We start from the raw sequence: 72,089 nt of genomic DNA on the forward strand, positions 1-72,089 counted from the left end.
TCCATGCTCCTCCCACTGTTGGTGGTGCATTAGGATGTATTTCATGTAGCATCTGAGAAATAATCTTGCATATTAACAGTTCCGTGATGTTGATCCATTGCAGCTGTTTGGAGAAGCATTGTACATGGAGTAGGATGCGCTTGTCTCCGCTGCTGCTGGCCTGTGACTGAGGCAATTCCTCTTATCAGCTGTTGGCTTCAAATTACATTACGAAGGAGTTGGAGTTTCCCATCATGCAGTTTGGAACTGCGAAGGTTTTCCTCAAAGTTAACTGTCAGGGGCTGTTTTACTTCAGCGAGGTAAGTGTCTGCTGCTTGTGCATTCATACTGTGGCTTTATGTCTTGGCTCTGTTCAGCCTCTGTTTATGTGCTTAGAAATATGGCTGCCTACACTGCTGGTGGTCCAGCTGCATGTGTTTTATGTTTTTGCTTCTGCCGGCGGCTAGAATTTGCTCTGTTGCTGCTGTTTTAGATTTATGTGCAGCATTTTCGGTGGGATAAATTGTGATTGCATGCCTTGTTGTGGCTGAGCTTATTCATTTTTTGGGGTTATTGTTTGGCACTTGTATTATGATGCTTGGATGCTGTTGATTTGTGCAGTGATGAAGAAAACATACTGATGTTTGAGTACTAAGTGTTATGGGCCAGATTGTATTTTCATTGCATTGCACTGCAGGTTGTTGTTGTTTTGTTTCATCTTAGCTCACTGTAACCAGACCTGAAGCTAAGGGTAAACACAACCTCACATAATTGTGTTTGATAATATTGGCTTACTAATTACTTACTTAAATTAATTTTGTTTCCTGTCCATGCAGCTTGAAACCGTGGCAGTCCTTTATAGAACTGACTCTCAGCTGACACCCTGACAATCACTGATCCACTTCAGCAAGGTAGGTGTCGGCTTGTGCTAACATGGTTGCTGGGAATTCATGGCTATGTCTCAGTTCCATACTGCATACACTCTGGAGGTTTACAGTATGGCGTTTCTCCTGAAAACATCACAAGATTAATTATTTTCGGCTGTCGATGAACACTAATGTCTGACAATGTCATACACAGCGGAAATGGAGGTGCTATTTACAGCTCTAAAATCTCCAGGAAAACAAAAAAAATAAGTAACAGGTCGTTGGAAGATTTTGAAGGGAAATTGTCAGTTTGATGGCACACATTGTACCATTTCCTGTTAGTATACGGTGCACACTGAATACTACACAGTTAATATGTAGTATGGAATTGAACAGAATCTTGGTTCTATTCATGTTCATTTGTTTGCAAATATGGCTGCTGATACTGCTGGTTGTTTTTGTTGCTGCTGTTTTGTGTGTACAGATTTGCAGTAGTATCAACTCTGAATTAATATGTTGTTGGAGCTAATTGTCCTCTGGCTGTGTTTTGGCACATGTTCTATGATGCTGTTGATTTTTTTTGCTGTGATCAGTTATGATTAAGGATGTCTGAGGAGTGAGTGTTATTGGCTGTCTTGGCTGTGCATTTATTCCTCTTCAGTTTGTTGTTGTTTTGTAACCAGCCCTGAGGCTAAGCGTAATACTGTGTTGGCTCTAGGGGTGTAAACATCAGCGTTGTCTTGCACAGAGGCACGCAATTATTTTCTGTTATATTTGGACAATGTTTACAGTTGTTCACAATTATGCTTTTCCAAGTCTGAAGCAAATTGTCTGTGCAGCTTGAAACTGTGTGGTTGAATCACAGGCACTCAATCACTGATTCACTTCAACAAGACTCTGTTTAGTTACTTTGCATGCTCAGAAATGTTGCTGCTGATGCTGCTGTTGATTTCATTGCTCTCTGCAAATCTACGTCTGGTCTATTATTTGGTGTTTGCTGGCTGTCAGTTTGAGTCCTAATGCTGCTGTTATGTATGTACGATATTTGCAATATTTGGTATTAATTGTGAATCAATTTTCTTGTGGTGGCATGTGCTAGGATGCTTTTGATTTGTGCATGAGTGTTATGGTTGCTTATCCTGTAAGGTAGTCACATTGACATTTTCTCACTTTCCCTAACCCTAAGCATTAGAGAAGATGTAACTAATGTCAGTGTGTTTATGTGACAACATGATTTACTGTTCGATGTATAATCATGTCATCTTCATATCATAAGCTGCTGAGTTTCTGTTTTATGGTTTACTCTGCCACTCCACTGGCCCACTGTCAGACGGAAGCCCATCGTCATGTAGTGATGGTAATCTGCTGCTTATCAACACTATATGTTGTTTCATAGGAATGCTTGTTTAATGTGTTTTTGTGATTTTAATATGCATAAATTAATATTTAACATTTGCATAGCTGACATGTTCTAACATTCTGCTGCATGTCAAGTGAATTGGTGTGTCCATTTAAATCCATCTCATTTACGAAAGACTGTTCCTGTTAATGATTTGGGGCACTATGTTAGAACAAATAGTACCCAAGGTCAATACCTTGACCATATACCGTATTCACGTGACCATCCTTTCTGTGTGAGTTAGCAGATAAATTATAAAATAATAGATTGTGTGCACAATAGAGCACACGTGAAATGTAGAGAGTCGCATTAATTTTATAGCTGTACAGTGTGAGAGCATGCTTAACATACAGATTGAGATGACAGATGGTTCCAAAAGGCCTGTGAGATGACCTTGTTCTTTATTAAAGGGTAGTGTAACAATGGAAATACACATGATACTTTTTATGGTTTTCCCTTTTTAAAATCCCAGTCAAATTACGTTAATGACCAATGGAGCAGAAAGCCTCAGATCAATTGTGCACCCGGGGTCGTTCGCTTAGAAAATTCAGGGAAGATATGTCAGTGGTTTGATCACCAAATTATCTCAATAATTTATCTCTTAATTGACATGGTGGGTACTGAAATGATTTTGGAAAAAAATGAGAAAAAGAAATATATCAAGTCATAATCAGATTGAGAGGCTACAGTATATTGTCTCCCAGAATTCTTTCACATAGCAACACAGCATTTAAAAATCCTTTAAATAACAATCAACAGGTTAAATTTTTATGTATTAAATACTTTTCAACATTGCCTTTTCTTTTATAAGTATTTTAAGTTTGGCTTACAAAGTCCCAGCAGTAATTTGCTCAGTGTCTTCTCCTATACAGGTCGCTGCCCAAGATATTATTGCACTGATAATTGAGAGTCAACACTCTCAAATACACTATTGGTGTAGAGTTTAATTTTTGCTTTAACCAGAGGCTGAAGGGAGAACCCCCAGGCATGCCTCTCTTCAGAGGGGCTCAGTTTGAGAGCCTAGTGGAGGTCCAGTAAGGATGGGGGCTCAGACCTCAGACTCTAGGCTGGATACTCTGCCCCAGGGCTTTGGCACATAGGGACTGTTGACTCTGCGCGCAACCAAGACCTGCCTCCGCTCTCTGTTCCCAGAGCCCGGGTCTTCCCTCTTTCCTGTGCCATCGTAGGGCCCCAACATATTGTTGTGGTAAACTACCTGCCTGTCACTCATACGAGGCAGCATTGCTGCGTTATCTGGGCAGTGGCTTGTACAGGGAAACAAGTGGCACATGTCCTTGGAACCATCATAGAACTGGGACGGCCCCTGGGCCAGCGGCCCCACATACACCGGTAAGTCTGTGTACGAGTTCAGGTAGGTAGAGTAGTGTCTGTGCACCACTGTGGAGGAGGAGCGGCGCAGGGCAGCGGCATTCTGCAGGATGGCTTCCCTATAAGAGGGCAGCCGGGTGGACTCAGAGTATTTGAGCTTTTGCTTGTAGGGGTAGGAGCCCATGTGGGCTGGGTCCAAGTAGGCAGGCTCAGCAGCCAAGGGGTAGCAAGACAAGTTGTGCCCCAGACTGCCGTATAGCTTGTGGGGCTTTGGGTTTGCCACTACCACCCGTGGAAAAAGGTCAGGCATGTCAACGCGAGTGGATTGAGATGTGGATGTGGAGGGCTTTGTTTCATCCACCTGATGGATCCTGTCGTTGCCCCATGTGGCTTTGAGGAATGAGGCGCGGCGGTTGAGTTTGTCCTTACCCAGGAGTGGTATGTCGTCCATTTCAGGCTCTAAATAGGACTTCATGCAGGAGTTGCAGCTGGTGCTCCCACCTGGGTAGTGTCCTGCAGTGCAGGCCATGGCAGCAGCAACAGGGGCATGGTTGTTCAGGAGGTGATTGGCCCTCAACTCAGCAAGGCAGGATCGAGGTTCATCATAGTCACGTCTCACTCTGGGGTCTGCAGCGTCAAACACATAGCTATGGGACCTCCTCCTCCGGCTCACACAGTCAGGGGGGTAGCTAAACTTCCTCCTCAGCGGTCCTTTGTGCTCCACATAGATATCGGGCACCTGGAACTCCCTGTAAGGAACAAAAGGGGATGTAGTGTGCCGGGCCTGGTTCTCCACATACAGCCTGCTGCTGTGGTGGGGGTTTGAAGTAGCGGAGGAAGCAGGGTCCCGCATGGCAATGTGAGGGCTGCTGAGGCTGGAGATCGGCAGAGTCCTCTCTAAGACATGCTGACTGTTGCGGGAGGGCAGCGTGTAGCGGAGTGGGGTGGGTCGAGTCACCACCCGGGGCTTATCCAGGAGGGGCTGGGTGGAGGTGTCCCCATAATGAACTGGGAAGGTGGGTGTGAGGGCCCTCTGAGGGTATGGTGAATGGTTGTCTGTGATGCTAGAGATATAGGGCAGACGGCCATGAGTCATGTCTGTGGTCGTTACTCTGGCTGGCAGGCCAGCCCGCACATTGTCGGCCCCCCGCCTGCTCCAGTTCTCTATTGTTTTGGTGGCATTGTCTAGAGAGTTCTCCACTCTGGCAGAGGACACCATGTCCTTGGCTGTCTGCAACATCTTTAGCATATTGGCTTGTGAATAGTTGGTAGTGACGTCCGGACTCTGCATGCTCCCATTGCGGTCAGTTTGCTCTACTCCGTTGAAGCAGCTGTAGATGCCCTGCAAAAAGATGAAAGGGTGACATTACAATCTTTAAGCCTCATCAGATACCAGAAGGACTCAATAATCTACTGAAATCCCAAATCATGTTTCTATACGGAAACCATGATTAATTTTGGTCAATATAATTATGATGATAGTAATTATATAAAATTTCTATGAGCTTTACTGAGCAAATGAGGCGACAATCAACAATAACATTTAAAAAAAGCATTGCAGAAAGAGATTCATAATTGTCTCTGGTAGTTTCATGTTCATGTTGCAGTGTTTTAAAAGTTGTTTGCTCAGACAACATTTAAAACCTTAATCTTGAAAACAACCCTGGCATGTAAATGAGTGAGCTGCTGATCATGCACTTACCATATTAGTTTCTCCATTTTTATCCTACCAGCTTTATTTTACTTTCAAATTATGTGTCTGTTTAGAATGCTTAATCTCACGTCTGACTACTGTCAACACACAGATGAAGATGCTTTAATGGGACAATTTAAATTCAATTTCTCAGGGATCATGGCCATCACAATATTTCAGCAATATCCATGAAGTTCTTTTATTGCTTAAGCTCATTTTATTTCACTATCTTTTTTTTATTGTGTTGCCCTTGAACTATTCTGGTTGTGTGTTGATTACTTACTGCATTGCCAATATTTCTAGAGCTATGTTTGGAAGGATAACTCATGAGGAGACAGCAGGCTTTACAACCACATTTTTTCATGCAACAAGGCCGTCACATATGCATATGCAGCTATTGCATTCTCTGCAGCCTCTGTCTGCAAAAAGTGTTCTGCTTCTTGTACTTACTCTACTGATAGCTAGGAGAAAGTCCAGGCGCTCTGATTTGCGGACTGAATGTCGTAGTTTCCAATAGAGCAGATGTTCCCAAGCGAAAACCAGCAGGCTCAGGCCCATGGCCACAAGCAGCATGTAGAACACTCCCGCCATGTTGTCAATGTCCAGCTTACTGCTCATCACCTCTTTCTTCTCATTACGGCAGATGCCTGTGAGCCAGACCGTCTGCAGCTTCTGTGTGTCACCTGCAAACGACGAGCACAGAATACAGACTTAAGCCCTATTTGCATAACACTAGTATTACTTTGGGACTTTCAGTGAGTTACTAAACGTCCTCCAGCCTGTTATGCATTTGCATTAAATTCTTTAAAATAACCAGCACCCCAGATACAATTGTATGTGGTTGCACATTACTTCTGTTTTTGATTTAGTGGATTAAAAATGAATTGTGATACTCACTTATTGTTTTATTTTTTAGTAATGGCTGCTACAAATCCACAATGGTTCTTACTTTTTTTAAAAAATGAAGCTACTGTGTGCCTGCTGGTCACCTTGCCACCAGTTGTATGTGCAGTTGTTGTGACCATTTAAAAGACTGATGCATTTTTTTCTTCTTCAAATTACATAATTCTTAGAGGTTAGACAGAAGAGGTAAAATTATCTAGTTGTTCACAAGTAAAAAAGTGAACAAAAGAACTTTATGAACCAGGAATGAACTTTTTCTAACCCTCTTTTGTAGATGTTTCATTTGTATACAACTAATTTGCAACAGTTAATGTCAAAAACAATACTGTTGACACTGAACATATTTCACTTATTTCCTTATTTCATTTATATATAGATAAAGACTAGGGTATGGACAAAAATAATGGTTATATTTAGGTACTGACAGCACATTGTTAAGGTTAGGTATAGGTCTGCGGTGGCCCTGGTCTCTGATGTTGAACCTGCACTTTATACAGCCACCATCCACCCAGACTACATCCCTGGGACTCTAGTGTGGTACATAAATGCAAAATGTTGATAATACCTCTTACCATCTATTGCATATTTCTGCCAGAGGCTTCGGAGTAACTTGCCTGAGGAGCTTAGGTTAGCAGAGTGAGTGTCACATTATAAATCACTTCCTGAAACTTGGTTTTATTGACATATAGTTATGATTTCTCTTTCGGATACATTTCAGCGTAATAATATTTTGTATTATATTCACGCCCATTTTCCCCTTGCCACCGTCTTCTTTTTTATTCTCTCGTCTTATCTGTTTATTCCCATTCAGATTTATGGAAAACATGCAAACACAGTTATTCTACAATGACTGGCATTATTCTATGAAATTCAGCATCTATTGTATATATATGAAGAATTTACCATCAGCCAGGAACTGCAGCAGGGCCAGGTCGATGGGTCGCTTCCAGCGTGAATCCTTCTGAAGGGCAATGCCATAACCAGTGGTAGCAAACACTTTCCCACTGCCAATGGTCACCAGCTTGCAGCCCTCATCTTTGCCAGCCATATAATTCAGCACAGCAGCATCATAGATAAAGGCATCCAGTTTCCTAGCAGGGTAAAGAAAAGGACTTTTACTCAAATGGCCATTATATAACTGTTTGGCTCCATGTTGGCTCTCAGTTCTGGTGTAAATATGTTTTTACTATCCTTGGCAAACACTTACCCTGTTTTGAGGCTGTTAAGGGCATCCTCTACTCCCTTCTGGTTGTATTTGACCATGTGTGAGTGCATCTCAGGGTAGTTACTCCTTATGTTGCGCTCTGTGCTGCCATTTGGGACTGTACCAAAGCGGAATGGAGGGTACTGCTCCTGTGGCTTTTGAAACTGTCGAGAAAGGTTGAACAAGAATTGATAATGACAAAGGTGATCTGTGATATTGATTAGATTGCAAATGTAATTGAATAGAAATTGTATAATTTCTTTCTTCACTAATATTTGACCTAAGAAATTATCACTATAGAGACCTGGGCATATGGGCATATAATCAAATTCAGTTTGTTCCATTACCCTGATGGTTGTTTTGTGACTTCATTACAGTACTCTAGTCTGTCATTTAGAAGTGCTATACAAGCTGTAAGGTCCAGATAAAAAGCTGTGAGCTGCTAATACAAGGACATGACCTTCTCCTATATTTTGTGTGATTTATAGCTCAGCTCCCAAGTGCATTTGTGCTAGTTATCTGGTTGGCCTCTTGCTCTGTTAATATAAACTTCTAACTCTACAGTTTGACAATCAGACACTGTGACTAAAGATATCCACATTCCTTCATCATTGTCCGCTGTGAAAGTCTCATTTTATCCTTTTGCTTTTGGCAGTACTGTATGCATTTAATAAGCTGTGAGGACGGGAAGTAAGACGGAATAGAAATACAATCGACAAAACTTCACTTTTCATTAACCTAATGCAAATATGTTCTTAGTACATTAGCTGAGAGACAATTTGTACAAACGTTGGTGTATGAGAAAGGGGGCAATATCATGTCAGGACATTTTGAAAATGAACCAGACCATCTGCATTCTGATATCAAACCTTGAGCGAGGCCAAGTTTGTATATGCTACTTACAGCCAAATTACATTATTCCATTCATTAAATTTACAGGGAATTTGCATTTTGTCCAGCAAATAACACCCTTCACCCTTAGGTGCCTTAATTCTGATACGATTCAGAGGTTATGGTGTGAAAGAGTAGGTTCATATAAACAATAGACAGCAGTAGCAGTTGCAGAGTATAACATGGAAAAATCACTTACAACCAAGAACTACGAATAAACAACACTACAAACTACTGGGAACACAGAATAGCACATGTCCACCATGTAGCCAAACAAACTGTCGTGGTAAGTCTGTCTTTTCTTCATTGAATGGCCCATATCTGTGTGCTTCAACACCATGAACCAGAATTAACACGTTTCAACAAAGCATATCTTCACTGACACTTTGCCCTACATCAGTGCCGTGCCATGACATGCTGCATGTGGCCAACAAGTCCTTGTAACCTACTCTAATGAAACACTCACCGGCAAACTGTTGTCTGTAGTGTCAAAGTGTTCACCCAAACGTGTGCTACAACCTCCCCACTAAAAGGTTTGCAGTGTTATAACAGCATCATGCTACTGTGATCTTGATGTTCTAGAGGAGATACTGATTATTTGCAAGACCACAAAACGTCTCTTATCAGGAAAATGCAAACATCGGTTGTTTGAAGTGTTCGTGGTGTTGTTTTGGTGAGGATACTCCTTATATCTCCTGGTAGCCTACTTGGATTAAGCTATCCCACTTTATCTTGACAGCAGGTCACTGAAACATTTTCTGCATATGCCTTCCTGGTACCAGATAGGATGAAGATGTATAGTGTCAAACACAAATGGTAGATTGAAGGAGGTTGGGCGATGTCAGAGTTAACATGATGTGTTACGCTATCACAAGGACTTTTCTTTTAAGTGAAGTGTCCTGCATGGATGAGGTAATCATCTGCCTTCACAAAGTGCCGTGTCCTTACAGCAGCTTGGCTCGTCTTCATCACTCTCTCCTCTCATACAAGGTCAATTTCTGTGGCTTCATCTTGTAACTCATTTACATTTACTTAACCTGGAGGGGTTCAGCACAGCTGGACAAACCAGCAGTTCACCCCTCCATTCCCTCCATGCTGCCATGCTGAATGCTGTTCAATAATCTATGGACTTGCTGTCAAAATGGCTTCATTTCTCTCTCTGCATAGCAGAGTTAATGTATAATGAGACGAGAATTGTAAATGACTTTGCCAGAATTGGGGGGAGCAGTGGACAGCTTGGTCTTTTCCTCAAATGCCTCTTAAATCCCTTCAGTTGCCTGTGAGCAAAGAGTCTACAAACCATTTCTTGTGCTGATGGTTTAACATGGATTTCCTTGTCAATACTCCTATAAAACAGATCCTCAGGCCAGACAAATATGCATAAGATAATACCAGAAATTATAATCACTGTCTGCCCAGAAAATCCACTCGTGTATTACATTTCATAGGATTTTTACAGACATCCCCATCTAAAGAGTCTGGGGATGTAATTCAATTTCACCACTTACTCTATGAACCCTTTTATATTTTGCATGGAAAGTGAAAAGTCACAGCCATGACATTGCCACTTCTGGATATTTGCCTTCAGAGCTGTACCATACACTGTTTACACACCCAAAATAGACCACTTTGTGTTTTTCCTAAGCTGTACATCAAACACAACAACACGCCTGGCAACACACACAGGACAGTCAATGACAGAGCTCGGTACCTTTTTGTCACTCAGTCCAGAGACTGTGTCGATGTATTGCTCCTGGATCATGAAGGCTGCCAGGTTGGCTGTGTAGGAAGCCAGGAAGATGACAGCGAAGAAAGCCCAGACCAGGACCATGATCTTGCTGGTGGTGCCCTTTGGATTCTCAATAGGGACTGAGTTGTTGAAGACAATTCCCCACAACAGCCATACTGACTTCCCAATGGTGAAGGTGGGACCTCCAGGATCTAGGAAGGATGAGGGCAAGAGTAGACAGGACTCAGTATCAGTCTATAGTGCTGGGTTGAAAAAATCGATCCGCCGATTTTAAATCGATTCTCATTTTATTTAAAAAAAATCGATTCTTGCGTCCAAAGATCGATTTTTTTATACATTTATATATATATATATATATATATGTTTTCCTGGGTGAAATTTAACCCCACCAGTGACGTGACCATTGACTGTATAAATAAGGACGCGACTGGAGCAGGCGTGGCGTGAAGATACTTCTCATAACAACATGGCGTCGGGCGGTAGCAGCGAAGTTAGCCGAGCTCCAGATGTGAAAAGACCAGACTCACTTAAAATCTGGAACTATTTCGGTTTTAGAAATGTCGAGGCAAAAAAGGAACTTGACAGGGGCAAAGCAATTTGCAAGATATGCCAGATGGAGATAACATTTTGCGGAAACACGACCAACCTCAGGAACCACATGCAGCGACATCACCAAGACATCATGTCCAAGTCCACCGACGGACCACAACAGAAAAGAGCTGTTGTGGTAGCAAGAAAAAGTGAAACAAACATGCTCACAGATGAATTAGTCATGATGTCAATGATGAAGTAATTCACATTTTTGTGAGTGATCGCAGTTTGTGCCAACAATAAAATTGACAAAATGAACTGCATGACTTGCTCATCCTCCCAAAGTCGAGGTGAAGCACTAACCAGCTGTGGTGGTGGGTGTCATTTAGACTTTTTCTGTATCTTATCCATACTCTTATTGGGCCAGTTCTTTTTGGCAGTGAAAACTCATTACCTACCATCATTATTGGGTGAGTGTAAGTGCTCCCTTGCCAGGAAACATAATGCATACATAAACTGATGCTCTGCCTATTTTGTATGTATTTTATACACATTTTAATTTAGCTACCAGTTTTAACTGGAGTGTCTTTCTGAGTACCAGTGCTGCTGTGTCCGTGAGTCGCTCTGCTGAAAGTTTGACAGAAAACTGGATCAAGTTGCTCTCAGTGCCAGTGGGTTTGTAGTATGAAATCAGATCCAGAAACAGGTGACCTGTTATTGCTGTTATATTTCATTGCAATTTGAAATATGTCAGTGTTGCTGTTACGACAATGAGATCTCACGTCCTTACCCTGAAATCAAATGTCAGATGTTAGCAAACTGCTTTATGGAAGACAATAACACACAACAACAGTCTTATTTTTAGTAGTCTGAAGGATAACAGTTAGGTCAAATTCAGTTACATGTAGAAACTTAAAATGTAAACAGCCAATTTGATGTCCTTGTTTTGCAATAAGAACATGCCATATTTGATCTTGCTATTATTTTTGGCATGGATATATTGCATGGAATGCATTCTAAAATACATAAAGACAGAGATCAGAAACCATGCCATGAGCGTAGCCTCTTTGGCCTTTCTTCATCCATTAAAAGATATTTTATAGACCACATTGCTCAGAGATGAAACTGCAGTAGCTCAATTTTCCAGGCATTGATCCAATATGTGCCCACTATAAATAGGCTGAGATTTCACATGTTCTCTGAAGCCCCTGTAGGCCCTGAAGACTTCTGCGTTTGTCGCCTCTCTGTGGAAGTTCAGGGATGCAGTGTATACCGTGCAGTAATGAGAATAAAAATGGAATGTGAAAAGGACGTTGAATCAGTATTTTGAATTGAGTTATCTGGTAAGATGTAAAATGGAGTGTTTGTGTTAGAATTTTGCATGATTTTAGCCTGTAAAATGACACTGAAATGTAAGTTTGACTGTAAAACAGGATGCCACAAAGGACCAGCCAGATACCAGCGAGCAATACACACAAATGGCAAATGCTGTTTTAATATGATTAAATTCATTTTAACATTGGTATCCCCTAATTTATGAATAAACATACAGTATGTTATCTTCTGTCCTTTCCGGTGTGCTGTTCTATAACATTTATGTACTGATGATGCAGTTTGTGAAAGTATGTAGATTAGGGTTGTTAAAAGAGGGAGGACCTAAATTTCAAGAGGGAGGGAGGGAGGCGAGACTCACCTTTTGCAGTGACCAGGCTTCGGTTGTACCCAACTGGACTGCAGTATTCAAAAACAAAGACTGTGATGGCCACAACAGTCAGACACATGACGAACATCATCACCCAGACTGCTGGACTGTATGGTTCTGTGGGGGGGGACACAGGGCACAGTGATGAAGAAAACTGGACAAATTAAAATAAAGACCTATGACTTCATCTCACAGCAGCATGAAGGATAGTTTCACAAATGAAAATGCTCTAAGGCGGATTTAAATGTCTTGAAGGTGCAATATTCACCATATCTGCCTTTGGAGTTTGATTATTTGATTGGATTAGGTCGCCATAATGCTGCATTGATAGCTAAGCTGAGCACATTTTTTCAACAAACAGCCACCTGTCTTCATTTCTTCAGAGAAGCACAGGTGTTTCTCACCTAAAAAGGCAGATGGTGAGACAGTCCCGTTACTTCTGGCCACCATCACACTGATCCCTGTCTCCACAAATGGCACTGAGAAGTCAATAATCTCGGACCGCTCTTCATTTATGGTCAGCGAGCCGATGGCCATGTCCGCCCGTTTGTAGAACACCTGTGGTGGGAGGAAAGTCAATAAAGATATTTTTTGGTTGAGATGAAAGTGCAAATGGAAAGCGGATGTCTGTCTGGCGCTATCATAAATCGGACCCTGTGTAGCAGTGTCCAACATAATGCTGGACGTCCACTGCTGACCTTTGAGATAAATCTCATCTGTCAGTGATGTCAACACACTTGGCCTCTGTCCCTGAGGGCGATTTACTGGTTCTTGCAGCACCCACCCAGCAGCCAGACAGACACAACTGAAAAGCCAATTCTGATGTTATCTTGTTGTTTTTCACCACTGCATTGTGAAGCATGATCCACCATCTAATCCATCCCTAATCCATTAGAAGATATTGCAGCATATAGCATTATGTCTATTACATAAGGCGTCTGCTGATAAAATATTACAAGCAGGAGGTGGAACTAATCGCTGCAGGCTAAAGGTGACTGGGGCTCTGGCTGAATAGGAAGTGATGTTATTCCTGCTAATGCTTGAAACTCTGAATCCCACCAGTGCAGTTCAAAAGCCCCTGTGACTGCTTTCCAGCCTTTTCTGCCACACCAGACCACTGTTTATCATACTGATGGAGAGCTGGTAGATTTACAGCCCAGACGCTCCGCCTCATGCAAGCCATTAGCTCTCCTATGGAGGTTGATGCCTCATTGAGCACAATAGCCTTCCTGTTTTTGAGAAAAGGGGAAAAAAAGGGCCAACTAATGTTGTATCCTCCAACTCCTCAAGAGGAGGGCTGGCCAGAGTAATGTGACTGGTGGAGATTATTCACAAGGACACCTACTCCTCCTTTTTGTACAACAGTCCCTCCCTCACCAACCACAGTGACCTTGGTACCTATTCATGTACTCATTAATCTTGACTTCAAATTGCTTTTCCTTTTAACCGAAGCAAACAAGAAGATTATGTGAGGTTTTCACTCTTATTAATCAGCACACACAATGTTTTACTCATAATCAAAGAAAATTATGCAATTTGGCTATTTTTTTTATTTGATACCACAATGGGTAAATCAGTGGGTCATACTCATATACATGGTTTTACAGCTTTTTGAGCACTAATTTTGACAGGAAAGATCTAAATCGTCCAGTTTGTGAATTTCTTGTTCCCATTGCATGTTTTTCTCAGTGGTTTGTTGCTGCTGCTTCTGTGTTTTGGTTCCATCGCTCAAAGATTCAAGTCATATTTTGATAGTTTACCATGATTCACCTGTGATCTCATTACTACAGCCCAAATAGCAGAGTAACCTCAATTATAACCACGTTAAATTCTCCAAGGTGCTGGAAAGGTGTGGATGTTTTAGGAGGACTAAGGAATGATGGTATTGAGCTATATTATAGGAAATGTAGGATCCAGTGTTTAAAGACTCACAAGGAGTCAGACTAGATCATCCTCTGTGCAGACTTCTCTTGCAAGCCCCCCCACTTAATTCCTAACGTACCAATAAACTCAAATTTCAGGAATGATTTCTAAAAATAATTAGCATTTTAAAGACTATATTCCCTTGTCTTGCTAATCCTTGCTAATTTGATGGCCTTACATATTAGACATGCAAGGCCATCAAATTAGCTGTAATAGGGTTAAATCTAATATTTTAAAATAACCTCAACACGTATATCACTGATTACAGGTATGCTTTGCAGATCTACACGTGAATCTTCTAAATTAAAGTCATCATTAATGTTCTTTCCCCAAGAATATGTATCTTTTGCATTTTAGCAGTGAATATTTAACTCCTGCATGACAAGAAGCAGTGAACAGAGAATTGACCTCACTAATAATCTTGGCGATGTTACCTCTCCAATCATCCCGTTCCAAATGCCCCGGACCAGCTTGCCGTGCTTGCCGTTGGTGACCAGGTAGAGGTCATAGGAAAACTTTATGGTGCGGGACAACTTCTTCAGGATGTCTATGCAGAAGCCCTTACAGCACAGCTTTGTGTATGGCTCAGTGTGACCCACAATACTAGAAGACAAAGAGAGAGACAAAAACAGAGAATGTGATGGTTCTGGGAATCACTAACAACAACATAAAACGCCTTGTGAAGCTTATTCTCAGTACAGCGTCTTTCCTGCTCTGTCTCTTTGAGAACTGTTGTTCACATTATAGTTCACATTTCTGTTACTCCATACTGCTCAGTTCTCATTATCACATACAGATGATGCAATTAAACTCTCATTATACATTATCAATTGAAGGGAAATCAACTGTTATATCAAATTAATTATTCGGATTGTACAGAAATACCATGAAGTGTTGGTGAACTGTTCATCAGACGTCAGCTGACTTGTGGTCAAGGTGGCAAAGGCTAAGAACCCACGCACGATTGCTGAGACAGTCAGCAGGTGATGAAGGTGCGGAGAGAACCAGAGGCCTGACGTCGGAGGCCGGTGCTCTGACGTCAGGAAAATGGGGAGGGCGGGGGTTTGTAGGACGGAGTGTTGGAACTACTCCACAGGCTTGTGCATTGTGTCACGGCCCCAGCAGATGGATGGACAGCTGGGCGGACCAAAATAAGTCAGATGTAAATTAATCACTAACAAACAATGGCAGACAGGAGGGAAACTCACTGGATTTTGTGGACTGGATAGTGACAACTTGGCCATTGCTACTAGTCTTAAAATGTAACCTGTAGAGCAGTAAATAAGTAGTTCAGCATTATTGTTTGCAGTACAAACCTGTAATTCAGTCCGTGTTTCCTATACATCGCTTCTGCCTGGGTGTCCCGCCCAGATAGGTCATGATCATTTCAGTAGTTATTTCAGTAGTTATTTCGCCCCTCACTGGAGTGAGAGACTGTGAGAACTATTAGCCACTGCACACTGCGCCTCCACGTCCACCTGCACCTTCTGTGTACTTAACATTTAAGTACACACAAACTTAACTAAATGGTCAGCCGTTTGCATTCAGTATATACATTTTAGTATATTTCAGCTGCTGTCGGTTCATTTCACTGGTATATTTTATTGTTTACTGTTTAGGATATTTTTACTGTCTTAGTATATTTTCATTTCTGGTATATTTTTTTATTGCATTTACGAATATTTTTACTGCATGTTGGTTTATTTTATTTTAGTATCTTAATTTTATTTTATAATCTTTCTTATCTTTCTTATTATCTTGTTTCCGACAGGGGGGTTGCAATTCAAATTTCATTGACATGTCATGCTCAGTGACAATAAAGAAATCTCGAATCTTGAATGTAGTTATTTGTTTGTGTAATTCAGGTCACAAAGAGTTAACACCACGGAAGTGCCATAGCCATCAGAACGTAGGTCCGCAGCACCGCAGCCAGGCTAGACAGCCTGTGCTCGTCAGACGCTGGTTAACTGGCTGGTCATACTTTGTCATTCATGTTTTGTTTTGTTTTTAAAAAAAGTATATACAATATATACATTTCTAAGTATAAATACATTTGTCTGTAAAGAAATTTAATGTAGATTGTTTAATATTTGTTGATTGTACAATTTGCATTGTGTATCTATATTTTGTTGGGTGAGTTTTTTGAGTGCAGGGTAGGTTTTTTCGAGTTGATTGAGATTTATGGCGAGCCAACCCGAACAAGACTTCTAGATCCCGGACTGAATGCTAGAGCCCTCTCTTACCCCTCTCCTGCCACAGTGGTATGGTCAACACCATAAGCTGCACCACTCCTACACCTAACTCCCAGCACCACTTGCACCTCACCAAATCCCAGACTAAGACTTCACCCCTTTTTTGACTTATTGTGGAAAAGACACTTCACCTTCTTCATTCTTCTTCTCGTATCATAATTTTGTAGAACTCAAGGTGCCTTCATCAAATTAGTTGGTTTCTTTGAAAAGCAGCAGATCTCTAATTATCATCAAATGTTTTAAATTTAATCTAGAGAAATTCTGGTATTAGCCTTACAAATAATTACCATGGTTACTGGTGGGACCTTTAATGAAGACACCTTGGTGTCATTTTTGTGAATTAAGCAAATCATGTTTTGCTAGTTCATTTTTACGTAGCATTGCTGCTGAGTCTTAAGATGAAGACCACATTACCCATAAACCCCTGACACCCTTCAGCTGACTTTACTGATTAGGATAAATGTTCGTTGGGCTTTCAGACTATATCTTCTGTAATAACAGCAGCCTCTTCTTGTACTGGGCCATGCAGCAGTCCACATCTTCAAATTCAAATTAGCAGTGCAGCATATAAGGCAGTGCAGAGGCTGGCAGGCTGCCCGCTCCCTCAGCAATTGTCTCATCTTTTATTATAATTTATCTACTGCTGCAAATCTATTAATGTTGTACTGCTGTTACAATGCCACACATTACACCTTTTAAGTATTTCAATTTATACTCACACTGAATCTTTCCCTGCCCTCGCTATTTTCCTCTCGTCTCCCTCTCTGCCAAAGACCAAACAGTTTGACCCAGACTTGGATGTGGTGTGGACTACAGTATGCTAAACTGTTTTAATGAGGACATACGCTTGTGTAATTCCTACCACATGCACCACATCGCTAACATAGAGTACTGATCTTCAGACAGAGCACGCAGCAGAAGCTAAACGGACAGTTTCAGGCTCAGCATACCAAGCTAAAGAGGCTGACGTAAGGGTTGAAATCAATTCCCCTTACTTATCAGCAGGATTACTGAGAACGTGGGGATGAAAATGTCCTTCAGTTTCACACTAACAGGATGACACCAGTAATGTGAGTCAGGAAGAGGGGAAAAAAACGTCCAGGCTTTGTGAAACATCTGATTTAGAGAAAAACTTGTCTTTTATCAGGCAAGAACAGTCGCTGGTTTTACTGTCTGAAATAAGAAGATTTTTTATTTTCATTGGTGAACTATTGGTTCAAAACAGGCAATTAGCAGATGTCTCCTTGGGTTAGGAAGAAAATTGTAATCAGCATGTTTCAGTTTCTTCTATGACAGACAAATCAATCAGTTATTTACAAAATAATAGATTAATTACTCAAGAGCCTGACATCTCACTTGCTTTTCCATTCACTAGACTGAACATAATCACTTATTCCTAACTTGTGAACATTAAGGTGTAATACGTCTCTCTACCACACCAACGTGACGCTCAAATTCTGCTGTTGTGTTAGTGATTAAATAAAGGACACATTATATTATTTGTCTTCTGAGTTTAGTGTCAGAGTAGTGATAATGGAGTCAGACATTGTTGTTGTGATAGCTTGCCATCTGATCAGCAACGTGGTCTTTCCCCTTTCACTTCATCATGTTTAAAGCTGTTTGCTCCTATTAGCCATCTTCACCGAACATATTGCAGAAGTAAAACTGGGCGAGAGATGGCTCTTGTTGCTCTTTTTCGTTCACAATGCTGAATTTTTTGATCAGACCATTAATATTTGTGCATTGTGTGTGTCCTTGGGGTTCTTAGTCAGATCCACCCCTTGCTCCTCTCCAGCTCCACCCTCTTATACAAATATGGTCACTTCTGGAAAAAATAACAAGATGGCAATGGCCAGAATATCAAACTCAAGGCTTTAAAAGAGTAGTCCACAAACCGATGGGTGATGTTATGTCCACTTTTTTTTATAGTCTACGGTTGTGAGCAATGAGTGATCATAAATGTGAAAATAATCCTGGTTAGTAAAATCTGTTGTTAGTTGTAGTGAAAGTGTACAATACTGACATTGAAGTTTTCCTTAAATGAAGGCACTACTGTGTGTAGGAGGTCTATTTTTAAAATGTGTGGCTGACTTTCTTTGATGTCATTTAGGCAGGACTCTTAGACGAACTTGGCGATCCATTCTGTCTGTTTTTATTTATCTTTACCTTTAAATGTCTATTTGCTTTCATAGAAACCAAAACAGACACACCTCTATAGAGCATAATGTCGGCAGTGTGAACTGATGCGGCAGTGAGCCATGAGCGCAATGCAGAGAGCACTAATGACACGTCACCCCTAACCTCCCCCAGACCTTCAGTCTAATGGACTCTGCACCCACACATCAGGACCAGGAGGCAATGAGACGAGCGGGCGAGGCGGCGAGCAGGCAGAGCCGAGCCACAACAAACAGAAACAAATGAACACTTTAGAGGAAAACAAGGCTGCCACAGCACACCGCAAGTAAACACAGTGGTCCCAACATCCCCCGTCTCACCAGATGCCAGGGTTCGAGGCTGGGATTTAAGGTAGCTGCCAGTTGCATTAAAATAGGTCTCTGAGAATTGTTCCAAATGTGTTTGTGAGGTTATTTATTCAAAATGTGGACAGTCTTAGAATAATGTTTTCAAGCTGCTCTATGGGTGGTGACAGGCAGCTCTCTGTGTGTGTGTGTGTGTGTGTGTGTGTGTGTCCATCGCTGTGGCTAAGGGTGGTGGAGGAGGAGGCGGCTCAAGAAAATGTTAAGACAACACTCTCACTGAGAAGCCCTTGAAATATTCACCTCTTTAACAAAATGTAAATCCTATTGCACAAAAATTCTTGAATTAAATCGAATCAGGGGCAGCAAAGTAGAAGCCTCACTCCATTCCTCCACCTGTTATGTAGCAGATATTCCAAATTTGAAGAAACAGAAACAAAGTGTTCCCACTGCTGGGACTAAATTAAGTTTAGAAGAAAAAATATTTCTGCGAAACAAAGTTATTATATAGTTTATTTATTCTGACGTTAGGGCTGTCCTGAATAGTCTGAAGCCTTGAAGCTTCATTCATAACATTGTCATTCAAATTCTAAATTATCCAATTTTTTATATGTCCATTCTCTTTAAACCTTGTTATCTGCACAGTTGCAGATAAAGATTAAGCAACACTAATATTACTGTTACTATACTATTGGTAGAATTAAATTCCAGTGGTGGCTGTGCAGGATTGTGTGATTGAATTTCCAATTAACCCAGAGTTTGTGAAATCCAGAAGTTCAAATTTATTGAAAAAAGACATGTAAGTAATCATTTCCAAAAATCACAGCATGTTTTTATCTGACAAATATTAATTTTCAATCCATATTTGTTGGCATTTAGCCTTTCAAAAGCAACATTTTCACAGTGGTCACCTGCTCACCACACACAGGCAGCAGTAAGCCTAAGGGTGCAATTATTATTCCATCACTATTTTATGCTTTTTATTGCCTTAGCCTGCTGCCTACATTTGTTTATGTTGACAAAACTGCTGAGTTACATTCATTAAAATGAGTTGATCTAATAAAAAAACGTTTTTGAAGTTGATGACATCATAAAAGACAAACAAAGCTTCATTCCAAAATCTTAATAGAAGCTATGAATGTTTAAAAAATGACATGTGGTATAGCTCTATGTGACTTCACACCTATGTGCGTTGACGAAAAACCACTGCATTGACCTTAAACAGTGAAGTACAGGGTCGCCCCAGTAGCTCACCTGTCAGAGCGCCTGCTGTGTGTTAAGACTGAGTTCTTATTGCAGCGTAGTGCATGCTGTACCATGCACAGAGCATGTGGCAGTCTCTGGACGGCAGGCAGAATTTGTTTGTGTTGTAGTCACTCTTTAACTATGTTTTTGGGGCATTTCTACGTTCATCTGACGGTAAACAGCTGAGAGGTGACAGGAAGTGAGGGAGAGGTCTCCAGCTGGAACTGAACTGGGAATGTTGCAATCTCAATATTCACCTTTACGATTTAGTCACCAACCCTTCAAGGTGTAGTTGCTCTGTAACAAGGGACACACACTCACAGCTGGAAGCTGCCAGTTTTATCTCCACTCTGATCTGTTGGCTATTCCACTGCAGTAGATGTAAGCTAAGTGCCTTGCGCAAAAGTACCTCAGTAGCGGTAACTGTCCTCCAAACCCTCTAGTCACACTCCTGTTCTTTAACCTCTCCACCGCCTCCCTCAAAGATTAGATAAAATGTGTTTTTCTTGTGAATTTCTGCAGCGGACTCTTTAAGCCAGAGTCACTCTCTCTTCTCCACCTGTCTGCATCAGCAAGCTGCCGACCTGCACCGTCTGGTATTTGTACTCCCTCTCTCTGTCCATGTTGACTTCAGGCTAGATGGGAGATGTACTTCGTGACAATACAGAGAAGGAAAAGACGAGGGATGAATATGTCTTTAGTTAAAGTTAGTTGCTTGGTTATGACATATATTGATGGATTATGAGACAACAAGCCACTGGACATTCGTAGATTCCTTAAAAGCCTCTGCACCACCTCAGAGGTAAAGTTTTATGTTTTCCTTTACCTTTGGCCCATATTGCATGGTGTCAACATGGTGAACCTTAACAGAACTAGCTGAACTAATGCTGTGACACAAAGTGAGTGTTTAAGCCATTCTGTCATTTTTTTAAAGGGACTTTTTGTGGCAATGGCATAATGGCCAAAGGCCTGTTGGCGGGTCATTCATGAGGGCTCACAAGTCGCCAGCCAAAGGATTGCAGAACAGCTGTGCTCACCAGTAGTAAGTTCTCTGTCCAAAGTGTTTACCAGCCAGCTGGTGACGTAAACACTTGGCAGCTATGCCCTTTGTTCACGACTGTATATGCAGTATAATGTGACACAGTTTTAAGTTGCTACATCTTCTAAACATTAGCTTGTGAAGCCACTGATGTTGATTTAGTGCTGCTTTATGTTGCTGTGTGCTTGGTCCTGTTGCTGTGAGGCTCCGGGGAGCTCAGCTACCACTGCTCTCAGTCTCAGCTTTAATTAAATCAACTTATGATCTAACTCCCATTGAGCACAGCTAATGTATGATGACATTATCTTCCCAGGTCAATACTACCTTTCACTAGGACATTACCTCTGAATTAATCTTCTCCAATGTGCTCTCAGGGAGAAGAGTCTGCCTGCAGTACAAAAGCAGTGAGGAAGAGAGCTTGAGAGTTTTCTGATCCCAGCGGAGAGACATGTATGACTCTGAGGGAAGAGCTTCTGTTAACTGCTTTGGGCTGCTTTGGCCAATTCTGAGCCGGGCACTGGTGGCTGTTTGTCAGGCCTCTCTGAGGACGAATGAGGGAACTGCACAGATGGTGTGGCGGGCAGGCCGGATATATGGGATTGAAAGGGGTTGAGGGAATGGAAAGGAGAATATGCCTGGGCCAATGGCTCCCCACTTAGAGAGCGCTGATGTAGGTCTGATGTGTGGTCATGTTGAGGACTGTGAGGGGGCATGGAGGAGAATGTGATAAAGAAAGGTGACACTGCATCAAAGATAGGGAACATGATTCTCAGCTTGGCTTTAAATGGAGACCGATTGATAAATTGGCTGGTTAAACATAAATCGATCAGTATTGATACTTTGTCGACCAGTGAGTAACAAGAAAAGTAATTACATAGTTTGTCCCCCAGAGCGCTACCTGTGAAAAATCTTTGAGGGTTACGTATTCATGAAAAAACAAAATCTGTTATCTAACTATAAAGTTTCTCTTGTTAACTGTTCACACAGTCACCTTAACACTGCAGATGTTTTGCTGAGGACCCAAGAAAGCGCAGTGTCGAGTATGAAGTAATTTGAAAAGCTCTCCTTGAGAAACATAAAAAGAGAAACATCGCTGTGCATGTGCGGGTTTAAATAGCGACTATGTTATACCCAGAGCCATGTAGAGAGAAGGTTAGAGTTAGCCTCCTCTCTCAACTGTGCTGGTTTTACCTAATGAGGTGTCGTCTAATTTGAGTTTTAATGTTTTGTTAAGCCTGCACAGTGTAATTAAGCTAATGTGAATAATATAGGGCTCTCAACAATTTATCTAAGGATAATTTAAATTGTGAAAACATTGGTTAAACAAACAGGATCTTACTCTTAAACAAAAATGCATCCCTGTGGGATTCTTTCCATAATGATGTCAGACGCTTAGAATAACAATTTGAGCCTGTCAGTGACAAAAACACTTTCACAAATAAGTTTATTTGATGTACATCGCAAATGCGTTGCAAACATTACAGCATGTTTTGTGGCTGCTGCCTGCAGCATGCTCAGTGCTGTAATTTAAAAAAATGTTGTCTCCATTAGTCACTTGGACAAAAAAATCATAAGAAAATCGGCCCATAAAAAGAAAATCCTTCACTGTTTGTCTAGGACATTAAAATCTCCAATTGGAAACTTCAATTTCATTGAAAATGAAATGTAGGTCAAGATGAAACAAGCGAATAATAACATGTATTGCACTTGTATGGACCAAAAAATCCAGTATCATGCAAGATGCAAGATAAAAATGTCAATCAGCATTAAAATCGGTCTACACCAATTGACAAGAAGTTTAGTTATATAATAGTTGTTTAGGAAACAGATCTGTCTTCATTTTGCTGTTGGACGCATGGAGAAACATGAACCTCTTCAACATTCATTGGTCAGTGTTTCTCCTTCAGCTGGACAAAGTGCTTATTGCATCATTGAACCTCTTATTTGCTTCTGTCTTGGATTTCTTTGCAGTTGCATGAAAATGTGCCATTGTCCGACAAGGGGAATCATGCACTTCTTACACAGTCAGGATGCTTTGGTCAGCATGAGCAATAAAGCACCACAGTGCTGCATAACACTGAAGGGACGTGATCTTCATCTTCCATTCCCCTCATCTCGTTAAAGCTATTGTCAGTAATGGGTAATGGCCAGCGCTTCTCTCCACCACTAATGAACAGCAGCATCAGTCTCTAGGTGTTGAGGATTGATGACATGGCCTAATCGTCCCATCTAATTGATACCCCGCCATGCAGCACATATATTTCCCTGATTGGGTCACAGGGTGATCCTTGAGATATTGCACTCTGGCCAAGCAGCCTAATGAGTATCTCACCTCATTGAGTGATAAGAAGCCATGCCTGGGCTAATGGCAGGGGAAGAGCCTCTTAATCTCATACCTAATGGTACTCTCAAGTTAGATACAAAATCAATTAAGATGGGCATGTTAACATGTGAGGGCTCATGTGGGACTGAACAATGATATACAGTAGATTTGCATCTGATGGTTTCTTTGACTTTAGGTTGTCTACACTCAGTTTGACCATTAAACCATGTGTGACAACATCACAGCACACTGTATATGGAGTGAGATGTTAAATCTTAAGATGTGTTGTCTATCTTTGCTACATAAAATGAAAATGAAATATTCTAGGCTCATATACATGTGCTCCGAATTTAGCCGGACATATTTGGTATAATGACTGCGGGATCTTATGTAGAATTTAAGAAGAAGAATTTAAGCAAGCATGTATGCTCAACATGCGCTTTTTTTCCATCATCTAGGACAGGCATGTCCAAACTCATTCCATAAAGGGCCGTGTGGCTGCAGGTTTTCGTTCCAACCAAGGAGGAGCACACCAGGCTGGAATCAATTAATCAGCTGATCTCAGTGTTCAGCTGATAACTAAGGGATCCCTTGATGTTGATTGGTTGGCCTGGTGTGCTCCTCCTTGGTTGGAACGAAAACCTGCAGCCACACGGCCCTTTATGGAATAGTTTGGACATGCCTGATCTAGGATTTGGTTTCAATAGCTGAACTCCAGTCTCTCTCTAAGTTGATTGCTTTGCTCCAGAGACAATGGAGATAATCTGTCTGTGTAAGCGACAAATTAGTACAATTTTATTAATCTTAATACTGTCGATAAATTGCCAGAAGGCTAAAATAAAACCTAAAGCTGGTTAATGTGCTTTCTGCCTGGTGAAAGAAGCACCACTTTATAACATCACATTACAGTTGTGTTTGGAAGTTTAGCAAGGTCGATAGTTAAAAATCACAGGACAACTCCAAGGGACTCTCTTTTTAAACAATTAAGATACTTTTATTGTCATGACATCATTGTGTTAAACCTTAAAATAATCTCTGACACGTTTCAGGTCTGTTAACCTGATAGTTCTTGAATCCGGACCCCCAGTATTTGGAGCAAGTCATTGATAAAAAAATAAGGTGTGCAGAGTAACACAGCTGCAGATGTTTCTTCAACATATCATCTTAACCTATTCACATTTGATGGAGATACAAAATGATTCATATCAAAACGTGGATTCAGCAGCTTTGATAAAATGCTATGAACCAACCTCTGTTTAGGTGAACCTTAGGTTTTGAGTGTGTGTGTGTGTGTGTTCTCTTTGTGTTGGATTGGGCCTTCTAAGTGTTGATGAGTGGCTGCATCACTTACGCCTCCGTCTTGTTGGACTGTCGGCGGCAGGGTACGGTGTTGCTGACACATGTGCCGGTCACGGGGTCCACTGCCTCCACAATGACAAAGGGCCTCTCCTCCAGCGTGGCCACTGTCAGATGCCTGTAATCCGACACCGGCTCCAGGTAGGAGCCATACCGCGGCCACACGGGGTATCTCATTTGCAGGATCCCCATTTCATAGGTCCCCACCTGAAGGAGTGGAGAGAGTAGGCGTGAATTAACATGAGCCAGTGAAAAATCTCTGCACCAAACTCCACATTCTTACTGTATGACTCTGATGTGTTGCAGCAGTGGAACACAATGATTCCTTTAAAAATGCGTCATAAATAATCAGCAGAGGATTCTGGATCCAGGATCCTGTTTATCTCAGCCAGAAAAAACACATAAAGGTGACAAGAATTGGAGGCTTCATTGGATGAAGCTAGTGAGAACACAACCACATAACACTGTATATCACAACCTCCAATCTTAATACAGTTGTCCCCAATTCTCTAACTGTATATGTTATCACATGTCTTTGTGATTTATGCATATGGACCTGGTGCAGCGAGGAGGGCTTGAGTTTGTAGACAGTTTAGAGGAAATTGATTTTTTGGTGACTGGATATGGAGAGAGTGCAATTATACATCTAACGCAACAAAAGCAATTCCACCCCCTGCCATATTACCAGTTAGCTCATTTTAATTGGATGTTGTGGGGGGAAATGAGCGTTCAAGCAGGCTGAATATATAATCAACATCTGAAATTAAACATTTCAAGCTCACTTATTTGAGGAAACCGTGACCTGTTTAGTACCACGTTTCCACAAATTTGCCCCTCTGACTCTTACTGTTAAAATTAGGCTGGGAAATGTGGGAATGAAGGTCCCAGAGGACCAGTTGGACCCCAATTACCCAAAACACCAACACATCCCACTGATTGGCTACTTTATGCTGAATCAGGCTATTAAATGCTGCTTTGGCTGCCATAATTTAGCAACTGAATTACAAACAGATTTTTACATTTGTAAACATATAGTAATGAGAAGCAGCTACAGTCGGTGTTTAACATTTTCCTCAGGAAATATGTTCTTTCCAAGGATCAAACCTGTTTTCGTTTTGTTTTTACACAGGATGATTAGATGGAGGTGATTTATTAACAAAATATCCAACAGTTCTGATGTTGTATGATTAACATATCGCTTTACCTCCACTGCATTGATTTAAAGGTTTTTATGACATGCTTTACTAGTTGTCTGTAATAGTAAAGACCAAAATGAGATTACGATTGATATTCACAAAAAATATTAAGAGAAAAGATTTCCATTTACAAGACATTAAATGGCAAAAATAGTTAGGTGGTGAATTGTGTATCAAAAAGCTGGATGTTTTGGTCTGCATGGGATATTAGTTAGAATTTAGCCAAACAGAGGACATGAGTGTGTTTTAGGTTGAAGACTGTGGGAACAAATGCTGCGCCCTCATTCGTTTGAATGGGGACTGCGGCATCACACCGTCACAGAGGCTCTGGCAAAGAAGTTCAGCCTGGCTCGACTTTTGCCATCATGACCTCACCTGTCAAGGTCCATTGTCGTCTATCAAATACATGAGAGTGTGCATTCCTGGTAGATTCCTCTGTAAGGTGAACACATATTGTTTTACTAGCTGATTTTCACGATGAAAGTTAAAGTGACACTGTTTCCTTACTCCTAATGTTCTTAGCAGTTGTCCAGTGTTTTAGTGTGTGATAAAGCTTCAAACCTCTGGATTTATTTCTTAAAATACACTTCTGTATCTTATTTCATCATCCTACTGGTGCCATAAACATCACCAGACCAATGCAGCTCCTTGCTTTCTAGGACCTCACCCACTAAGGTGAAGTCCTAAAAAGGCCTCACCAACTTTTTAAAGCAGCTACTTTACGATTACAGTGATTTACTACTGCAGAGGGTGCAGAGTTGAAAGCAGCATTACAGCTTTAATGGTCATAATTTCAGACCACATGAGATTAAGTCCCGTTTGGAGTCTGAAGGAAATTGAACACTAAGATGTAAAACAGTGACCCTGATACGACACCCATCATAAGTGACTGTTGAACATGTTTTCATTGGGCTTTTCAATTCTTGTTGTGCAGTCGTCAAATTGCTGCCACGGTTGTTATCTGAAGCAGCCAGTCTAATGAGAATGTCCCCTGCTTGTGCAATCAATGCAGTTCTTCTTCTGTTTTGTCATTAACTGTCTTATTAATACTTGTGAACACTTAAAAACACTGAAGACGACTCTCCACTCTCTACTCTGCAGGACACAACCTCTCAGCTGAGCACACACACATTCATGTAGATCATGTGGAGGCGCGACTGATGCAGACAGATTTATTTATTAGATTTATTAGAATCAAAAATCGTTATAATAAAGTAACCTTGTCTTGTGTGCATTGAGACTTTTCTTAATTGGAAATAAGATTTAATATTTTATTTATACATTTATAACATTTTATTTATTTACATTTATAACTCATACAAAATAATGAACCTAAACCTGTGCTGTATACAGAAGTTATTTATCTATTATCGCTAAACTCTAAAATCTAAGATACTTTAGCTTCTTTCTTGTACATCTGTTGAAGTATCTTCTTCAGAATTCATATTATTTCCATTTAATAAATCAATAACCGTATATCAGCTCTGTCACTCCATTAAAATGATGTATAGTCTTGACAGGCAGCCATCTTTAAGCTGCATGTTTTACCATGCCAGGAATTAATGCATCACAGTTACAGGGAAGGAATAAGAGATGAGCAGTGCAGTTTCCTCCTCTTTATCTTATTTACTCTTTAGATGAATCAGTTACACCTAAAATTAGCTTTTGACAGGGAGCTAGTTGGTGCAAATGTAACATACACACGATAGTCTGTTTACTTCACAAACACTCGACTGTGCTGTTGTAAATGTCATCAACTTCCTGCAGAGCTAAAAAAAACAAAAAAGTGTCAGTCTGGACAAAATGTTTTTCCTCCCCCATAATCTCTGCTGTTTATGCAGGAAAGGGGACAATCCTGTCTGATCACACCCGTCAGTACAGCTCGTCACAATGACATGAAAAAACTGAAAGTGTGCAAATATCACAACATCTCTCTGGATTTTTCTGTTATTCCTCTCTCCTGCCGCTCATATTGATCAGCCCTGCTGTTTACCTATCGCTCCACTCATGGGCATTTAGTCAAGTCGATCAGAATTTCAAATTTCAGGAAGATATACTGAGGTGAAAAGCATCACATCCCTGTGGCTTCTCAGACTCTGAAGCTCTTCATTGTTCATTCATCTTGGCAAACACTAAAAAAACATTTCTTTTTATTCACACAGCATGTGAAAAAGTGGTGTCCTGGCAGGAGGACTGTCACTGTAGCAGGGTTGTTCGTATATTGCAAAAATCTGTTGGGGTTTTTTTTTGGTTTACACAACCAGCCCAGGTGACTGTAATTTCAGGGTTTGTGCGCGCCAGAGATATACAGCCAGCCTTTCCAGCCCCATATATATCACTCTGCCAGATAACAGCGATGACAGGAACACTTGCGTCCTCCTCCGGGGCTTCTTCCCTCTGTCGCCACTCTCTTTTGTCATGCTCTCCCTCCGTCTTCCCAAGTTACCTTGAAATTTGGATCCGGGAGGAAGTCGGAGAACCAGCTGAACAGTGACTCTTGGGAAACACCAAATTACAGCAACTCTGTTTGATAAGAGCGTTGCAGCGATTTAAGTTTAATAAAGGTGACGAGTGTAATGCGAGGTATCAGCTTACGCAGTGTCAGGCCCAGGCTGGATATACATAGGTGATGTATGAATGTGACAGACAGGCTGCCCCGAAACATGTACAATAAGAGGCTGGCAAAAAGGCAATCAAAAGGTGGAATTGATTTTCAGCTCTCAGAGAAAAGACGCCAGCGGCAGCAGAAAGTTAAGCACAGAAAAGGTATCGCCTCACATGAAATCTTTCTGAAATGAGCACAGTGTCGTGCTCTGAAGGAGTAGCAAATTTTCTTCCCACAAAAGGTTTATGTAAAGGTCAGTGTGGTGGAAATGAGTTTTGGACTCAGTGGGTGAATGAGAGGACATATTTACCTTCGACCCATGCCAAGAAGTCTTTCTGTCAGCAAAGCTTACCTTTTATGTGAGTGTTTCTGATTGGACATGACTAAAACCTTACGCCCAGCTGTTTTGTCTATATAAGTACGCCTTGTCATAGGACAGTGACCAATCCAATTCATGTTACTTTCACTTAAATTCAATTCATCTTCTGTCTTTTGAAGTCTGTCCTCATTTCTTAAAATTGGACAAGATGGTGTAACACTTCTATAATGTTTCCAGAGCCAACTTTGTCGTTTCTCTCTGATAGCACAGAGGACGAGGCTATTAAGATGGTTAGAAACCTGCCTAATCTGCTGTGAGTGTTAAAGAGGAGAACAATGCCCTTCAACTTGAACGTCCAACACAGGAGGCCCAGGGAAAAGTGAAAGACACAGCTGCTTTTGTCTGTGTTCAGATAAAAAAAAACAGCTCATGAGGAATACTAAAGAAAAGAAAAGTGAAAAGAAAGGAGAAAGAAAATCTTGAGTTTGAAGGTGATCGTTCTGCTGGCCTTTGTTCTGGCCTGCAACCCGTTCCTGCATTCGTTTGCTGATTGATTGATTTAAGATTGTCTCCATTGTTGCCACCACACAGTTGTTTTATGCATTGCATCACCCAGTAGTGCAGTGCAGAATTTTTGGCATTAAAATGTTGTATTTTTTCATGTGATACGTACGAAATGAAGATTAACACCTTTACCCCAAAGTGCCCTTAAATCCCTACATTTCTAATCTGAAACACACTTAAAGGTGAATATTAGTTTTTAGATTAATCAACCGTTTACTCTGTTTTGCGTATGTGTATCTGCGGCTTTGGTTTGACTGTGGTTGACTTTAGACTGTTGGTTGGACAAAACTAGCAAGTTTAAGATTTGTTTTATGGCTCTGGGAGCTTGTGATACTATTTTTGTGACGTTTTTATGGACAGTTATCACTCCAACTGATTGATGAATGGATGACAAAATTAATCTGCAGTTGCGACTCTAAACATGGCAAAAAGTTGAGTTTGAAAAACTAAACATTTATTTGTTGACATCTTTGTCTTGAAAATGACAAAAGCAAAATTAAACAAAAGTAAGATTTGAAATCAGAGCTTTACGATATTGAGACATGTATTACACTTTTTGTCAATAAAAAGCAGATGGATTGTATTAATGACAGACAGAAGATGCCATTAACAGGTTTCTCTCTCTCTGATGTATCCCCAGAATTATATATATTAAGGAATATTATTGTATTGATATTGTCTGAGGTTGTAGCCGCTCGTCTGTATCCAGACTTGGACAGAGGACAGTGTTTTGGTGAAGAGATGAGTGAATCCAGCTTCTGAATGATCACAGTGCAGAGCATAGGTAGCTGAATGAGTTTGACGATGACAGTCGTGGTGACTGAGGCATGAGCACTGTGTGCGTGAACCATTACAGTCCAGTATAAACAGGAAATCCACAGTTTAGCCTACATTTTGGCACTGTGGCACCGTGTTATATCTGTCAAATACCATGTGCTTCTTCTGTTTATTCCCAAACTATGAATCACAGGTACATTACATTACATTGTTGTGTTGGTTTCTTTCATGTAACCAATCAAACCTGATAAAACCTACATACATTGATATTTTAAAAGATTTTGGCAGACCTGTGTACGATTGCCTGCAAAAACCTGTTTCATGATTTTAGGTTGCCAACATCGCAGCAGTTCAGGCATATAAGTACATTAAATAACTTAAACAAATACACCACAAAGCAAAAGAAACCCTCATCCTTCTAACAAATATCCCCACAGTGTCATTAGACCAGGCTGCTGTCTGCTTTCATAAACAAATTCTTTGCTTCTTCTACCATCACAGCTTCCCATTAGCTCAAAGCCTTGACAGCATATTGGAAATTAATAGGAAGTAGCACCCAAAAACATCAATATAACCTAATTAGCTTTGAAATGCCCGTGGCTGTGACTCTGAGCTTGGCGTTTAACTAAACACCTTCTATTCGACCAGTGAAGGAAGTGAACTCCAGTCTGGTGTCCACATCACATTCACCCCCTGTGGTTAAATTAATGTTTCAATCTCCTACCAAGTCAATGAGGTGACACGCTGCAGCAAAGGTACCTGACAAACGTGTGTCTAGGGTTTTCTTTTACCATCTTTTGAAGAAATGGAGGTTAGGATAAAGTGAAAAGAAGTGTGTGTGAAAATTGTAGTGCTGTGTCTGTGTGTGTGTGTGATTAGGAGATGATCCTTCATTAAGTGGTTCATTGGTATCAGCGGAGCTCTGACTCCTCTAACTGGTCTTTACAAAGAGACCAGTGATGTATGAAATCACTCTGCTTTTAGCATGCAGAGAAAGACGTCAGTGTAAGACACAGTGCAGCTGTGGAGCAGCTCCTCTGTTTAATCAAAATGATGATTTTCTGCACTCAGTGACAGTCACACAGAAGAATGTACACGAAAATGTATTCTGCAGAGAAAATCCAGGGAAAAGCTCACCTTGTCCCACTGTCTCTCTCTGTCCAGAGTGATTATTATCATGGCTGGATTCACCAGGTAACCGTTGCTGTTGAAGGAGAAGTCGTTGTTTTCCCAGGTTACATTCAACATGTGCCTGCAGAGACACAAAACCCAAGAAAGATCATTAGTGACTTAAACTTTCCTGTTATCAAACTCTTGCCTGTGTACCGGATAAACTGTATTTATCTCAGTTCTGTCCAATAACATCATAAAATGCTGATTTCTCAGAGCCTACGGTCATCATCATGATGATCATTCCGTCATTACACCATAAATGTTTTAAACCCATTCGATAATGTCACAAATGCATCGTCATCGGCCAGAAAAACACAGCTTCTTTCCTCAGTTTGTTTGTGACACGGTGGAGACACAAGGTGGGCTGACATCTTGTGTACTGTGTAGAAAACAGTCATCTGCCTCTTTGATTCCACTGTTTCATCACTCACTGTTATATTAGACATGTGGCGCTGCTCTCTCACCTCACCCGTCACTCCAGCAGAGGTGATGAAAGCCTGCTGGGAGGAGAATAGCCTTCAGTCTGGTCTGTGTGAAAAGCCTCTTTAATCTGGTAATCTGCGATAATCCCATTAACAGGTGAGCTGTCTCATTATCAAAAGCCTGCTTGGAAAAAATCTCCAATCAAGTGAGGACAAATCTGAGAACCGAGGGGGATGTTAATGTTTGATCTGGCTGTAAAGAAAAGAGAAAGCCGACTATAAAGTTAATAGAAAGTGCTTTGTTCTATCTCGCCGACCTTCAAATTACTGATGAGAGCTGCTGCTGCTCGAGTCATGCCTGCTGGGTTGAGAACGTCTAAAAGGAGGGGTTTGTATGGTATCAAAGCCTGAGATAATGTCGCCTCGCTTTTTCATGGATGCTTCGGGTTTACAAAAGGAAAAGTCGTCTCCCCTACGGCTCTGAGGACTCGGAAAGAAAAATTACTTCTGACATCAGAGGGAGAGAGTGATGTTTCATAATGCAAGAGAAGTGTCTGATGATGCTCGTGTCCCATTAGCAGCCCCTTGGTGACCATCTACAGCGACACATACACACACACAACACACTCCCGCTCTCCCTGAATGACCTTGGCTCATATGAGCCAAAAGCTGATGCTGAAGCAGTTTTTTTTTTGTCTGGCACTTTGCTTTGCTGATTAAAACATTTTCCATACAAAATAGGATTTGCTCCATTTTCAGTGGCACAGATTGCTGTTTTTGGCATGGTCGTAATGAGGAGGAGCCACACCCTTATTCCTCGTCACAAGCTCTTACCCCCCATCCATGCTGTCTTCGAGAGCTATAGTAGAACGCTCATTGCTGAGGAAATGAAGAGATGGATGGAAGTCACCATAAAATGTGCTTCACAACACCAAACAGATGGGAAGTCATGAATCAATAAAAGCCTGTTGACCTCTTAGTGCCAGGAAGTTTAAGCCATTAGTGTTCATGATATATCAGAAAGTAAATAATAGTTGTTCCTAATATGATCTCCATGTTCTGAAGAAATGTATGCAAATGATAAGATAAGATCTAAACTGAGACAATGAAAGAGACAGCAACAGCATTGGCTGTTTGTTCAAACACTTCAAACGATCTGGTTTGTCTGAAAAGTGACCCCTTGTGGCCGTGCAACTAATGACTAACATAGCCCATTATCACCTCAAACCCTCTCAGGGGGGAGCTTGGAGAGCATAGTCTGGCATAAAAAGCATCAGATTATGATATTAGAAACTTTATTTCATCCCTGACCACAACTTTTTCCTAACCTCAGCCAAGTGATTTCAATGAGCTCAAACTAACCAAAGAAGTGACAGTCGGTGTTTTGGAAAGCACTGAATTTAAATTAAACAGCTGTTTAATTGTGTAACAATCATGCTCTTGTTGGGTTTGGCTCACTGTGCTCAACTTGCACAGGTGCAGTATGGGTCGCATTGAGCTCATCCAGTACTGGGGGGTTCAATTTAAATGAAAATGTTATCCTAAGTGTCTCGTTTACATTTAACTACACACACAAGATAAGATAAAGTATAATAGATGTTCCCCATTATCAGATGGAAGAAGAGCCTTCATTTAAGTGACCCTGGTGGCCATTCTTCTACGTGTGACTGCAGTGTGTGATGAGGGAACAATCACAGCTCATTACCTCTGTTTTTCTACCTTTTCAAACATGCCTGCGTGCATCATGTTTGATGCCTGTGTGTACCAATGCATGTATAAATACACATGAAGAATGTCTGACCCTGCCACCAAAGATGGAAAATTGTTTATAAAGACAAGCATTTACAAAATGCAAATGATTCCAACAGAAACAATGTACCGGAAATTCTTAAATAATAATAATAATAATAAAATAAATTAATCTATTCAAATAATGTAATTAGATCAGCATTAGATCACTTTTACTTTGCTGTTGCTTTGATGGCTGCTAAGTTACTGTCAGTACAACAAAACTCTTTTACATATGTAGAACTTAAAACTAGAGCTCTTTGAGCTACCTAAAGGCTTTTAATGTGATACATTTGCGCAGGAAGTGTTGAGTTTGATTGACAGCAGCTAAACAACAGTTGAAACACACAACGTCTTATCTTACCTGAACAGAGTGTCATTAGTAGCTGATGGCTTGACAGGGTTGTGACAGTCACTGTGACCCTCGGGAACGAAGCCTCTCTGTTTGCGAAAGCTCTGCACGCCTTTCACCACGATGGCCACGCCGTCCCGCACCCTCTTCCTCAGGCTCATCCTCCACCGGTCTGTGATGATGCTGATGAGCCCCACGGGGAAGCTGTCAGGTGGGGGGATGTCCGGGTTCCCCACTGCCAGGCTGGGGATAATCCAGATGTAGCCCGGCCCCACCAGCCCGGCCTCGGCTGCCATGGTGAACAGGTACTGAGCCTCTTCGTGGGAGCAGTAGACCAACAGCACCTGGGCGTCGATCTGCTGCAGCAGCCTTCGTGCTCGGATGTCATTCATGCCATCGGCGGACATGTCGAAGGTCAGCACGTCCTGCAGCTCCCATATGAAGTAGCTGGTGTCTGTGAAGGACTTAATGTAATCCACGTAGGTCTCGTAGCCCGGGTAGAGGCTGGTTATGACCACAAAGCTGTCCCAGTTGTACTCCTCCATCACCTTGAACATGCCGTTTATCTGCTGCTCGATGGAGGAGCCCAGCTGGAGGAAGTTGGAGCCCTCACCCTGGAGGAAGAGGGAGACAGGACATCATCATGAGGAGATGGAGAATATATGAAGACCTTTATGGTTAGTTAACCGGCTGCGTGCAGTTTGCTCCTGACTAACGAGCAAAATTAACACGTCTTAATTCAATTTGCATGATGTGCAGTACGATCTCTGGAGGACCCTCTTTATACCAATGAGCTTACAAATCACACATACAGAAGTGAGGTGGGCAACCAGTAGGGTCAGTAGTAAAGCTGTGACACCAGCTAAGTGTTTCTGCTTTATTTTGTTCTTCCTGGAGCTGCAGACCCATTCATCACTTAAACTCACATGTCTTATTTTTGCCGTGCAAACACAGGCCGTCATCCACACTTGCAAATTCAGAGGGATAGCACTATCACTGTGGCCAGCGTCTGCACTGCGCTTCATCTCTCTTCTCTGCAAATGCAGTGACCTTGAGAGAGGCATTAGGGTGGCTTCTCTGTTACCTTCATTATTTAAAAAAGAAACAAAAAAAAAAAAAACAGGAAAGAGGGAAAATATAGCATCTTGTAGTTTGTGATACTTTCCCCTTGAGACTTTCATTTAGCAGTGTTGTCCAGGATTTTAAAACAACACTTCAACACAAGTAAAGCTTCTGCTTTAACGCCGAATCTGAATTTTTCCAATCGAAACACCTGCTGTGACATCAGAGTTTTGAGAGGTTCTGGAGAATGAGTGACAGAACATTGATTTTAAGTACTTTACTAATGAACATTGTTGCTGCTATTCAAAGGTGCTCGCTTTAACTTCAAGTATGCAACAAATAAAGGTTTAATGAAAAAATGTACGTAAAAAATGATAACATAATTTCTTTATATGAATGAAAGATAACGAGTTTGTTGGGTTTCTTTCTGATTAGTGAAACTTTGTAGGTCATCTGTAATATCGTTTGTCACGTAAAGTTAAACTATTTTGGTCCAGATGAGCAGAATAATATCACAACTTGTTAACCGGTATTAATGACTGATCTATAATCGTTCATTAATTTATTAGCTACAACTTATAAACACTTCCTAAAGGGAATCATATTAGAAAATGCTAGCTAATGCTAAGAAAGCTAAGATAAAAGGATAACAAGCTGTGACTAATTGCTTTATTAATGGCCAATAAAGCTCTTCAGTATCAATCATGAGACATTCATTGAAATTACCCCAATCTGGAAAAGAGATGCAGAACATCACACTGGATATAAAAACCCATAATGAATTACTAACACTTATTATTGCATTTTTTACTTTTATCAGAAACCCTTAATCTTTATTAATATAAATCATTGATAAACAAGTCAATTGCATTTGATGAAGGCATAAGAAAGATTTGAATTAGAATGTATTGTAAATAACTACTGAAATACGAGCAGCTACCACCAATCCTGATATCACATTGAAGCCTGACCAGCCAGCTCAACCTTGATCTAATCGCTTTGTATTAATTAAACCAAGATATCAAAACTAATGTGACAGTGATGGATTGATGCTTCTCTCCAATTTCTTTGCAAAACAAATATCATTAAATCGAGAATCAGCTGTAATAACATAACACGAGTTTGACTATATAACGATATTAGATTATGTTCTTTAAATAGTTTTTATTGTTCTTTTAGACGTTTAACAGTGACACGTGTGTCTACTAACACATTAATCTGAGAGGTTTAGAAAACTTTTCTACCTTAAATCTCTGAAATAAAAATATATGTTTGACTCTGGTGGGATCTTGTTATATAAAAGCTCTTTGCCTCTGTCAGGCTGATAGGTAGGTGGCCCCCCTCCTGACCCGCTCCCTCTCTGGGGAAAAACTCCATCCTGAGCTCCGGGCCCTCAGAGCTGAGGAGTGGAGGGGTCAGGTATCCTGAGACTGCAACCAGTCCTGTGATCTTATTCAGCCTGTCTCCCTGTTGTCCTTGAAGGACGTTCAGCCAGCTCGTGATGTATGAGCATCTTACGATTTCAGACGTCACGGCTAAATCCACTGACTTTGTGCGTCTGACTGTACCGTGCTCACGCCCCTGAAAATATTTTCTTTTTCTGTTGCCTTGTTTCACTTGTCACTGCCCTTGTTTTCTCAGACTTCTTTGACTTCTTATGTCCCCAAACAGTGAGGCTATATATAGTAAAGAGGGCTTTCATGCTTAGCTTTTAATTTAGCATTCATGTGTTCATTGAAGGAGGAGTTGCCTGACTCACATTGGAATTGTTCCTAAACCTACAACAACTATGAATTCAAAGAAGAAATAATATCCATTCGTTGATAATTATTCTTTTTCATATTTAATTCGGAAAATTAAACCCAAAGCTCATATCTTTAAAATGCCTGGTCTCGTGTGTTACTGATGAATATTCACACAAATGACATTCGGTTATCAGCATCTTCACTAGGAATTGGTTTCAGCTCAGTGTAAGGGGGCTGCTGTGGACTAAGATGGATTAGACTGCAGTGAAGGCCGGCTGGCTGCATGCATTCATACTGGGTGCAGGGATCTTGCGCAGGTTGGTCACGGAGGAGCTTGAGAATATTGTGTAAATCTACCCATTTTCTCCTCCTGCTCGCTGACCGTTATTGTTCTTACTCCTGTAGGTTCTGCTGCCTGTTCCAGCATCTGCACCAGTTTGTTCCCCAACAGGTGCTAATGTGTTAGCGGGTGTGTGTGTTTATGTATGCGCTTGAGCTTCTGTATGCCTTGTACATGCTTACTAGCCCGAGGGTCCGTCAGAGTAAAGCCCCCTGCAAACTACAATCTCAACAGCTCAATTAGCAGAGAGCAGGCTGATAGCACAGTCCAAATGAGCCTGGGGCATTACCACAGGCTCAGCTGCAGCTCAAAGCCTGAAGTCACGACCGCCCTGTCAGTGTGCAGAGCGTGTACAGTGCCGTCCAAGGCATATGGTGGTACGGAATAAAATGAAACCGACAGTCACAGTCGGTTACACAGAATGTAATATGAATTCTCCACCACTGCTGACAATAGAAGCCAATAGAAGACCGAAGAGTTCAGTGGGATTGGATTGAAGATATCGACAATGTGTTTGCAGCCTCATCTAAAGGCAGAAATGTTTAGACCTCTTCCAAACAGCCACACCAAAAATGCCACACACCTGATTTCTCTCCAATAAATACTGAAGCACAATAATATAGAAATCCTCAGAATCCAAAGTTGCATTAGTCTAATACAATCAGAGATATGACAGAGATTTGCCGAACGGCAAAGAGAAATCTCTACTCGTTGACAAATTTCTTTGATCTCACGATATAAATGATCATATTGTCTAATACTGTGGTTAATGTATGTAAATGGGTGTCAACCATGACTGCATGCAGTCAGTAAGCTTTACATCCATAGTGTTGTCCACAGAAGCTCACAGTAATAGTCTGCAGTCCCAAAGAAGATTACAGCCATTGAGTGGAAAGCTTAGCTTCTCAGGGCTGAGATTACATTCACAAGGGTGGAACATACAGAAGAACACATATCTGTTTACAAACACAGATGAGGAACGCTGTGTAGTATACACAGTGAACTTTAACTCTTAACCCTTCAACACTAAGTCAGGCACCAAGTGCTCAAATCTCACACTGTCCAGTTGAATGAATTCTTTGCAGCCAGATTAGTTTTTAGATGCTTTGAAACTGGTGGGAGTTGAAGTTAGATGAGAGTGTAAAGCAGCGATTATCTCTAAACCACAGCTGCTTATATGGAAGCTGCAGATATGCCACCAAAACCAATACTTTTGTTCAAAATTTAAAGAGTCAATACTCAGACTGACATCTTCACCTGCTCTTAAACAGTCTCACTGGATAGCTGAAGGTTATTTGAATGACACAGGTGAGTGATGTCTATTGATAGAACTGGAATGCATCCAAAAATCTAAAGGAAACCAGAGATTAAAGGCACTTTGCTCAAAGGGGCTGAAGCCACAATGAAATTATGTGTTGCGGTAAAAGTGTCGTGGCAGTGAGTGAAATTAACACTGACGATATGGAACACAAAGTAGTGCATGGTATCCCTCTCTCTCCTATAAAGAGTGACTTCTGGCCACAGCTCTTTGCTGCGACATATGTGTGCCTCCGCCGCTCAGCAGGAAATGCCCTGGCACCACCTTCCTGTGCAGCTGACGTCACGTAGATCCTGCACGGCAACCAGGAACAGACACACAACACCCTGGCCTTTTTCCACTGAAACACTGAGACTATGATGCTGGATAGATGATGTGGAGCAAGATTAAACCAGTATGCAAATTAGCATGGAAGTTCTTCCTGCATTGGATGCGCGAAAAATAAGAGAAATCATCAGGAGGAATCATAATTGAGAATTAAAACATCTCCCAAAATGAAATCAGAAACTGAAATGTATTTATATGAGTTCTCATTGAATTCACTCCAAACCACAATAATGATGATGGAAAAAAAATGCAGCGTAAGTTTAAAAGTAGTAGTAGTGCAGTATATAACGCAGCTGTTTTCTTAGGCTGAGTAATACTTTTAAACCCAACTGTAGGTGTAAATTGATGGTTGCCCCATTAACACTGATATGTAATATCTGTGATTTGGAACAATTCATCATCTTGTCACATCACGCAGCGTCACATTTCAGTGGGATAAAGTCAAGTAATAAAGTTATGCTGCATGTTAGTGGTGGGCGATGTACCGATACCAATATAAACCAGGATTCACTTAAAAACTGAAGCTGGAGGATGAATCAATACAAACTTCAAGTTTTGACCTTTTTATGCTGCTAACTCTTCTGGTTAGCCTGTTGAATTTGGCATTAGCACGTTCTAGCTATCGTGGCTAATAGCATCTATTATAGCTGCACATGCTGGAGCAGCGTTGGCGAATTTAATGTTGAGGGAAGGTCAAAAGAAACTGGACGTTAACCCTCATCTGAAGCCAATGAAATAACCCGAGCAGTAGGCTGGATGTGGGGAGCTGTTTTTTCATGTTGCTTTTTGTGTCGTCTCACTTAGCCAGAGCTAATGTTATCACCACTTGATAGACATGCCCCATGGTGCATTGACTGTGCTATTTATTAATACTAATGTACTTTGGGTTTTCTGCCATACAAATGCTGTTGAGATGCGTAATCCAGGATGAATCACATTACATTTAGTGATTAACCAGCATTATGGTCCAGTAAGTAATGAGGATATGAGGCCTGCACCTCCTTTTCATTCCGCTTTCATTCCTATTTGTAGCCAGTAACACTGTTCCTTTAATCTTTTTTCCTTTCTTAAACATGTTCCCTGACATTGGTTATTGAGAGAGAAGAGGTTTTGAATGGAGTACCCTTTTATCTTGGAACACCATGATATAGTAGTAACTGAAAAAAGTGATATAAATATAGGCCAAATTGCCCACCCCTAGCATACATACATATATGTACTGACTTGCTGTTAGCCACTGTGTTTTACTCCCCTCTGCCCACTTTGTGTGACTGTTCTGTCCTTGCTGTACCTTAGTCTAGACAGGTTACACTGTATCTGTGCCAGTGGTTTTAAAATGCAGCAGGAGGTAGACTTGGAGACAAGCGAATTCAGGTCGTAGCGACGGCAGACAGAGGAAAAAGGAACTGCTCTAGTTCTGAGAAAAGCCTCGGGCTCATGTTCCTGCAAAGACAGTCGGAGTTTTGCTCGTGCCTGACTGACATTTGTCCACTTACAGCGCTGTGGCTCAGAGGATGTGATCTGTCAGACCGCACAATGAATCCTTCAAAGGATGCTTTGAATTTTAGGTCAGGATATTGAACTAGATGCATAATGAGAGAAAAAGTAGAATTCATGCTGTGTCTGCTCTGTAGCTGTGAAGCTACAACATCCCCCTTGAGTGTGTAATTACTTCTGAAGGACATCACTGGATTTCTTTCTTTATTTGTTCAGGGATTTGTCACAGCCATCCTTTTACAAATTTGTGGTAAAACCTACATGGGGAAGGATTTTCAGTAAACCTCTTCTTGTCTAACTGTCCTTTCCGGTGTTACGTCTTCTTGCAGTTGTTGAAAGCCACGATCTGTTTTGTGGTTTAGTTTGGACGACTTGTTGGAGTCCAGCTTTCTTTGGGCCTCACAAACATTTCCGTCCTTGGTGTGATTTATCCACTGTTTGCACACTGAGCAGCAAACTGACTGCTCTGCTGGCTATAGTCAAGTGTAGCTTTGTTTTCTCGTCCATGTGAAATTGACATTTGGCTGCTAGCTTGAACAACTTCTAACTTAATGCATTAATAAGCAATATTTTTGTTGCAGTGAACGTTGCTTAATACTTCCAGTCTTCATCTTAGCTTTAGTTCCTTCACTGGCTGAACTTTTGCTCGTCATTATGTTTCCTCTTCTCACTGAGATAGAAAATGAAGAGGATAATAGCATGTCTCCTGTGATGTTACCAATCAACGAACAAAAATGTCCTGGGGACAGGAATCTGTTTATCACCTAATTTTATGCTGTCACTTCCAGACAGATCAAACTCTCGGCTTTCAGCGATACGTATGAAAAATGAATGAGCTTCATTGCCTTGTTGACTAACTTTGACAGCGTCCCATAAATCAATCGACTGGCGTCCCTGATTATTGAGAAGAAGACTCAAAGGAGGGTTGGACCAAACTCACCTGTGTGCGTCTGGTACAGAGCTGTCATGTGCATGTTATTACATTTACAGCACTTAAATGACAAATTAAAAATAATCTTAAAACACTTTCTATCAAGACCACATCTATAGTGTGTTATGAGGGCATTCATAAAGAAGTATTATGCATTCGTAATGCTTTATCACTACTCTCATAAACACAAATAATGCTCTCAGATGCACTATATCAACATCATTAACAGGCTTACTATAGTACATCGTGACTACCTATACTCACCTATACACACCCCAGCAATCAACTGTAGGAAAGTAGTATGCTGTAATAGACTACATGGTATCATAAGTCATTGTATGTGTTAATCTAAGTGTTGAATCATCTATAATGATGCATGCTGCATCATAGTTATTCATTGTTGTTGGCCAGTAAAGAATCTGTGCTGCATCATAAGTGATTATTATGTAAGACACCAAAATGCAGACAATTACAAGTAAAGTTTATCTTACTGTTACTGGAGACGCACATAAAGTGTTGAATAATGGAATGACCCAATAGAAAACCTCCTACTGATGTTTCAAACCTTGAGTTTTGATGTTATTTTGAAACACCGACTGCAATGATACTGTGCATCAGGACTTGGTAGTCCATTGTTTTCCACTTGTAAAACCCTGGACTTCTGCCACATGGATTCTGTGATTTGCTCGGCTGTAATCACTCTGGACTGCAGATCCCAGAGGTGAACTGCTCCAGCTCCCTTGGCGTGATGTAATCTGTCGTGGTCCCTTTGATGTTATTGGCAGCCCTTTCTGAACCGACGCAACATGTTACTCACGGGTCATAAAGTGAGCTCAGCAAGTGTGCAAATGTATGCACCAATTTCTATGTAGTATATGTAGCTATATTGAGTGTTAATCATATGTATCAATTGTTTTTTTCTTTTTTAAGATTCCAGTTTTGTTTAATCTGAGATAGCTGAATTCATAATTTTTTTGTGGTCAGTCAGAATATTTTTTAACTATTAAAATCTGGGCTGCATGTTTTGTCCCATTAAGTAAACTTAAGCTGCTGACTGTTTTTTAAAAGGTACCCTAAGATCTCTGAGATAAAATTACATTTGCATCACATTCATTTGCCAGATCTTTTCTGTACAGACAATTTAGGGTTCAGTATCTTGCTCAAGGACATTTTGACTGGTGGTCAGGAGAGGCTGGAGATTGAACCAAGTGAGCTGCAACCACCCCTGATTGTATGTGCTTAGAAGGTACCCAGGTTACATGGGTAAGGTCTTTGAAAAGCCTTCCATGGTGCAGTGTCCGGGTACGTGCAGGAACTTAGCTTTGAGACAATTGTGCTTCAGATGAAGAAACATTTTCACATTATTGTTGATTATTGTTTTGTCTATGTTTGATTTTCCAATATAATACTTTACTGTGGCTTGTGAATACAACAGCGTTCAGCAGTAAACTGTGAATTCCTGGTTATCAGAGCTTCCCACCAGCAACGGAACACACACCAACATCAAAACAGCAGGATAATAATGCAACATCATAAAACACCTTTTTCCACAAATTTTGAGGTTTTACAATTCAATTTATATAGCACACTAGCAGAGGAGGAACCAGTGGCTTTCCTGATGATCTGACCGGTCTGCATGAAGGCCCCAACACTATAGAAAATTGTTATTTGGCCTACAAAATATCAAATAATCAGGTGAGGCAGAAAAATGTGCATGTCAGCCAGAGGCCTGCAGTAGGTAGCAGAAGATTACTGTTGGTTTGTTACTGGATCATCCATATTAATAATGCATGCACACTGTTCTGCAAGGCATGTTCAGTTATTCACTACACACCATATATTGATGGTCTCAACTTCCTTGTCTGGCTAATTACAGATGAAAAGCACCCATTCATTATATCAACTGCCAGCCTTTGTCATTAGGCTCGTTTCTCATTGCATGTGTTTATTTGGTAATTTACTATGATTGAGTTGCTGTTCCTGTCCTCAAGTCAGAATAGTGAGAGTGCAGATGAGCGGCAGGAGGCATTAACTGCTGAGTGACATCTCTTTTATTACCGTCGAGAAGCCATGCTGATGGCAACATCACCCAACATGTTTTCTGAAATGGATGCAGCTGACAGGGGAGCTGTCTATAAACCCACATGAATTAAGGAAATCACTGGAGTCTTACCGACATCTCCTTGTTTCTCATAGAATAGGAAGTGCTGAAAGACTCTAAATGAAAAAAAGATCAGTCTATCTAATAGGTAGCTATTTGCTAATCTGAGATATATAGCTTGGAGCCTCTGATAATTTGACAAAGGTTTTGTTCTTCGATTCAGAATTTTGATCTGTTGCAGGAAATTCACTTATAATGAAGCTAAAAACACAAACCAAATTAATATTTCCCTGCTTTGCTGTTTCCAAAGATGTCAAAGATGCAAGCTTTAAATCATTTTGTACTTATACGCCCATCTCGGTGCATGTTTTCAAAAATACTGCGCTAAAGCATTTTGTCTGCAGCTAATCTCACGTTCTCCCGGACCCATCAGCCTCATATTTTAGTGCACATTTAGGATTTTATTCTCCTGTTTTGCGATGATTCACATTTTTTGAAAAACCTGAGAATTATTACATTTTCACAGGCATTTCTACTTTAGCTGGTGCAGCTTTTCAGCGCTGGTTTAGTGACCCGGGAAACTCACTGACCTATTGCATGTGATGCTACTCAGCCAATCAGATCTGTTCATTCCGATAAGCACTGTGTATCGAGTCACTACGTGAGAAAACACAAACAGTCTGCGAAATAAGTGAGTCAGAGAAGAGTAATTTCACGTGGCATGCTCTAAAAAAGAAAAGAGTAGACAACGACAGCAGAGCTTTTAATCATGGACAGACATATTCATTCTTCCCACAGGCAGTTCAACACCACTATGTCTCATATGCTCCGAGAAGCGATTATTAAAAGCGGCATTGTGAAGTGTGAAGTGCCGCTCTGACACACATAACAGGAAAAGGAAGGGAAAAAGAAGTATTAAAGCTGCTCAGTTGTTTAGATGTCAAGTGACAATTTATTTCAGTTTTCTAAAAGCTAAAAGTAAGCACTTTACTGTAAGATGCACATTTTTATTTTTAAATACAGAGTACATATTATTTATAATCCCTCCTGTTTAATGTAAAACTGACAATGAGTGTTGAAATATTGTTGAATTGTACTTAATTCTATTCAACAGTTAGTTGTTGACTACATATAGACATTGATACGACAAGGCTACTGCAGTTTATGTGGCAGTGGATCATAGCGCGAGTTACACATTATGATGCTCAGTGGCTTGAGGAAATTATCTCTAACTGGACTTGTTTGAAATTTAGTTGAATTTAGAGAGCTGCACTCTATTGAGTGCGCTCCTGTAGTTTAGTCCCGTATTGAGTGACTAATTTAAGTCGGGGGAAATCTGATGTGAGCTTCTTGTGGTGTTCCACTGGGGATCTAATCTTGGACCCCTTCTGTTCCTTATCTTCATCCGTGTGGTTCATGCTTTTCACTGACGATACAAGCACGTTTCTTTCACATAAACATTTTTACAAGTGTTTTAGATTCAATGTAATTTCCTGATGTTTTAAATTGAATAGATTTTATCTAAATGGTAAATGATCCAGTTTCACCATAGACCCTGTTGCATAGTCTCTATATATAACATTACTGAGTATCAAATTTCTGTTGTCAATAAACAACTTTAATTCAGATACCCAATCCTCTGTTTATTTTTTTCAAAACACATCATGTTGCATTTAATAAATCATTGTTACTAACGTGCGCTGTTTACTTTGTCCTAAATCTTTAGAGATTATCATCTGAGAGAATCTTGCTGCAGGGCTTCAGACTGTATTTTTCAACATGTGATGTTTTGTGATGCTGGGCGTCGTCTTCTGCTGGAGGCACTAGAAAAAAGCCATTCTGACAGGATTATAGTTGCCGTCTGGCTGAGCCTTTTGTGGTGGCTGATCATGCTTCTATAGATGGATCAATGCAATGTTAGACCTTCAAGCTTCCACTATCAAAGCAGCTTAATGGCTTGTATGTGTCACCAGCATCTCTTGAAACATTTGCCTCACCTGACAATTAGGGCTGTATACGGTACTTAAACAGTACTGATAATGATTTAATGCTGTCAGATTATATATAGTGTTCAAGTAAACCCTTATTTCATTGCATCAATTACTGTGAACATTTGAGGGATTCGTGTTTTTTGTTTGACCTTGACAAAGTTCCCTCGTTCATCTCTTACTTCTTGAACCTTATGCATTTCTGAGCAATCACATTCCTGATATTTATTCATCATTAAGTCGCTGTAAAATGACAGATTGCGCCTGTCCGTCTATCTGATGCTCATTATGGCTGCTGTAATTAGCACTGAAATTACTGTTCGTGTGGGCCTGGGATTATTTGACTGCTCCCAAGAAAATAAATCTGCACCTTGAGTGGAATTGTGATTAAAACTCTTTCATTTTTGCTTTAATGGTTGTAATTAACACGGACTCTGCTGCAGACTCTGTTTGAACTGATTGATTGGATATTTAAGATACAGACCAAACCATCTATCTAACTTCAGTGAAAATACGAAGTGCTTGACAACAAATGGCTGAAAACGAGATCTCAAAATCAAAGTCGAATGCTGTCTGTTTGCTGTCATGGTGTGTCCTCTCGCCATGACCCTGGTGATTTATCTCATAGTCTGCCAGATTATTTATTGTACATGATAAACCAAAATCTTAATTTGATTTAAACAGCTCTAGTGTAGACGAGAGGAAAAAATCTGAAGTTGTGGTTCCCGCATTAACAGATGCCACAACAGCAGTGGTGGAAAGTAACTTATTCACTTACTCAAGTGACCACAAGTTGAAGTATTTTTACTCAAGAATATCCATTGAGTGCTACATGTGCACTCTATTATATTTATTTGACAGGTATCATAACCACTTAAGTAAAGACTTAACATCCAGCACTCATGATCAGTTTATATGATGCATTGCTATAGATTAGAAAACCAACAGTTTATAAAGTACATTAACTAGCTCCATCTCGACCAGCATTACATTTAAGATGCTGAAATGTTCATGCATCTGTGATAATCATTCAGTAATATGGTCATACACCAAAATTACAATATGCAGTTTTATCCTAATAATGTTTTGTCACAATGTGTACTTTTGCTTTTATACTGAAGTTGTGCAGTTTTACATTTTTAGAACACTTTGCTTAAAACTTTGAGTGCAGGGTTTGTAATGAAGTGTTTGTCAATGAAGAGGCTGCTTTTACTCACGTGGAGCGTCTGATTATTTCTTACCAGAGCAGTAGTAGGTCCCAGCCCTGAAGTTCCAAGAGCTACAAGAGACTGTTTACAACAAACTGTGAGACCTGCTTCACCACAGATGTGTGATTTATCAGTCTTTCTATATATATTAAACTATTCAGATGGCTTCCCCTAATTCTCTTAGATTGATCTATCTGGAGATATTATTACCTCTGTTGCGCCACACCTGCCTGCGACTCCTAAAACTTGGAATTTATGGCCGTTACAAACCAGGATGATGGTGAGAGATGATGAAGAGCCATTGGCTTGCCCCTCTCAGCGAATGAATTTGAGGCTCTGTCATTTGGCCTATAACATTAGGAAAATTACATGTGATTTACAACCCAAGGGTGGACTGTAGCTGGTGGCATCGCTGCGGCTGCTACTTAACAGCTGATAATTTGTATTCTTCCTGTCATTTCTTGTGTTCATTACTTTATACAGCTTTCTGTTTCGCTGAAGTATCGTATATGAGCTGCTGACTGTGAATGATAGCAGTAAGAAATGATCTGTAGATTTAATCAGCTCCTCAGGCTTCCAAGTGGCCTTCTTTACCCACAGTATATCTCTCTGAACTCTCTCTGTGACTCACTGTGTTCAGCCCAAATGCTTGATATGCGGTTTCATTTCTTAACATATTTCATGCAAACTCATGGGGTTAAAATATGAATTTGCAATTACAATTTCACACTATTACAAGTCATGGCCATGGATGCAAACCCAACTGGCACTTTACTGCCCAGCCCCTGCCCCCAGCACTGACCTTGTATGGCAGGACGACAGCAGAGCCTCCACTGATGCCCACGATGGGCACAGCTGTCTGAGTGGAAATGAAGTCCAAGATCTGCGCCACGGCCTCCGAGCCAACGTTGTCCTCGAACACCACGCCATGGACGCGGTTGGTGGAGAGGGTGTCGCAGATGCGGGTGAGCAGTGCCCGTGGGTTGGTGTTGTTGACCAGCACAGTGATGGGGTTCACTTCCAGAGGCAGGTCCATGAAGTTTTCCCGGCTTAGCCGGCCCTTAATCTCCGTCTGGTAAGCCGAGCCGCTGAACACCACCGCCACGTTCACAGAGGGCATGGGAATCCCGAACGGCCTTCCTGAACAGCAGGGCACAGTGCAGAACAGCAGCAGCAGCAGCGGCGGCGGCCACCACGGGGAGTCGCTCAAGCAGCCTAGACGAACGCCCATCTCAGTCACCTACTGCCTGGAGGAGGGGTCAGAGCGGAGGGAGGGGTCAGTACAGCGGATTGACATATTAGATACACAGGGCCAGTCGCTGTCTTTTTCTGAAATGTTGTCATAATTCTCAGTAATCTCAGCTGGCTGAGCAACCAAACTGCCTTTTGTTTAGAGTTGGCTTATTTTGATTAATGACCTTTTAGCTTCATCTCTGCTCAGTGTGCTGGTCTGCCTGCCGTAACTAAGACAGTGTAAGAGCCCATTAACGGAGCCCAGAGTAGTATTTTTAGATTGTGTCAGCGTGCAACATGAGGCAGTGGCCAGGCTGTTGCGTCTTAGGGTGGCAGCTGCCACCCTGCTGCTGTTGTATTCTGTGGTCCAACCCAACAGATGGTGTCCAGTGTTTAATGCAACAAATGGAGAACAAGAGGATTTATAATTTTTCTCTCGTGACATTACTTTTGAAGCTGTTGCTTAATTTTTTCAGCGGCCCAAAGCATTCAAACTTAATCTGCCAAAGGTCTGCGTGCATGGTTTTGGCTGTGCAGATTAATTGACATCCATAGTCTCATTGTTATGATTTTCTAAGCTGTTTGGGAAAGTTATTCTTTTCTAGTTTTGAAACTGACATTTTAATTATTCAAACAGCAAAGTCTGTATTTACAAAGAAAGTCAAATCCCCAAATTGGCCTTTGAAAAAATCCAAGCTCTTTGTGCAACGTTGCATCACTAATGGACTGGATTGCAACCAGTAAGTCTTGGCCAAACTATCTTAATTTCTTCCAAACCCCTAATTGCTTTGCTTCCTGCCCTCTGGAAGGTAATGGAGGAGAAACATCATGGCAGAGCACTGTGATGTCAAACCCTGTAGCGTTAGTTTAACATTCACATTGTAGCCAGACAGCGGTTTGTGTTGAGCTGTCAGACAGTCTTAGGCTCTTTGTCAAATCTGTCACAGTAGTGTTTGTGGCCCTGAGGGAGTGCTGCACACTGGTCCCCTGTCACAGAGATCTGATCCACCATGTGATGGAATCCCAGTGGGGTGAATATATTGTAATCCCTTGGTAATCCCTGCCAGGCGTCATGGCCTACGGCTTGATTGTAGTGTATAAACTTATCAAGAGATTTGGCTACTGCACAGGGCTCAGTGTAGCTGCGTGGCACAGTTCTCTCTATGTTCTACTTCCTGTGTGGGACTGAGCAGCGAGCCCCTCTCAGAAAACATTGCAAACAGGCAGGCAGATAAACAGGCGGGCAGATAAACAGGCGGGCAGGGGCGCTTGGTCGCTCGGTCTCTAGAATACTTATCATGGGATTGTTTTTCCAGTCATGTCACATGATGAAATCCAAATAAAAGACATCACACATGCGTGGGAGGCTGTAGCGGCTATGTCCTACATGTGATTCTCCAGGTAGGCGCTGCCTCATAAATCATTTTATAAATTGATTAGTCCACGCTGTGAGAGGGCATCTGCCACATTCCTCTCAATGACATTAGCCATGTTTGAGCTGTGACAGCAGTGGAATAGTTTAGGGTTAATGTCTTTGACAGGGAGCAACGTACGTGGTCAAAATGCTTAAAAGCTTTGACCTTCCACGTGTTTCATCAAGGCAGCGAAACAGCTGAGGCAGATATATGAAGGTCGAATTGTTGGGTGGTGGAACTAGAATTAAACCAAACGGCGGATAAGTCATCAATAATGTTGTGACAAGGTTTTGTATCGTCAACATGCTTTCTATTACCAAGGGAAGGAAATAACAAGAGACCCACTTTGGCTAGCTGTAGCTTCAAATATACCTCGTCTAATGTTTAGATCCTGAATCGTGCAGTCAGCTCAGCTTTGTGACGCAGCTGAATTGCAGATTGGCTCTGTAGATTTGCTGGGCGCTGACCCCTCAAAGTCTGTGAATGAATCTGTAAACTGCACAGATACATAAAGGAAAGAGGCTTTTCGTCTGTGCTCGGGCTAAATCCTCCCAAAAAAACATTCCTCTGTATACGAGGGCTAAAGGCTTCACTCTGATTTTGAGGATCAAAAGTCACTGTGGGCATCCATTGTTTAAGCGTTTTTTTTAAGAAAGGAGGATCCTGAATCATCACGACATGCAGTCTCTTTGGCTCTGGAGGCCGGCTGCAGCAGGTACAAGATACATACTGTAGCTTCAGCTGTGAGCAAGAGGCAGGTCGCTGTTTGCGTCATGACGCTGTTACAAAGTGGATTCGGCATGAGTCACACCGTACCTGGTAACCGAGTGAGTTCAATCAATTACTACCAAATCCCTGTTGTCCTTGTCATATATAGATATTCTGGTATGACCCACATGATGGAAGCTTCTTACAAACCTACTCTGTTTTTATGTAATCACACAATTAAATATTATAATTCTTCCTTCCTTCAACTTGAATTTACAAAGCTAACTTGTAATTTATTAATCATTAGGCTAGATAATATTGATTCTTGACATAGACCAACATGCTAAATACACAAATTAGTTTTAGATCAGTGGTAAATTATTTATGCCGCCTTATCTGTGACAAATTTACAGTCATAGCAAAGTTTGTCTTCTGCCTTTTTGTTGAATTGTGTGCAGCAGAAGCCTCAGTTCATGTTTCACTAACTGCAACCAGGGAGCTCAATTGTCTTTGTTTTTCTCTCTGGGCCACTTTAAGGCTCCCTCAACCCCCCACTGTATTTGAAGAAGTACATAAAAATACCAGTGAACACTAACGTGCTGATATCTGCACGGTATATTATTTCGTATGTTTTGTTTTATATTAAAATTGGACTGTGCGTGTATGTCCGAGGTGGCACAAAGATTGTTCAGTGGTTGCAGTGATCACAGGTAACTTCAGCATCTCACACTAACTGCATGATCCAAGCATGAGAATCGATGGAGCTGCTCTCCCTTTCGCACTGGAAAAGTACATATAGGTAATTTCAGTGTCATTGCCACTTAAAATCACAGGGGCACAGACCTGGAAGCGGCTGTTTCCACAGACTTTTAACTGTTGCTAACTGTTGGAAGGAGTAAAGATGCATGTTCACCATTTTAACATTTGGCCAGAATGTGTCGGAAACCACCTGCTCAGGTGGTTTCAGCAATCACAGGTAATCTGTTCTGGTTGTATTTGCAGTTTTACTGCTTTTTGTTATATTGAATAGTCCTCTGATCTGCCCAACACACATAAAGTGGCTGTATGTAAATAAAGTATCAACGTGTGCCTTGTGCAAGGCAAGGCACATACAGCACTCAATAAACAACATGCATGAGTCAAATTTCTTAAAATAAGAGAAAATAAATAAAATATAAACTGCTTTTTTTCCCACAAGTGAAAGGCAGCAAGGTTACATCTGCAGCAGTAATGACTCTTCACACGCACATACAGTACAACATGCACATTCACATTCCTTGGAGACGCACCTTAACCCTAAACCTCTACATGTCTAGACCAACCCTTGTCCCAAAGGGTCTCGAAGAGTCTTGAAGAGGAAGAAATCTTGATGTTTCTTCCTCTTAATTTGAATAACGACTGTTCATACATGTGTACAAGCTGTTTGGGTTATTTATGGGGATTCTGACTGTCACTCTCAGTCTACGCTGTTTGGGAGGTTAGTGTCTGTAATGTGACTGTTTGAACAGATACTTGTTCCTGCAGCATGATTAATACAAATACACGCACGCTGCACAATCCTGTGTCCCAGTGGCAGATTATTTAAATAGCTGGAGCTTTTCTTACAGCCTCTCTTGTTGGGCTCTTGCCAAAGTCAGTACTCAAACAAGAGAACATGTGTAGGAAAGCGATGTGACTGAAGAAGTTGCTTCATTATTGCTCCAACCAACCGCTTTTCCTGTTTACTGTTCTACTGATGATGTGAAGTTTGTGAAAATAATCTAATGAGGGATTAGATTTAATAAGACTTAATGCGAGACTTCTTTTTCAAAGACGAACCTTTGCCAACGCAGGAGCAGTCTCTCACTGACAGTCTTCCTCTGTCTTCAGTGTTGTTTGACTAACAAACATTTAGGATGTGCTTATCCCCCTCTAGTGGGTGACATATGGTGGAAGCAGTTTCTTTACAGAATTAGCTGCCGTTCAAGAAGTGTAGCCAGAGGCTGCATTTAAAATCACTGCCGGGGCCTTATCATACTATCACATCATTTTCGTTGCTTTCGGTTTATTGTGGGATGCTTTCACACTACTGATGTCTGGACGGTTTGATAAACCAAACAGGCAATAATGCATTTATCCACATCTGCATATTCAGCTTGCACATATGCTATCTGCTGCTCCTGAAGCTTGAATATCGTTGCTGAGGCGAATAGAATTTTCTGCACACATTGACACTTCCTGCTCAATATGTATGGCCTCCGCAGACACAGTGACAGGAGTGTGAGCACATACACACTTGGCTCAGTGTGCATATGTGTATTGTAATCTCACACATTTCTTCATAGTATAATTTACTTCTCATTTGTTTTCTCATTTTATGCTGCATATTTTTGTTTCATCCAGGAAACTGTCCGTGCTCGCTCTTTTTGCCACAGTGTCCACTCTGTAGTGATTTGTATTATCATTGTAATGCATTTTTATTTCAATGCCATTTCTGTCAATAATTGTGACTGCACCAGCTGGACTTCCCCACAATACATTTCCCAGTCTCACGTGTCCTATAAACTGAAATTATCCAACTCTTCATTTTCTGATATTGACCATATGAACTGTGAAGCCAGATAAAAAAACAATTGGCATCCATTTATTGATGAGTCACTGCTGAGGTGTCAGGTCCTCCAACTGATTCCTGATCCAGCTCATTAACGTGGGTCTGCCGCGGTAAATACATCTGGCTGTGAGAAGTGAGGTCTCATCGGCGCAGTGTTTAATGACGGCTTTTACATTCTGGGCATGACGCCTGTGCTGCAGCTGTTTAACAATGTGCACCTGTCCCGTCTTCTGCTTCATGATCAATACGCTCGTCCATGCATCTGCAGCATGCTGCGTCTGCGGCTCACATGCTGATAAACTCATCCTCTGTGTTATTATCAGTAAAACTGCTGACCGTCCAAACGCTCCGGCCTCTCCTTCTCGGACAATTTCTGATATTACACCGAGCCATTTAGTAATCTATGACCTTTATTGACCTCGATTGGTAAATTAAATGAAAACTGATATGACTTTTCCATATAGCAGCATACCATTTGCCTCATTTCTCCCATCCACTTAAGCTACAATCTTCTGTAATTATCAAAAGCAAAGTCACAGCACAAGTGAGTTCATATTCATTAAGTAAATGAGCGAAGTCACTAATTAGAGCAAAGAACTAGCCGTGACCTCCAGTGAGGATCTGCTGCATCACCGTACAAATGATTCTACAATAGTGCTGTATCAATATTTGCTTTAACGCTTGGCTTGAGAGCTGAAATGTGTTATGAGTCTCTTAACATTGTCCTCCTAAGAAGAACAATGCCAGTGATTTGTTTTCACTGCCTGAGTACAACATGTTCAGGTGTAACTGACACATGAATTATGACTCGTTTGTCTTGTTATACCCCCACAAAACTTCATAGTGAGGCTGTCAGTGTGGGGGCTGCTGTTTATTTCTGTTTTCTGTCATTTTAGCCACGAACAGTTCTTCTCCAACCCCGACTACGTCGTTTTTGTGACTGAATCAAACCAAACAGGAGGATAGGGTCAAACTTTTTCAAGCATGTCCGCAATGAGATCCCTTTCTAAACTGATCTCAGCGATGGGAGATAAAATCCACCGTCCCCGTTTTGTGTAAAAATGTACTGTGAAGGTCAGCTGAAGCTCATGTGAGTCTTCAGTTGGCTGAGTTACAGAAATCTAATTGACTTTTTACAAAGTTGCTGTCTTTTTACTGCAAAATTTCCTCCTAGAGCCACGTAAGAGGGTCAGTAACACATGAACAACGAGCATTAACTGTTTAAGACAAACTTAAAAGAATGTGAACCCATCCTTAAACCCAGTGCAGTGACGTCAGCCTGCCGATGTAGGTCGTCAGAAAACTGTTTGTGTGTCTCTTGTTGAATTTGTTTGGAGGAATTATTGTCATCTTCAGCTTTTAGGATACATAAAGTAAACAGTAGAAAATCTGAAAAATCAGCAGCTGACCAAGTATCTGCTCAGTCAATATTAATATATGTCACTGTCAGCTGCAGCTACAATTACTCCATTCATTCATTTTTCAGTAATAAGATTCATAAAATTGGGATTTATTAGTACGACTATTGAGTTATTTTAAAATTACATCAGTCTACCCAATAAATCTGCAGCTCAGTGCGAGCGACCCCTGAATTTGGATCAATACGTTCTGAGCTTGATATTTGCGTGAAACCTCTTAGTTTAATAATGATGAGAACAATTTGACCTTCGCTGTTACTGTACAAAGAGCGAGGACTCATTTATCACCACATAATTACAATGATCAGGTCTCTTCTAGCTTTCACCTGTATGAATATGTTTAACTAAGCTCTGATTAAAAAAAATGCAGCCGTGCTAATCTCCTGACGTCCTCAGCCATTGAACTAATCTGTATGTTCATTAGCATCATGAGGACAGTGCGAGCAAAAAGAGGTGACAAGCCAGAAAAAATCAGCATCCAAAAATCCCCACAGTTTGACATAGTTGGCGTGTGTCCACAGGTTTGAGACAATGTCAAGCCATAAGCATTTGTGTGTTCAGTTGCCCTTCGAGCTGTTGGTGTGAATGTGATTGATCTTAAGTATCTTGTGACCCATCTCTGACAAACACAACAATATCTGAAGCCAAAATCATGGATCTATCTGCAGCCCAGCATCTATCTCTGACCCTCTCCTGCAGGTCCTGACCCGTCGTTTTGGGAAATCTGAATCAGATCTTAAGCCAGATCATCATCATAAATAAAGCTACATCTCATGCTATCCCCGTTATCCGATCTGATCACTGGACGTTTGTTCAGAACGCAGAAGACACAAGACAAATCCAAGCTATGCCAAATTTAGTCTCACTTTATCATTAATCCATGAATTGTTTGGCTGCTCTTGGCCGGTCCTCTAAAACATTTGAACAGCTTATAACATCAGTTATAGGCCAATCCAGAGCCCCAACAAAGCCACAGACATGCTGTTAGCTTAGTTATAGTTCTATTGAAATGCATTAAGACAACAACTGGTCTTTATATTCATGAGGCTGGCGCAGCTCCACGTGGATTGAGGCGCTGAGTAATGGAAATGGAGTTAATTAACAAGAGGAGACCAGTTTCTCAATTGCAGTAGTCTAGATAACACACATTAGACTGCACTGTTCTAGAAGTCCCAGAAAAAATGGCCAAGAATCAATATTGACTTTCATTTCCAATAATTGGCACCACTACCAAAAGCAATCACATTGTGGACTTTTTAGCCACTTGTGTGGCATTTGTGGTTGTAGGATTGGCATGTCGGTTAGTCCAAGGCCAGTTACTTCACCACAACACTTAAATATAAGAATGAAAAATCCAGATAAGATAGACAGCATACCTCTCAGCTAACGACATCCTCCATCTGATTCAGATCCCTGCATCCCTACAAGTAGCAGTGTGAAAGTAGCATGAAACTGTGTGCTTGAACCTCTATCTTCCTCATGGTGAGACATTTAGGAAACAAATGCCGAAGCCAGAGCTGAATTTAGCAAACCTCTGTAGGACAGCAGAGTGCACAAACAACTCCTGCATTCGTGCCATTAAGTTAAATATCTAATCAAATATTAATGAACAAAAGAATGCACTCCTCTGTATGTGCTCACAGTCCCAGAGCCTCACAGTTAGTCTTTATTTCAGTCACAATCCGACACTGTTTGGGAAATCTCTGTGAATTGAATGTTGTGAACTTCCCCTTGCATGGTTCAGCTTCTATGCAGAGGAAAGAATAAAGACATTACCTGTTTAAGACTAAAGAAGCTGTTAGCAGGCTGTAGACGTGTGCATTGTAAGTGAATGAACATATTTGCTCGGGCTGGCCCACTCTGCTGGAACACCAAACTATACGTCGCTCATGAAGTGATTAGTGTCGCTAACACGGCGACCAAACAGCCAGTCGTGGTCATATTTTTAATGCTTTATGCGAAACATAAACATCTGTTGGTACCATTCCAATACACTGTGAAATAGACATACGGCCACAGAATGTGCGTATACATGCAAGTAACAGCTGGTACAATATCCCTGAAGGTCGTGGTGGACTCGTGCTTAAAAACATGGAACATGCAAATGAACTCTTAGACCTTTGTGCAATTAAACTAAATCATTCGGGCAATAATATCACACCTACAGTATGTCCTCACTGATTAAACAAAGCTTCATTCACACTGCAATTAATGATAATTTAATTTTTGTACAGGAGACATTTCAGTGTGTTTTGTCTATATTGTATATGTGTCTATTTGTCTGTATTTAATTTATTCTTGTTGGCATAAAATCCTAAAACAACTGGAGTTAATGTGGCACTGCAGACGGTAATGTGGCTCTTATGTAGCGAGGTGGAGAACAAGGTTGTAGAGGCGGAGGTGGCGGCTTGGCATGTAGCCTGTACAACACACTGACACATCAGCTATAACTCATATCAGACGCTTGTGTCTGTTTTTTTTGGACTCATTTGGAGAAAATATCTCTGGTTGGTCAAGTTTCAGGACTCCTGCTTCCCCCGCTGGACATCTCTAAACCTGTCTGCCGATTTACTGCTCTCTTCTTTATCATACTGTTTTCTGTATCATGGCCTTGTAGTAATTAGCAGCCTCACTTTGTCGTTTGAAGAAGACCAACACAGGGACCGGCAGCGTTTTCTGCAGAGTTGCTCCCAAAGTGACACCACAGTGGAGGCTTTTCAGTCCAAACTACATAAGATTTATGCGTTTCTGCTGACCCCTGAACACAGAGGAAACGGATTCACTCTCTCATATTGGTTTCTGTCACAGACCCTCTGTCTTTACTTCTGCCCGTGGCACTGCAGACTTATTTAAGACATGCACGCCTCTACATTAACTATACACGACAAGTGATTGATCGGCCACCGGATGAAAACCTGCCGGGGTGAAATCCCAATAAATCTGATGTGATCTTTACTGCTGTGTCTGACTAAGAGCTGGGGGGTTACACTACAAGTGAAGAGGGTCCTGAAATGTCTTGTACATTTTCGCATACTGCGTGAGGAATCAGTTGAAGGGTATTCATGGCTTGGCTGGTGTCTCTGTGCATTAAAGGATTTAAATATTCAGGAGAGAAGTGGAGCTGAACTGAGCAGTTGGATTTTCTGACTCTATAGTATCAGAGGGGCCGTGATCAGCAGGTTTTAAATGCCACAGCAGATGGAAAGCTATGTAGTTGTACTTTATTACAGTTGTGTCTTTGAAATCCCATCTAGCGCTCAAGGCTCCCTCCCTGGCACAGTATAACCATGATCATGTGACACAGCTTGAGTCTTTAGTGCAGCTTTGCATTAAAACTATCAAAAAACCGTCCTAATTGTTTGATACTGCAGTAAATAAATCAGCCCAGTTCAAACAGGATCATCATTTTATGTCTAATGCCGAGCAGGATTTTTTTTCTCAAGGACACAGGTCCGTGGGCTCGCTTGTCATTGGACAGATGTTTGATATATATCTCTCCTCTTTGCTATATCACTTTTATTGCAAGTGCAACAGCCCATCGGACGGCGTTCGCTTTGTCAGCAGGCTGTGTAGCGTGATTGAACAGATTGTATGCGCAAGTGTTTGCAGGGTAATAATCTTTGGGAGGCTGCAGATTACAGTACAATGGTGTTGTGAATGTAATCCATTTTGCCATAACCCACGGGTGGATGTTTACCTGAGGCTTGACGCGGCGTTCTGATATTAATATTCCTACTTTGACCCTGCAGGCTGACGCTGACCTGGCTATAGACCTGTGTTGGTAGGTGACCTGGAGGGTGGCGGAAGTGTCCTCTGTCAGTCTTTGGCGGCCCCTGCGTTCCGCCTCATGTGTGTCCGTATGTGGAGCAGGGATCAGTGTAAGACCCTGTTTAAGCTGAAACCATGGCTGCCCGTGCAGAACCAGACCGCCCCCTCCACCCCTGCCACCGGTCCAGCTGTCACCAGCCTGCTCTCCCAGTTGACTCTGCCCACACATACAGCTGATCTCTGACATACACACACACATACACATGCTCTAATCCACATATGAGCATACCACTTTGTTTTTAATCTATCCTGTGTGTGTGCTATAAATTGCACTGACAATGTTTTCTTTCTGTTTCTCCTGCTTATGCATTTAAAGCATGCATGTAGAAAGTAAACTCAAATAAGTCAGTATAGAGGGTCAGTTCACCCAAACCCACACTGCAGATATTTCTTCTTCTTATATAACGTGCCTCATTAAAGTATTGAAAAAATGCATGCGAAACTTCAAAAGCTAATTGTCGTCATCCACAGTAAATGTGTCTTAAAGTCTGACTAATTCTTCCATGCAGAGCTCAATAGGAGGTTTCCTCACCTCTTAAAAGTTGCACTAGTCTGTTTTTTAGTGCAAACACAAAAAAACAGATGCATCTGTCACATATCACTCTCCTTTAAGATCTAAAAAATATCCGGCTTTTTAGCTGCTAAACATGTATAGAAACAGATGCTAAACTGCTGATTGAACAAAACAAAAGCTAAAGGAGGCTAAAACGCTCTGCAGAGCTGCAGTGAGCAACGTGTTTTATATCATAGGATCATTTAATACGATGTTAACGTCACACATATTGACTAATAAATAAAAAAAAGATCTTTTTCACGTAAGTAGAATCAGAGAAAAGATCGAGCTTGTGGTTTCACAGTATCTGTAAAAAGCTGATTGACAGACGGACTCAGTCCCTCTAATTACAGCTCAAACATGTAAACCTGCTGCATGGAAAGCAATCAGAGCGTGTCATAAACAACTCCGGCTTTTGCAGTTTTCTCTGGAGATGATGTATCGATTTTTGCTGCAATAAAGAGTCTCCAGGAAAGTGCAAACAATTCTTCATCTTCTGGGGAGAGTGTTTATGCAACTCCTAGAGCCAGTCTAGTGCAAAAAGTTGTGCCTTTTTTTAGAGCATCTTTCTGGGTCTGTTGAGCATTTTGCCTGTTTGTTAGGTGACAGGGGAGAGTGACAAGAAGGACAGGAACGGGAGGGAGGAGACATGTGCCAAAGGAAGCCAGAATAAACCTTAACAACGTCACAGTCACACTCTGCCTCTTCCAACTGAGCCACCAGGACGCCCTGTGTCACTTTTTGTTAGACTGTAGTGCGAGTCTCCAGCCTGATTTCTTAACATTCATCACGCAAAGGCAGACTGCTCTTTCTGCGCGGACGCTGAGAGCCGTCTCACCCCCCCCCACTTTGCAGGCTTCAACGCTAAGGTTATCGTTGTCATCATCGTTCATGGAGACGCTCTCCGCCGTGCCACCGCTCAGGGCTAATTGTGAAAAATTAAGCGGCACACATGCGGCTTTGAATAGAACGCAATTAGGCTAATCAATTTTCCGTATTACAAATTACATATGCACCCACCCGCGCCACACATGTACAAACACTCCGGTTGGTGTCAGTATCCACAAGAGGCAGAAGAATGACAAGGAAAGCGAGGAGGTGCCCCCCTCCCCAGCTCACGGCGTGTCAGTTTTCCTTCTCAACAGGGACAGGACGTTAGACGAGGTGCAAGCGGCGCTGCGCCATGAATATAAATGGGCCCGGAGTCTCTGTTGTGCCCGTGAGCACAGCCATAAACTTGGGGAGGGAGAGCAACGCAGCCTGCCAGACTTCTTCTGCCCCGAGTTTAAGATCTCATCAGATAGCTCGCATAGCATGAGAGGACAGGTGCACCTGCAGTATCGCAGCACAGATCTGTGCTAGAACACGTAAAAGTGGCCTGTCAGGTCTCTATAAATTGGCGGGAAAAGGATCACGTGGTGACGCAGCATTGCCTGATTCTGAGTGAAATTTACTACTCCTCTCTCATGACCTTGGATAAATTGCTCTGATATTCCTCAACCTCCGTCCCTCCCCTGCAGTAAACGTTTTACTGCCCTGGATGCTTGTGACTGGCTGTCAATCAGCACAATATCCATTGGAAACAGTTGTCTATGCAGGGATGCCCAGCGTTTGTTTTTCTTTGGCTGGTTTCCCCCCCAACACTCGTTCTCCTCCTTTTTGTCTTTCCTGTGTCCTGTCAGCCTCCTCCCCTCTCCTCTCTGTCTGCAGAGACACTGAAGATGGCGTGAGGTCTGGTCTTTTAACAATTGATTAAGCACATCGGCTCTAAGTGTTCGTGGAAGAGGTGGAGAGCTGACAAAGCAGCCGCTAACCCTGAGATACGTACCCAGAGGTCGTTTCAGTGTGCCTGCAGGCTGCAAACACGCAAAGATGTTCCAGCCTCACGTGCAGCAACGCAGCAGGTCCTCAACATGCTTAATAATTTTAACTTTTTGTTCTTCCCTTCCTTAAGATCTGTTACCAGTCAAACACGGAGACCCAGACTAAAAGGATGGTGATCTTTACTAGTTTTTACTGACTAATTTAATCTGTGATATGTATGAGAAAATGAAGAATCAACACAATGTTTTTTCTTCAAATAGCTTCGTAATCACATAATTGTTTAAAATCCGTATCAAAATGTTTTGCCATTGATTGGTTTTCTGTCAGCTGACTGTTCAGTTAATTGACTAGAAGTCAAACAACAGGCATAAGTCCCATCACTTCCTGTGCAGAGGATTCTTATGAGGTATAAAGCTACCAGACTCTGGATGAATAAAACAGTGAATGTGGAATCTGTCATGAGCTGTCTGACTGCAGTGACTCAGACAGAGAGAGGCACAACAAACACTAACATTAATGTAAATAGAAAAATATCACAGATGGTTATTACGTGTAATCGTGGGAGGGGCCAGAGAGAGAGAGAGAGAATGATGTTAAGTATGTGCTACGCCACAATATCACATGAGATTAATACAGCAATTAAATAGAAAGAGAAGGATGCAGCCTCAGTGTTCGTGTGACACTCTGACTTTTAACTGCACAACTAGAGGCACAGCTAAGTGAGTGCAAACACTGCTTCACCCCGTGGCTGTGCGCGCGTGTGTGTGCGTGTGTGTGCGTGTGTGTGGGCTGCTAAAACCACTAGGCTGCGCTGTTGGCAGTTGTTGAAAATCTGAAAAATCTGATTTCAGCCAGAATAAGCATATTTGAAGTATTTATCATATTGTTATACGTTATTTAAATGTTCTGCTACATTCATTCGTGCTTTTATTGTGAAACAATTTTAGGAATTGTTGACAAACCCACTGGGGATTGGTAACGAATGCTTAATTTGTCACTGTGTGGTCTTATAATTACATAATATAATTATAACAAATGGCCGCTGTGTAAACTCTGTAGTTTAGCAGTTGGTTTTGGCTTGTGAGATGGAAGAAGATAAAGGGTGGACAGACACATGGGTGAAATGGTCGGATGTAGATCAGTAGCTTTGCGAAGTTTGCCTCCGCCTTCGTGAACCTGCCCCGAGGACGTGGCGCTACAGCTGACCGCAGCTGCTCAGTGCGGTTTGTGAGGGTCGTCCGCTGCTAATCCCATATGTCACACTGTTACTGGTGCGTGTGTTGAACGAGTCAGACTTAATTGCTGCTCAACAAATGCATTGGATTAGTTGTGAGTAGTGGGAGACTGTTGGAAGTGTTGCTACACATTCTTGTGCGTGGATGTATTATTTGTTTTTGTTTGTTTGTTTGTTTGTTTGTTTGACCAACCTGAGTTTTAACCTTCACAGTAACGACATTTGTTGAGTGTGAGGACATTTTGTCCTGTGAATGTATTATGTCAGTGGGGGTCATCGCACATATAGAAGTGTGTGTGTGTGTGTGTGTGTGTGTGTGTTTGTGTGTGTGATGGCAGTAGGGAGGGGTGGCTGTGGGATTAGTAGAGCATCTGTTTGAAACAAAATAAATCTGCTTGATCACTGGAGGTATCAGTTGTGTTATTGATCAGGCTCCTCCCTCAGCCTGGCATCCAGTAGCAGGGTCCTCCATCATGGTTGTTGGTGTGTGTGTGTGTGTGTGCGTGTGTGAGATGAGCTTGCGTCATGTCGTGTGATTGGCTGAGAGTTGTTGCATCGGTTCCTCCCGTCACATGTTGCCTTGTCACACACACACACACACACACACACACACACACACACACACACACACACACACACACACTCACACACATGCATGGGGCGTTCATATTGCACTGACATACATACCAATACATCCAATTACTGAAACTAGGCTATGGTTGGCATAACATAATGAACAGCCATTTTTCACCTGCCTAACTGGTGCCACGCTGTTCACACCGTCTCATTCCACACTCTCATTCGCTCTCAGGTGAAGCTGGTGGTGGAAGAGCACATTTTGTCCGTACGGAGTCAAACCTCCACCTGTGGGATGGATGATTTTTACCACAATTATTACCAATAAGTGATATTTAATGATGGTAATTATTGATGTTGACTTGTTTTACAACCAACTGCTAAAATAAATATCTATGAATTATTACTGAGAGCAAAGTTTCTGCTTCATTTTCAAGGGTCGATTCACCCAAATTACAAAAGAAGATGCATTTCCTCATTTACCTCTGCCTCTCATTAACCCGCAGTGCTGCAGGTAACACTGATGAAATTCCACCCACCTTCAGCATGTTGGGTGGAGGCACAAATGTCAAAGACTGATTTCTTAAAGCCAACCATTTCCAAGAAGTAGAAAAGAAGAAAAATATTCTTCTATATGAAGTGTTCAGTCTTTGGAGAGTTTCACATCTTCAGGCTTATAGAAACTATTAAACTAAACAGTCTGAGGAGGGAACATCACTCTGTTGGAGCTGCTCACAGCTCTGGAACATACGTAACCGGGGGCGAGAGATTGTGAGTAGGTATTACTTGGCTTTGAAGAAGCAGCTCTCAGCCTGGTGGCGGTGACTCTTCCTGAAGGTCACTTGGAAAATCTCAGGGGTCGTGAGATGATTATAGGACAGGAAATGAGAAAAGAGAAAACTAGTAATTTCTTGGTTTTCTTGTTTTTTTCAGATTTCAGTGCTTGTGCTTTTTGCGTATGAATCACCAATTACTTTCACCTCTAAAAATGAATCATTTAAATCAGTCTGAGAAGTAAACAGTTCACTGGGAGATGTAGCAGGTAGTAAACTGTGCTTCCTCTGAAACATAAACTTTCAGGTACTGCAGTTCTACACAAGTGCTTTCCAGCTTTTTTCTGTTTGTGACTGTTTAAAGCGGAGTTAAGTCCGCTCATGGTGTCTGGTCACAGTTTGCATATGTCTTCCAGCTGTAGATTTATCAAGCTATCCAGTATTTCACAACAATTCTTCCTAGAAATTTATCTAGTGACCCTTTGGGGGGTCCTGACCCCTACTTTGGGAACCACTGAAGCAAGCGATTTTTTTTTTTTTTAAATAATTTGTGTGAGCTGGCACTTTGAAATGAGGCAGGAACCTTTTCAGCAGTGATTATAACTTCATCCGTGTCACTTAACGTCGCTTGTTGTTGATCATTTTGAGCCACAGCTGTAATCTGCATGCGTAGATAAAAGATGCTCTTCCTCCATGAGCTGCATGGATACTATAACTATTATGGCCACAGTAGAGAAGAGTGAGGAGGTGTGTTTATTTTGTAATGAGGGCAAACAGAGCCTTTCAGTTAAATACTGGATGCTGGCCGAGAGGTGGAAAGAGACATTGTCCCGGTGGATTTCTTGTCTCACTGCATCACCGTTGCCTCTGAGTAGAAACAATCAAATATACAAACCTGCACCTTCCCCTGACGTGTGATCTATCATTAAAACCATTTTCACTCCATGACAGAAGCATCTAACTGGTGCTCTGGGATAAAGAGACAGTGTTCAGTCAGTTATGGACGGTGTGATCAGCTGTTATGGATGGTTTCCTCCCTGTGTGTTTAGCCCCTGGTGCAGATGGCTTCTTGACACTTTGTAATGAGGAAACACATTGCTGATAAAATACGGCTTTGTTCTCGTTCTGCCCTGCTGCTCTTGTTTTCTGTTATCTTCTTATTTATTGCCTCGTATGTGATTGTTCCTCTGGGTTGACTCGAGGGTATTTTCTAGCTGATTTTATTCATCCGCTCTACATTCCAGCAACATGTCAGTCACTTTCAGCTCGCCTGTCACTGTTCCCAGACAGAACTGTGCTTTTACCAATTCAGGTCTCATTCACTGCTGTTCTGTATTCATGGAGCCAAAGTGCCAGAACGGATCCTTCAATAATTACAGGAACCTCTCATTTTCTCGCATCCTGAAAAGTCACTCTTCAGTGGCAGTTCAATTTCCCATGCAGCAGCAGCGGCGGCAGGCGCAGCGCTATCCCAGGTCCGACGGGCAGGTATCAAAGCCCCTCTCAGCTGCTCTAACTGTTTACAATGACGCATCGATCTGCTCTGCTTAATCCCCCCCCGGCAGCTCGGTGAGTTAAAGCAACAGTTCCAGCCACCACACACACCTACAGCAGCCACAGAAGGCAAACACAGCGTGCTGTCTGATCCCCCCCCCGACGAGGATCCTGTCGAGTGCTGCTTTTGATCTGATCCTCTGCGCTCTGGTAATTCCTCTATTGACAGTTAGAAGAGAGGAGGAGGAGGAGGAAGAGGAAGAAGCTGGGAGTGCTACTTAAAAAACTACAACACACCTCCAAACACAATGCAAAGAAGCAGAAAGCATTTCCATACTTGGTCACACTCAGTTTTTAAAGTGAGAAAGAGCGCTTGAGGGTAAATTCTACCTCTAACCACGAGCAGACAGACGCACCAACACTTCAGCGAACACAGCATCTCTGTAAGAGCAGCATTGAGTGGTAGATGAAGGTGATCCGTTACCTGTGTTGGCAATCCACATCCAGCCCTGGCTCGTCACCACTCATCCCGTGTCTGCAGCTTCAGCTGTCCTGTTCTGTTTTTTCCTTTTTTCCCCTCCTCTCTTCTCTCTTCCTTCTTTCTGTCCCCTTTGGCCCTCTTCTTCTCTTCCTCTCCCTCCCTCGTCCTCTCCCTCCTCCTTTCCTCTTCCTCTCCCTGCACTTGTTTGAGTCTATTTCAGTGGCAGCAACAGAGGAGCCCGCTGCGACGGTGGCATGGTTTCCAGCACTTTGGCAGAAGGTCACATTATCACTCGCTGGTAAAATGGGGGGAGGGAAGAAGAAGAGGAGGAGGAGGAGGATGAACGGAGTGATGGAGGGAGATCGAGGTGAGCAGGTGTCGGAGGAAGAGGAGAAACAAAACAAATATACAAATCGTGGCTGTCCACAGTCGCTGTTGTGCTCTTGGCTAAATGTTCCGGGTTAGAATTAAAGTTGAGACAACTACCCCAGAAGAGGGTTTTCAGGTAAGAAGTCCCAGAATGCTTTGAGGAGGAACCTGCGAGCGTGCATATTTGTGTGTGAAGCAGTTGCCTTTTTTAAGGTCTTCAGCAGCTGCTCAACTCTGGGGGAAAGATAATTCCTCTCTTGGCTTGAGAACGAGACTTCAGAAAAGCTCCGAAAGCTGCCAGAAACTTACACCATGTTATGTATCAGCGCGAAACAAATCCTCAGCATTCAGTCTCGTCCCTCTCCGTCGCTGCCCGGCTCGTAAAGACACGGATGTACTCCATCTTTGGCTGAGACACCTGTCCGCACTGTGAGTCCCATCTATCACAGATTTTGCAGGGTGACCCTCGTCTTCATCTCGCAGCCTCTCGTCTTCGCCCTCATCTGGTGCGAGCGCCGCTGTTGTGGCCGCTCCATCAAAACAAGGCTGGAGGATGCGATCCAGCTGCCGGGACGAGGATGTCGGCGGCCAGCGACAGATGGCCCGGGCAGGGGGGACAGATGCGAGTCAGCCGCTGGAGTTTGTATCTTCTAAAATGTGTCTTTGCTTGGATCTGCCCCCTGCCTCCCCCTCGAACACACCTGGTTTCTTCTCGTCTTCAGTTAACTGCACTTGTTGTCCTGTTTGTCTTTTTTCCCCCTCTCCCACCTGAGCCCGCTCCTTCCCCCATCAGCAGAGCTTTCACTCTGGCTTCGCTGGCCGGCTGTAATCCTGATTCCTACACTCCATGTCACAGGAAGGGCTTGTGAGCTCTAATCATTATGTAGTAAGGATTTATCCTCTCATTCTCCCTCCCTCCTCTCTGTTTCCCTCCCTCCACCCATCCCGTTTATTTCCCTCCCTCTGCTGTTGGAGCACCGGCCGCCTTACTACTCTCAACATCCTGCACCCTCTTTTTCACAGTATGAAGCTTCATCCGTCCTCACTCTTCTCTAAAACCCGCTCATTTGTAAAGTCATTCCTTTTTATTTTTTGGCATCGTCCGCTCCGCTCTGTGTCTTGTCGGGCTTGCTGCAGCTTACATCAACAGGTTTGTCCTTGAAATGTTCTCTGGGACAAACCGAGTCCGTGCTCGCCTTTCCCTTCCTGTCTTTGCGCTTTATCTCTGTCTGTATAAGCTGGATGCATCCGTGCATATACAGCATGCATGAATGTTTGTGTGTATGCATGTACAGTATTTAGATACTGTACTGTATGTGTATATTTCATATGCAATCATACATTAAAGCCTGACCAACTGCCCGAACAAGGATCAGCACACATGTCGGCTGATACGGAACAAGAAATCTCAGTCCAGAAATGTTTGTTTGACTTAGTTTTAGAAACTGTTGCCATGGCATCGTTTGTCCACCAGAGAGCACAGACACGTCTGTCCTGTTTATTCACCACACGGCCAAAAATTTTATGGACGTCCGCGCTTGTCATTTAAAAACTGATCATTATTCTGCTGCTATAGCAGCCTCCGGTCTCGCTGCCGCTTTCAGCCTTTCCACTTTGCTCCCATTCAGACACATTAGTGAGGCGTCCATGCTGCGTGATGAGGTCGGGTCCATCCCAAAGATGCTGGATGGGGTTTAGGTCAGGGGTCTGTGCAGGCCAGGTCAGTATTTTCACATCAAACTGGAAACACCATTTCTTCATGGACCTGGTCTTTCCCAGTTTTTTAGCACAAAGATGAAGACTGCAAAATATTGTTGCTGTGGCATTAAGATTTCTCTTAACTGGAACTAAGGAGCGCAGGAAAAACACAAATCCAAGACCAAGTACAAGCAAAGAGTAAAGAAAGTAGTTTACATCAGGAAAAAGTACATTTCTCAATATCAGCAATATCAGCACACACATTCAGGCTTGAATGTACAGTGTTGGTATGTTTGTGTGAGGGGACATGTCTTTCATTTGTAACCTAAACCTGTTGAGGACATTTAATTGGGCCGTTCAGCAGAAAAAAAAATCTCTTTTTTTATCGTCCTGTTTCTGGAGTGATGAGTGATTCATTCGATTTCACCGTGTGTCAATAAGCCGCCTGGCAGGACCTGCAGGATCTGAGCCAAATACCTGAAACTGGTGCATTTCCAGCAGCTTGTTGTTATTTAGGAGATCTTTTAGTTTGAGACAGCTGATCACAAAAATATGTTCTGTGGGTGCTGGAAAACAGAGCTTCAAAATATTCGGATGTTTACTCGTCACTCACTGATAGGTGACTGATTAAACCGCCCCCGCTTAAAGATAAACACACTTAATTGCAGCAGTTTCATTCACTGCTTTGTACTCGATAACACCAAATAAAGACCAAAGTAGAATTTGTTAAACAATGTTATTAAGATTTATTGTGCTATATTAGGTGTAACGTTAACCCTCAGATTTTAAGTTACCTGATCTGTGATAATTCAGTATTCACGCTAACCCACTGTGTTGACCTATCAGTGCACGAGGCAGTTGCTGGGGGGACATGGAGAAAACTAGAGGCTTCTTACCATTATAAGCTTTTTTCACAGTGTCTAAGACGAATGAACAGAAATAAACTATGCTGCTTTGTCTCACACACACACTCACACAGAGTCACATCAGAGAGGTCCTCCGGGGGAAAGAGGGGCAGCGCACTAGCAAGAGCTCATCACTTCAACAAACTGTCAGCCAACTGCAGCCACATCTGCTCATTTAAAACACCAGCTTGTTGAGGACTTCGTGGCTGTTTGTGCAGGGTCAGATATTGTCTTGGAAAACAATTTGCTTGAATCAGACCTACTTTAACCGCAAGCTGCATATGAAAGCTGTCCTGCAGAAGATCAGTTTGATAAAACATAATGTTTGCATATCAAAATCATGGCTATTCATTCCATTTTGAGTATCTTCTAATTGAGTAATTGAGATTTTATTCACCCACCACATGATGACAAAATTTGCTTAAATCCTAAAACAGCGAATTCACAAAATTAAAACGGAAAACTCAAACTTTGGGAAAACATCTGTGAAATCATGAATAGAGTCTTACCTGGTAAGAGGAAGGCTGTTTCATAGCTAAAGGTTAGGCTACATTACACTGCTAGTTTTCATTTGAAGGAACTTTATTTATTAAAATTGAATTTCAACACCTAAGCTGGATGTAGACTATTTCAGAATTTGGAGGGAAAGTTTTTACAGAAATGAAATATTTAATAGATGCAAACAAAGAGGTGAAGCAATCCTCCAATCACATGTTCTCTCTGTTGCTGCTTGTTTCCAGGTATCAGCTGTGTGTCCTGCATCCATTAACATTTAGTTTGATAATGTTCCACTAAGCTCACACATGTACATCAGACAGTGTTTATGGTTCAGATCCTCACTGCTCCAGTAACAGTGTGACTTACAGCAGAAAGGTAATCGCTCTTGTGCAGTGATCGCTGGGTAGTTTCTTCCTCACACGCTGCAGCCTCACCTTGATTGACCTTGACCATCCACCAACAGATGTTCTCTTCACTTGTTTAACTGCCCTCCTCTCAGTGCAGAACCTCTGTGTTGTTGTCTTGAGTGTGCAGGATGTGTAAAGTTGAGTTTTTTGAAAGGTCACACTGGTATTCAGGACATAAAACAGCACTGAGACAGACTTGACTTTAATAGACCAGCGCAGGCTGTCTGCAGGTGACTCACGTCTCTTTCTACTTGTCTCAAACTCACCACAAACGCTGCCTGAGGCTATTTTAGCTCCACTTTCCTGTTTGGGTCAGGGACTGATCGCCCCCTAGAGTTAGAAGAAGAGAAATACACCTGCTGATTTGCACGAGAAATTATTGTTCAAAATCTGCCGTGTCTGTGCTTTCTACTGCACTTTGCCGTAATTATAAACATTTGAGTATTTTAGCCTGCACCGAGTGTCTGCTTTTACACTTCAGCTGAGACTGTCAGTTAGCACAAAACCATTTCATTTACGCACTTCCAGGTCACATTTGCATATAATCACATTGCCAGGCTGCAAAATATCTCCCTCACAAAGACAATTGCAAACTGTGGCAGTGCACAAGAAGCCATTAATCTTAATTTGTTCTCCCTGTGGATGAATCCCTTGAAAAAATGAATCCATTCTCCCAGGCAGGAGGACATCAGTGGGATTTTATGAGCCTGTCAGGGCTGCGCTGAGAGATGTGTCAGCAAGGCCATATTTGTTTCTCTGCGGCCGAAGGTGGAGGCTGGGCAGCGTGACCCTGATCGATCGCCGCGCTGTAATAAATGTCCATGAACCCCCTGCTTGTGATCAACAGCATATAGAGTTGGCTTTCCTCGATCAATGGGTGATCGATAAGGCAAACAGATGGGACTGTAAAGCAAGAGATAATTGCGTGTCGGCTGGTGTTGGGTAGGTTTTCAGGTTAGTGCTGGTTGTAGAAGGTAACGGGAACATTTTCTACCTGCGGCCTGCCTGGTGTCAGCCAGTAACATGAAACCACAGCACACTGACATACAATCAGTAACACAGCTGACGGCATGTTTGTGAATACTGTTCTGTACAAATACGTGGACAACACGAAACCTGTGCAGATTCAGACCTTTTAAACAGTTATTTAAGCTTTTGCATCAAATAGAAACGATCTTATAAATGATCTTAACTTATTTTCTGCGTAAATTCTTGTCACACAAAGGTCAAACAAAAATTTTATTTTTTTTTTTAAATAATTACAGACCTTTCGTCAATCTAGCCATTAAGGGCAGAGATACGTCCCTTAATATACATTCAGACTTCTTAAATCCACAGTTTTTACATGATCATAGCAATTTTTAATATTTTCTGATGCCACAGGTTTTTTTGTTTCGTAGAAAATGACATGACACTGCCACTGGGGGGCACCAAAGTAGAAAACTACGTTTTACACATTCATACACAGTGACTTTACGCTATTGTAAAAATTGTTAGTATCATGTAGAATGAGAACAAAAGTGCATAATTACTATTTAGGGTTTTATTTTGGTCTGTTAGGGTATATTACCTATGGCTGTCTGCGTTAAGGATTATATTGCACTGAAGCTCATGAACAGTTGATGTAATGTTGTATATCAGGATGTGAAGTAAGCTCAGCATCAGACTAAAAGCCTGACATGCCATCTACAAGCTTTTTCTGCTGATTGTGTTTACATTGTGCATAGGAAGTTTTTCTAGTGTCCATCAGGGATGGTTTAGCCCTGATCTGCCTCCTGTAGGATGCAGATTCTGGAGAATAGAAGCACTTTAATATGTACAAGTTTTGGTGTTAAATTGTTCTGTTTACTGCAGCAGTGCAAACCAAAATTATAAAAGTACCTCTTCTCAATTGTCTTAATTCCTTTGTCTTATGACTTGACGTTGACTTGGCAACCTAACATGTATATGTGGTTATGATGTGTAAGACGTATTAGAGACCACCACTAATGGTCCTTCATTTAAGTCAGTCTCTTCTCTGACAGAAGTTCCTCTGACGGGCCGTGATGACACTCATCTCTGCAGACTGACACATTCTGCATACTGTTGCTGTAGGCTGGCACTCACAGCACAGAACTATAAGGCTCGGCCGAGCAGGTGGGCCGAGGAAGGAGGAAGTAACACATGTCAGGGGCAGCAGCAGAGGGAAAGGCAGGCATATGCTCTCTCTTTGTGGCCTGGCCTTCCCGCTTCACCGGACAATATGGCAGAGAAGCACATCTGACCGAAAATAATATCCTCACAGACGGCGAATCCGACGTCATCTCGGCCGTCGCCGCCGCTCAAACTCGTGGCATTTACCAACTCGCTCTCCTGTTTTCTGTGTGGGCTTCCTTGGAGCTATTTTCAGGAGTGTTTCTGTGACAGAGGCGGGGAAAAACAGCGAGGTAAAAGGCCAAACTTGGCTGCTGTCGATCCCAAGAGGGAGGCTGAATTTACCCCCATCGTCTCCAAGTATTGACCAATGGCATCTCAGCTTACACCCTGAAACCTGGGTTTCTCTGTTGCACAGTGAGCCTCTTGGTGCTCTGTCTCCTTTACTCCAGCACTGCTGCTGCTTCAGACAACAGACTGTAAATCCTAACAAACAAATACTAATTCTCAAACACGTTGTTTGCTGATGAATCCTGATCAAAGCACTTGATTCATTTGTCCTCTTTTCAAGAATGAACAATATTAGCTCGACCTACAGTCGAGAGGCAGCGATCAGTAATAATAGCAGCTCTTAAGTTAGTATTGATTTGGCTATTTTAGGGTCAAAATAAGTTTTTAAACCCGTGTTAAATTTCCTTCTACGGCGAGGCCGGAGGCGTTCGGTTTTGTCGTCCGTCTGTCTGTACCTACATTCGGCGTGTTATCGTGAACGCCAAAACTCGTGAACGTCTTGAGGGAATTTCGTCACATTTGGCACAGAAGCTCACTTGGACTCAAGGATGAACTGAGTAGGATTTGCAGGTCAAAGGTCACTGTGAGGTCACAAAACACATTGTTGAGCATAACTCAAGAATTCAACGTTCACACAAATGTCTCAGGGGATAAAATGAGGACGTGATGACGTTTTATATCCAAATGGTCAAACGGCTGTGGTGTCTCTGCTCTGTATTTAGGATGAGCAGCGCGATGTAGAAAAGCAGCTGCCTCGCAAGGTCACATGATTTGTTTAGAACGACAGTTGGTGGTGTTAATGAACCTCATTTGCATCTCAGTTGTTCTCCTTTGGAACCTTAAAGCTTTGAAAGAAATTTACTTTGACTGTTTTAAGTCTTTTGTCTTAAACGCAGGCGTCGTCTCAGGCAGCTGTTTTTGTTTGTGTGGAAGTTTCAGACAAAAGAAGAAAATAATCAGATGTGATGAATTGTGGGACGGCGTGTTGGACCGTTTCTTAAGTGAACTGAAATAACAGTTATACTACACAGCTACCATGAGATAAAAATACAAATACTGTCATAGAAGATTTAGGACATATCACCC

The 72,089-nt window shown here is 41.8% G+C and overlaps 1 protein-coding gene across 1 annotated transcript; it reads right to left on the reverse strand.

Moving 5' to 3' along the window:
• Positions 1 to 3,292: 3,292 nt before the first annotated feature.
• Positions 3,293 to 47,806, reverse strand: grin2ca (glutamate receptor, ionotropic, N-methyl D-aspartate 2Ca). The gene is made up of 12 exons (XM_041957180.1): positions 47,378 to 47,806; positions 34,071 to 34,672; positions 31,461 to 31,575; positions 24,858 to 25,069; positions 14,605 to 14,773; positions 12,652 to 12,805; positions 12,239 to 12,364; positions 9,976 to 10,205; positions 7,377 to 7,537; positions 7,073 to 7,260; positions 5,717 to 5,949; positions 3,293 to 4,915 (listed from the first exon to the last, which is right to left on the reverse strand). The coding sequence occupies exons 1-12, from the start codon at positions 47,804 to 47,806 to the stop codon at positions 3,293 to 3,295; spliced, it is 4,242 nt and encodes a 1,413-aa protein (XP_041813114.1).
• Between the last annotated feature and the right edge of the window lie 24,283 nt (positions 47,807 to 72,089).

This window comes from Chelmon rostratus, chromosome 17, assembly GCF_017976325.1.
Source record: "Chelmon rostratus isolate fCheRos1 chromosome 17, fCheRos1.pri, whole genome shotgun sequence".
Taxonomy (NCBI): domain Eukaryota; kingdom Metazoa; phylum Chordata; class Actinopteri; order Chaetodontiformes; family Chaetodontidae; genus Chelmon; species Chelmon rostratus.

Coding starts and splice junctions, on each gene's coding strand:
- grin2ca (XM_041957180.1), bottom strand. CDS start 47,806: ATGGGCGTTCGTCTAGGCTGCTTGAGCGACTCCCCGTGGTGGCCGCCG. Junction 14,774..24,857: donor CAGTCCAACAAGACGGAGGC/GTAAGTGATGCA, acceptor TTTGTCTTCTAG/TATTGTGGGTCACACTGAGC. Junction 12,365..12,651: donor CTCACCATCTGCCTTTTTAG/GTGAGAAACACC, acceptor CCCCCCCCACAG/AACCATACAGTCCAGCAGTC.